The 72,089-nt window shown below is 39.3% G+C and overlaps 1 protein-coding gene across 1 annotated transcript; it reads right to left on the bottom strand.

Moving 5' to 3' along the window:
- Nucleotides 1-23,054: 23,054 nt before the first annotated feature.
- Nucleotides 23,055-68,442, bottom strand: MYB (MYB proto-oncogene, transcription factor). Its single transcript, XM_032216600.1, is given in 23 exon segments — nt 23,055-23,200; nt 23,203-23,239; nt 38,046-38,133; nt 38,135-38,151; nt 39,635-39,745; nt 41,753-41,878; nt 42,650-42,764; nt 45,443-45,585; nt 46,679-47,044; nt 48,945-49,199; nt 51,626-51,730; nt 52,399-52,479; nt 53,907-54,010; nt 54,013-54,130; nt 56,302; nt 56,382-56,445; nt 56,448-56,601; nt 57,972-58,021; nt 58,024-58,063; nt 58,686-58,726; nt 58,729-58,756; nt 63,344-63,461; nt 68,420-68,442. Coding segments are annotated over 23 exon segments (2,262 nt in total). The 3' UTR covers nt 23,055-23,123.
- Between the last annotated feature and the right edge of the window lie 3,647 nt (nt 68,443-72,089).

Genomic DNA, 72,089 nt, shown 5'->3' with positions numbered 1-72,089 from the left:
AATATTCATTTTAGCATTGATTTCTAATAATTGATTTAATTATTTTTCTTTGTTTTTTTTAATGTGTTAGCTGCCTTAGTATTGCCAGGACAAGGTATAAATCATGCAATAAATCATACATCTATTGATTGGAATGCATATTTTTTGGGGGGGTGTACTTGCAGGTATATTTCCACACAGGTCTTTTCAATAGTCCCTGACCTGCTTCTCTGTCTGCCTTTTTTCCTACTTATTTATCTATCTATTTATTTATTCATTTATATGCCTACCGAACTCAAACCACGTGGTGAAAAATGTGCCAGAAAAAAAAAATCATGGCACGAAAGTTAATCTGGCTTCACTACAATATAAATCCTTTAAGCACTGTCGCTCTGCCATTTCTCCCATTTGTTGTATATGCTAGACTCACCACAGTTCCTTCTTTCCCTGCTCTGCATATGTTGTGGCACTATTGTCTACAGTTCAAAACTGGATGAAGGTGATTGGGCACTGGCTTGAAAGTACTTCTGAGGAACTGGAGAACATCGATGGTGGAAGAGCAGAAATTTTTTTATTTCATGCAACAGGTGGCCAATACTAGGAAGATTTCAACTGTCTATCCTTGACTGCATTTTCAGTCTATCTATGCAAAAATGAAGAATTATGGTTTGGATTGATGAAGCTTTTATTTATTTACAAGTATTCTTCAACTTACGATCACAACTGAGCCCAACATTTCTGTTACTAAGTGGGACAGTTTTAAAGTGAGTTTTGCTCCATTTTAGGATTTTTCTTGCCACAGTTAAGTGAATCACTGCAGTTGTTAAGTTAGTCACATGATTGTTAAGTGAATCTGACTTCCCCATTTATTTTTGCTTGTCAGAAAGTTGCAAAAGGGGATCACGTGACTCCAGGATGCTGCAACCGTCATAAATGTGAATCAATTGCCAAGTGTCTCAATTTTGGTCATGTGACTGGGGATGCTACAACAGTTGTAAATGTGCAATAAAGGTCATAAGTCACTTTTTTCAGTGTCCTAACTTTGAAGGTCACTAAATGAACTGTTGTAAGTGGAGGACTACCTGTATTTATTTGTGGCTTAAAAATATTGTCTGTTCAATCATGAAAAATGTAAATCCTCAGAGAGAACCTTATATAGAGGAACCATTCACAAATGACACATGGGGGATTCTGTTCTTGCTGTGACCATTCTTGTTTCAAGTAGGACAACGGGAAGCAGGCCCCACCTGATAGTCACCTTGCAGTTCAGCGTTTTGAAAGCAGCTTTAAATATTGGCCTCTACTTGCTCCTGTTCTGATTCATCTTTAGAAGCTTTGCAGCTCAGATGAATGGTTTCTTCTGTTGTTTTTGAAGCCTGTTGCTCACTGCAGTGATTGTCTTTTTGTAATATGTTGTATCATTTTGGGTCCTCTTTGCTTTAAGGCTGAGATGGAGTGTGGCCAGAACAGCTGAAAGCCTTGGAGTCTTTGTTCTTTTTGGAAAGAGGGTTATTTCCCCCCCCCCAGGCATTATTGTACTCTTTACATGAAGATGTAATTATGATCAAGAGATAAGACATACATGTTGGAGGCACTGGCATGAAGAAAAAGAAACAGCCCCACCTTTACAACTTCCATGAAATGAGCTAGTTTGAATATTGTATCAGCTGGAGATAAATGAGGAAAAACACTTCTCAGTGTAAAAAACAGCCTGCTCTTTGCAGTAATCATTAAAATAGCAATAAAAAATTATCTTGCTTAATTTGTTTTGTTTTTCTTGTATGGTTCCCACTCTAGCAGAGGATAAGAGGCAGTCACAATCTTGTGGATACATCCATTAGCATACTACAAAGTTAAAACTACAATCCGATGCAAAGGTTCTCGGAAATAAATTTCCATGACTGTAGGGAGGTTGCTTCTGAATAACTGCATAGGAATATACTATTTTACCGGTAGTCCTTGTGTTACAACCATTCATTTAATGACTTTTTGAAGTTACAATGGTGCTGAAAACAGTGACTTAGGACACAGTATCACTGAGGTCATCATCATCATTTTTGTTTAATGACCCCATAATGCCTTGCGGGGTAGAATCTGGGCAACTGAATGGAGCTAGCAGAGTATTTACTGGCTGGATGCCCTTCCTGATGCCAATGCGGAGATTTGTTCAGCAGATATATTCTCATTGTACCCAGTATCCCTGAAGTCATGTGATCAAAAATTAGGGTACTTGGCAATCATTATGTATTACACTGTTGTAGCGTCCTTGCATAATGAGATCACTATTTACAACCTTTTCAGTGGGTTTCCAAAAGGCAAAGTCAAGATGGGAAGCTGGATTTGTTTAATGACCATGTGATTTGCTTAATGACTGTGATTTTAAAAAAGGTCATTACATTGGACATAAATAATTTTAACAATCGCATCATTTAGCGATGGAGGTTTCAATCCCATTTGCAGTCATAAATTGACGACTAGCTATGTAAATTAATGTTACAATCGTTTACATTCTTGGTTTTCCTAGGATGTCTCTGCTATTTGTGCTCTATACTGATTATCAAAACATGGGGTATCATTTTTAAAAACAATCACTTAAGTCTTTTATATATTGAGGGAGACTTTGTCAATTGCAATTTGAAAAGCCAAGTAAATTGCTAGGTGGGTTCCCCCCTCCCTATGCTAGTTAAGAGTTTTGAAGTAAGACTTACCATTGCTGTTGCAGATGCATCATAAATATTGCCTTATCGGTGTTTTTTATTAGTTTATCACCGTTATTTAATAATGCTGAAGAAATGTCATCTGCACTGCAAGATTTGTTTGTCTCCCATTCATCATTTGTCTCTTGTCATTTCCACTTGCTTCAGTTCTTAAGACTTTTCTTTTGAAAAAGCCAGGTCAAGCCCAGGCATTTACTTGGGCAATGAAGACCTGCCCAGTTCACTTTTGCAATAAGCTCATTTAGTTCTCATATCATCAAGTGGTGCCTCTCAAAGATTTCTTAATTCCAGCGTATTTTAACTATTATTTTGCATTATTTGTGATCTCAACACTACTAAGGCCCCCTTAGGTTTATCTGGCAAATATCTGTCAAAAAGAGGACATATCCTTATTTCTGTCCTCATATCCTCCCTCTTAAAATCAAATATTGTCCAGCTTTTTCAGTGTCTTATTTTTGTTTATTATTTTGGACTGTTTTCAGAATAGTACCCTGTTTCCCCGAAAATAAGATAGGGTCTCTTTTTTTTACCTCCAAAATAAGCGTTTGGCCTTATTTTCAGGGAGGTCTTATTATTTTTGAGGTGCAGGTGACAGTGAGCGTGATCACCTCATGGCTGCTGCTGTGTTGCAATATTTTCATAGAGGGCTTATTTTAGTTCATGTGCTCAAAAGCCCAATTGGGCTTATTATCCAGGGAGGTCTTATTTTCAAGGAAACTGGGTAGTCATTCAGATTTTGGTGTAATTGTGTATTATGACTTTGTAAATTGTCTGCTTTCTTTCTCTTGTCTATGAACACATTCAACAGCCTTGATTCACATTATTTATTTCTACTAATCAGTTTCAATGTACCCACTTCAAATCTATTATCCCTATAAACTCATTGATCACATGACTTATCACACATTTGTACGGTGAAAATTGGAAAAAAAAGTCATTGTTAATTCTATACTATTACTAACATATATTCCTAAAGTTAAAGATATGTTGAAAAAATATTGCAGTTGAAAAACCTATTTTTCTGAAGCTGGACAAAGTAATTTCATATACATGAAGATCTAAGTACTTTTTTCAGTTTTTTCATTGTAAAACCTTTTTTGCTGCTATTTGCCCTCCTCTCGAATTGTGTGTATCTTCCTTTGCCTGTTCAGGTATCAGGAATACCCCAAAATACTTAAAAATATTGTATTGCCTGCTTGCATTTCATATATGCAAGTGATTGTTTTGCCCGTATCATTGAATTTTTCAGAAGGAATCCCTCTTTTCTCTAAAAGTTTTCTTAACATAGTTGATAAACTTTGGGATTGACAAGTACCTTTTTGACCTGTAACATATTTTATAGCAGTATCTTTATTACAGTACCATAGGGAAATGGGATTACTTTCACTTTTCCATATAGTTTTCTCTTCACTGGTTTTGTTTTGTTTTTAAATTCTCTATCAGAAGTCAAATATGAATTTGTTAAGACTTTAACAATTTTCCATATAATAACATGATTGTAACTTATTACCAGTCAAATAAATAACATTCAGCTCTTGCATAAAACCACAGGCCTCACTTGTTATTCAATTTCTGCGTACCTTTCTTCTGGTTCTAAGACCGTAATGTTATTGTACAAAGTATCTTAGCTTGTCTAAAAACATTGTCTATAAGACAAGCACAAAAAGGACAGGCTGTACTGCCACATTTCAGGAAGGCAAACAAGATTCTCCAGTACTGTAATATTATAAATTTTAAATTACTGGGAGGCAGTCAATATGCCTTGACTTAATACAACATACTTCAATGAAATTAGGAGCAGTATGTATTACATAGAAATCTGTTGCCCTACCTTGACTCAGCTACTCTGCCTTGAGAAGCACATGTCCTGGAGCTGCTATTGTAGTAGTAGAACGGTGTGTAAGGGTTCTGCTAATTGGCATTGGGCACTAGTACGCTTAATATAAACACCAAGAAGAGGGCTTTTGTTCAAGACTTCAGCAATGAAGTTCTCCTTCACATATCTGCACAGCCCTACTTTTCCCAAATTGTGGAGGACTCTGTTTCTTTTGACATTTTTCTAGTTTATTAACATTATGCACTCTTAGGTGTGCAGAATACATTTTTCTCTGAATTCATGCTGAAGTTGGGCTATCACTCTTTATATTTCACACACGCTCTTTATATTTCACACACGCTCATTTCACACCTATGTCTCTGGGCAGTGCCCCCAATTCAAACAAAGGTAAACAATCCACATAATTAAAACAAAACCATTAAAATACAGTAAAACAGTTAAGTTATATAACAACTAAAAGACTGGTGAGTCTGGTCATAGCTGATGCCTTATTTTCACCTTATCCTGCTTGAACATTCAAATGTAGTTTCATCTTCATCTACAAGATAAAATTATTGACCAATGCTTCAGTTTAATAAGAAAGATGATTAGTTATAATAGTCCCCTTTAGTGAAATATTCCAGTAAGTATTCCCAATAAGCCCTATTCAACTGATATCATTAAACGACATGCTAACACACAATATACTATAAGTTCAGATATCTGCAGCTGAGATTGATTTTGCATGAATGGATATAAGTGCATATACTTCAAAGGTGGTACTCAGCCAGTTCTGACTGGTTCTGGCAAACCGGTAGCGGAAATTTTGAGTAGTTCGAAGAACCAGGAAATACCACCTCTGGCTGGCTCTGTCCCTACCTATTCACCGTGGCACGACAAAACCGCGCTCGTCAAAATAGCGGTGATAAAACCACATCGCTAAAGCCGCGACGTCATCACTGCCGCGACAACAGCGCGGCGACAGAAGGGTGCTTTAAAACTGCGCGGCGGCAGAAAGCCAATTTAAATTAAGGTAAGGGTTAGGATTAGGTTTAGGGGTTTGCTTTAGGTTTAGGGTTAGGTTTAGGGTGCTGAGTGCTTCGGAAGGCGCGGATTTGCCCTCCGCGATTATGTCATCGCGGTAGGGTTGCGTTTTTCCTTAGCGCTTCGAACAGCGCGGATTTGCCCTCCGCACGTATGTCGGCGCAGATAAGGGCTTCGCGGTTTTGTGGTGGAACCCCTATTCACTACCTCCTGTGTCCAGCTGATCAGCTTCCCAGCTGATTGGCTGGGTCTTCTTCTGTTGCCCTGCACAGGAGAATGGAGCTGGAAAGCAGGTTAGTGGAATGGGGAGGGAATGGGAATTTTACAGTATCCTTTCCCTGGAGTGGGGTGAAAATGGAGACTTTACAGTTTCCTTCTTCTGGAGTGGGGATTTTGTAGCCCACCAAGCCACGCCCACAGAACCGGTAGTAAAAAATGTTGAAACCCACCACTGATATACTTCAATGCAAAGAAAGATTCTATGCTACCAAGGACTCTTGCTCATCAGAAAGTGTTGTCCTGTGTTAATCTCCACTATATTGATATATATTGGTGTTACTTCACCAAAGGGGCAGAGTGGGACAGAGCTAATTGATTGGTCCTGTAATGAATACCCCCTGTGTGAACATGAAAAGCTAAGGCCATTTTATTTTTGGCAGTGTGCGGTACAAAAATGTGCTTCAAATATGTATTTTTCTTCTTGAAATACACCTTAGGTTTTTGTTGAGCCAAGATCTAATCTCTGGCAAAGCGTTCAGTATAGGATCAAGGGGAAAGCTTTGCTCTCAAGCAGTTCCTTATTTGTCATCTTTCTCATATATAAAACTTGCTGTCTGAATAATGAGCTGGAATGTAGAACACAGGAAGAAGAAGAATTATGTGCAGCCCCAGTTTGTCATTTGTTAGGTCCTACCTAAGTTGCATTGACAGCACTCATTGTTCTGTCACAATTGAAGGGTGTCCAAGTTTTTTGCATCATTAGATTATCACCATGGTGCTAAAGCTTCAGTTCCTGCATGATCTAGGAGTTTCAAGGCATCCTGAAGTATTTGTCTTTCATCTAATCTCAGTGAATGAAAAAGCAACCCACTTCCGAACGTAGATAATAGTTCAACTATACCTGCAAAATAGTCCCAAGTTATCGTCACAAGGCTAGATGGTATGATAGCAAAGATACTGAAGAATTATATTAAAGATGAAGGTAAACCAAGCCCTTCAAGTGCAAGGATGGTTTGAATACTAACAGCAAAAGCGTTATTTACTCATTTACTTACATACCTATTCCTAAGATTTATAGCTGCCTTTTAAACACTTCATGATGCATACACAAATCTGCCACTGGGCTGGCTCCAGCAAAATCCTGCCTTGGATAGAAGGGAAGCCTTGCAGCTGAGGTTTTCAATTGACAGAACTGAAAAGTCAATGATAGCACGCAGCAATATCATTAGACATATATACTGCTTTACACAGTGCTTTACTGCTCTAAGCGGTTTATAGAGTCGGCATTTGGTCCCCAATAATCTGAGTCCTCATTTTACCAACCTTGGAAGAATAGAAGACTGAGTCAACTGAACTGCTGGAAGTTGGCAGAATTAACCTGCAATATTGCATTCCAATATTGCACCACCACAGAATCTTGAGGATTCTTCCATGACTTGGAACTTTGATCATTCAAGACTGCAGAATGGGCAGAACAACACTTTCACCTTTTGTCTATTGGAAACATTCTCAGTAGAAATCAGTTCAGGGCCCTTTGTATTGATGGAAACAATCCTCTGGCTCCAGTCCAATGCTGGTTTTTTTTCAACTTTCTATTGTAGAGATCATTATTTGCTTAGTTATGGATTATATTCGATTGCACAAATATTTACATCCTGCTTCTATTTCCATGAAAAAACTAAGACTTTCACCTCAACCCACGTGTAAACAGGTACTGTGTCAGTTAGTATACAATCTCCACTCAATATTCTGGAGGCCATGAAGCATGTAGACACCCATGAACAAATAGCCCTTGTAAAATCAGGTATGAAATCTCCTAAATATCATGTAATGTCCCAATCCAACACATTATTGATCTTTATATCCAACTTAGCCTTAAAGCATAAGCATTTTAAGGAGATTTGACTGGTATATGACCTAAACTTTCCAATCTTTCAGGGGTGGAATTGTTCTGTTTTGTTCCATAATGCTAGGGATTGGTGCTGTTTACATACTTCATTGGGAATAAGACATATTGCAATTATTGAGGTCTACTTCTAATTACAGGGCTTCTGTTACAAATCTGATACATGCTTTTTGTAAGGAAATATATATCTGTACAGACAGAAAGACAAACTTATTGGTGGATCCAAACTATTTACTTGAACTCTGCAGAAATAATTGGGAAATACTGTTTAGCAATTTCCATTTAATTAAAGGGTTGCACATTTAAACAAATTGGAATGAACTTTCTCATTAGCTGCAGTTTTCATATACTTAATCTTTTTTTTCTTTCTTCACATGTGCCCCAACATGCTAGCTTTTGCCTGTTTTGTCACATCTGTACTCAAAATAGAGGGGCAATTTGGTGTAGTGGTTAAGGCACCAGGCTAAAAACAGAGATCATGAGTTCTAGTTCTGCCTTGGACACAAAATCAACTGGGTAACTTTGGGCTAGTCACTCTCTCCCAGTCATAGGGAGCAGGCAAGATAAACAACTTCCAAAACTGCAGGGACTAATCCAGTCACAAAGGGTCAACATAGATTTGAAAGTACAAACACACACACACACAAGTCAAAAAATCCCAAAGGCCTTAAAATAAGACATAACATTTAACCTCTCCTAAACAGTGTTATTGTGTATGATAGTGTCATATAGTCTTTCTATATCATGGTAACTCTTTTAGTCTTTCAGGGTTGGTTTTGGTATTTTTGTAGTTCTGCACCTCTTCTCGGCTGCTTCTTGGTGCAACATAATGTGAGGGTTTCATTTTCTCATAATAAAAAAGGTAATTGTAATTATGGGAATATGATGGCATCTTGTGCAAAATATAGCCAGCAGGCTGGAAAAACGGGTGCAGTTTAGCTACAATCTCTCTAAATCTGAGGGAGAGGAAGAAAGGTTATGCCAGGAATTCTTTCAACTCTCTCTACATTTTATATAGAACCTGGACGGTTTCTCAAATAAATAGGGAGAAACTGCAACTAACGCAATCTAAAAAAATCCTGTTTGCAAGGGAAGTAGAGGATTTGACTTCTAGCTCTCTTCCTGAACTTGACCCATAGAGACTATAGGCATAGCCAGATGATCACATTCAAGTGCTATTCACTACTCCTTTAGCCAGTCGAAAAATATGCTACCATAAATTGTGCTGCCCTGATTGCTTAGCCCTATTCTGCCACCATAAAATGAGCAAAGGTTTCTGCTGTTCTTATTATTTTAATGCAGGTCAAATTAAAAAGTTGATTCATCCAGCTTTGGTTCTTCTCTAACATAGTATTGCCAGACAGTGGGGAAAAACCACCATAAAGTAGGGTGGAGTTGGATTAATGCAGTTGGGTGCTTGGAGTAGCATGTTTAAGTTGCCCAATTAACAAGTAGCAGGGTATTTTTAAATTGTTAAAGACCGCTAAACCAATGCCCCAAAATAGCACATGTTCCTGTGTACAATCATAAAAGAGAAGCACAATAGTGAAGTGGGAGACACTGATAATTTGAGAACACCATCCTCAACTTGTACAGCTAGAGAATGGCAATACTAAATATCTATATGTAAGTCCTGTCTATAGAGTTGACAACATCCAGAAGTAGCCTGCATTCCCTGAAGCTGGAATTAAATAGGCAAAATCATTCTGCCATAGTTAGGGCAATGTGAAGATAACCTTTACATATACACAAGCTGTACACATAATTTGCCATCTTATAATACCTATGAACCACACATGGTCATATCACATGGATTTACGGTGCTTTTGCTTCCATAGGTCCACTGCAACAAAATGAGCTGATCTTTCTTAGAAACACCAGATTCCACTTTAAACATAGTTGTACTGGAGGCAGGAGAAAGAATGCATTTTGTTTGTGTTGCTCTGGTATCCTGGGAAGGAGAGGCAAGAAGTTTTGTGCAACCCAGCAATGAATCTTCCCCTTCTTGGCAAGACAGCTACAGTAAATGTGCTACCTGCTGTTCAATTCATTCATCTGAAATTGTTCAGTATTAAGAAGAAATCTTCAAAGACAGGGGTTCTCTCCTCAACCCATCTTGCCTTCCTTATGTCTGCCAAAGAAAATCACCATTAAGTTTTGAGCAACTGGCTTATGAAGCCCCCCTCCCCCCCAAGGATGGCTCCCCCCAAAGATGGACATTTGGGAAGGGAAGCCAAGGGCAGAGCTCTCAGCGCCGTTTCGTTTCGGCATTTCGGAGCTCGGAGAGAAGGCAAACCCGTTTCAGCCCTCTTCCCTCGGGGAAGAAAGGGTTACTCGAGTCTCCGTCAAACCCTGACAGTCACCAGAGACTCCCTCCAGTTAAGAGAAAAACAAGCTTGCACCTGGCAACTGCGGCCAGACACGTTCTGGCCAGCTCGTTCGCTCCCTCGCTTTGTTCTAGCAGCTGCCTCGCTGCTTTGGATGCAGGTGGAAAAAAAGGATGGACTTTGCTATCTATAAAAATGTTTAATAGCGAGGACCAACTTCCGCCTCACCTCCCCAGGGATCAAAGGTGCTGGGTCGCTATAGCACGCAGGCAGGCGAGGCGGCACAGCAAGGCGGAGGCAAGGAAAAGCTGCGCGCCTTCCTTCGAAGCCCGAGCGCTCGTGCGCGCCAGACCGTTGCTTTGCCCGCCCGTTCATTAAAAACAACAAAAAAGGGCGGGGAAATCTGCCCCTCTGGGAGGGCGCAGAGACATGCGGAGGAATCTCTCGGCCCGAAACTTGGCAACGGGACGGAGCAGGGACGCAACTCGAGGGCTAGTAGAGGATCATTAGTTTCTCCCAGGAGAGCGGCGCAGTCCTCGGCTCGAGCAGCCATTGTGTCTGCTCATTTATGTTAATCTGGGCCGATGGATCACTCCGCAGGCTCCCGAGCGGCGAGCGGGCACAGCGGCCCCCTCACAAAGAGCGTGCGGGGTGACGTGTCCCCCCTTTTGTTTGTGAATGGAAAAAAGAAAAAGGCCCAGCTGCCAACCAAGTCACGCTCATTGGCGAGGGGGGAGGGGACTTTTTATCAATAAGGCCACCCTGAAAGAAAAAGCCCTCTGGCCTCGAAAGCTTTGCGTTTCAGTCTGAACGGGAGACGGTGCGGTGTTCTCGGCTACATAGCGATGCGGGCGAGGGAAAGGAGGGGCTGTGCTAAAAGCTCCCTTTTGTGATGCAGGTTACATCTGACGCGTGACGTGAAACGCTGTCACCTCCTCAGTTCTTGATTGCCTACAAGTTAAATGGGAAGTTCCCTTTTGATGAGAAGGCACCATGATCAAGCAGCCTTTACTCTCTCTCTCTCTCTCTCTCTCTCTCTCACTTGTGATCTTTCCCACAGACACGTTTGTGTGTGTGTGTGTGTGTGTGTGTGTGTGTGTGTGTGTGTGTGTGTTGTTTTCTCTAACTTAATCCACTTGTTTGTTTTGACTATATCATAGAGTGTGGTGAATTTTGCCAAACGAAGTAGAAAAGTGTACTTGCTCTTTTTGCATTACAGTTAGTCCTTGACTTATGGTTCATGTAGTGATTTTTCAATCTTACATTGAAAAAAGTGACTTCTGACTGTTTATCAGAGGTACAACTTGCAGCATCCCCATGGTCATGTTATCAAAATTCAGATGCTTGGTAACTGACTCATTTATGATGGGTGCAGTGCCCTGTGGTCATTTGATCCACCTTTTGAGACCTTCTGACAAGCAAACCCGATGGGGAAGCCAGATACACCTAGCAACCATGTTACTAACTTGATCGCAGTGAGTCACTTAACAACCGTAGCAAGAAATGTCGTACAATGGGACATTTACTTTAAAAATGTCTCACTTAGCAACACAAATTTTGGGCTCAATTGTGGTCATAAATCGAGTATTACTTCTATTCTACTGAAATGTAGATGGCATTTAGATATCTAAAAGCAAAGCTTCCTCAAGACACACCTTGCAGATTATTTTCTCTATCCACAAGTTCTTCTGGTCCATTTGACATCTATTAGATGGGACCAACATTTTATTTGAGTCTGTTCGTTCACTTTTAATAAAAGAAAAGATAGAGGATTACTCTCCAATCACAGCCTGAATTCATTTATGGAGATTTCTTTAACTAGTTTACAGACTGCTTTCTCAACCTAGATATGTTTCAACTTGAACTTCAAGAATTACAGCTTGTAATTGTAATTCTCTATGTACATTGAGAATTCTGAGACTTAGGGTCCAAACATACTGTATATGAGGGGCACCAAGTTTTGAGAAGGATATGATTTAGCATCAGTACAATTTTAAAATGATACTAAAAGAAATCAATATAAACCAGCAACATCAGTGAAAGCTGTGACAAAATTTTGAATGCAGCATCTTTTTGTACATGTTTTGTATACACGTTGCAACATCAAACTCACAAACAAAAGGGCTTAAAGTTTCTAATGAAAGCATGATAAAGCTCATGTAATCCATGATAAAGCATACCTTTAGCCTCAGTAATTTAGGCTAGAATAATATTAATTTGAGAATTCAATTACACCAAATTGCTTTAAAGCTTTATACCATCGTTTCTTTCCTGGCTGTTTGGTAAGTAATAAACACTATTGCTTTCTCATTTCTGTTTCTTGGTCTTTGAAGAGATGACATATTTATTCTGTTAATATTTTCTATGGCTTCCTTCTACATTGTCTAGTGAATATGGACTATGTTGAATAAGGGCAAACCTCTTTTATTTTTGGTCTTGGTCTAGACCAGGGGTGTCAAACTCAAGGCCCGGGGACTGGATCCAGCCCACAGAGTGCTTAGATCTGACCCAAAGGACCACCCTAGAAACAGCCCATTTTCACTGGCAGAGCTCTTGGGCTACCACAGGCACCCCTGACAATAGTACTGTATAGCTGCCCACCCCCACCCTGCCTTCTGAAGTCAAACTCAACACTGATGCGGCCCTCAATGAAATCGAGTTTGACACCCCTGCTCTAAACAGTGTATTTTCTGCATTCCTATCCCCTAACATCCAGTATTGGACTCAAAATGAAACTGGAAGCCTTCTATCATTCTGTTTTCAATGTTGAGAAACTTAGGAATATAAATGTTTATAGGAACAGATGTCAGTGCTTGGGTATTAGGCAGGAAAAATTTATAGATCCCTAGGACAGAAAATTAATATGTCTACAGTGTCCTTTTAAGTTATGGAGGAGATCCACATTTTTTCTTTTACTTTTTAGGGTATTATTTTTTATGCTTCTTTATGTATTCAAATACTTTCTCAAAAGTCTGGAATATAATCCTCCTATCTGAAGGCTATAAATTTGAGGAAATTTGGAATAAACCAAACATACTCAGTACAGAATTACTGAATTATTTGAGACTGAAGGAAGAATAAAAACCAAGATCCAATTTGTCTACTAGATTGGACATACAACAACAGTCTCAACAATCTACTCCACAGAAGCTAAAATGTTACACCAATGTGTCAAGTGGTATAGCTAGTCTTAGATTTTACTCGCACAGGTAAACAACAAATTTCCAAGACTGAAATTCTGTTCTAGTCTATTAAAAATACTTTTTTTTTTTTTACAAATAATTGGTTACCTTTAAATTTTTCATAAGAAAACAATTTTTGAATAAATTCCAGTAGATTGCAGATCCCTGCTCTTTCACTAAAGCAGAATCTTTGTGCTGGACAGATAAATTAGCAATTTGTAAAAATGAAAAGAGACATTGGGCTAGAACTTTAATTATGAAATAAATAAACATAGCACTCTTTAAATACATTTTCTCACATTTTTTTCATTGTTGATTCAGTCTTGAAATTGCAAAATAAAAGTCACTGAGATTCCTCCTGAAAGCCACAGATTTCTCTAGAGGCATTGCATGTATAATTTTCTATTACTTTTTTTTTCCAATTTCATTATTGGACAGTGCAATCCTATAGGGATAGGAGAGAAGAAACCGAGAGAGAAAAATTAAACTGATCAGATCTCTAGTGTCTAGCGAATCGATTCATGCTCTCTTTGAACTACTTCTGTCCAAATATCTGTTTCGCCATTATTAACCAAGAAGAAATAACAAGAATAAGGGCAATGAAGGTTTTTGTAATTGTTATAGTGACAGTATATATAAGGCAGTAACAAGACCACACTCAATCCTAAATTCTTCAGGATATTCTCTTAGAGACTCAATGAATGCAACCTTACTCTAATGTGATTGGATGTTGATGAATAGATTAACTTCTAGGTTCCATTTCCTTAAAAAGTCATCTGATTTAAGTCTGGGCTGAGGTGCAGGTAATATAATACATACTGTACATTCAATATACTATTAACTCAGTGTATTAACTAAAAAGACCTTTGGTTCCCTTTTATCTTCCACCTTCACTAGTACAAAGAACAGTCTTTGATAGACATGTAGCTAAAGCACTGAAATCGGATTAATCTGAGCGCTGATCCTTAAAAACCTTTCATGACTAAGCAGAATTCTGCCGATATTTTTTTAAAATATCAGAACTGTTTGGATGCAAGCTTGATTGTATCTGCCAAATTAAATTCCACAGAAGTTAGTTGACTACTGTACATTTGCTCCCTCTTTCAAAAACATAATAAGTCTTTGGGTACATTTTGCCTCAATTAGCATGCTCAATGTTACAGTAGACAGGTATTTCCTTTTCTCATTTATTACCTGCCAAGTAATAGATCAATTGCCACTTTCAAAGTGATATGCTTTGATAATAAAAAAAGATGAAAATGCATATGGCTTAATCTAGTTTTTAAAGGTGGCAATTAGTTACCAGGAGATTTGATGTGTGGAATATTTGTGTGGAATTATGGCATGCTACCTGTATTTTTGCAGAGCCAAAAGTAAATATACCCCAAGGTAAATTATTACAGCTCATTCTTATTCATTGCAACATTTTAATAAGCATTTTAGTTTGATTTGTGTGTTCTTTTTCTCACATGCTGTGGTCTTAAATTTGATGGCAATTAGATAAGACTAATCAAAGGAAGAAATAGAATGTTGACAGAACTTTTTCAGCCCAGGTGTTCCTAAAGAGCAAAGCTTCCATTTGCTGCCAAAGTAGTCAAAAGTTTTGCATTTGGATTCTTATGAATGGTTGTGAAGATGTTTGCTCTGTGACAGCACAATTCCCCTCTGTGTCGGATCAGCATAGACAGCTGTGTCTTTCAACAATGGGAGGCATTGTTAGGACAACTTTAAAGAAGGTTCTGTAAGTTAATGTGATTATGCAAATATTGCTTGAACTACCTTCTATCTTTCACAAGTGAACACATTTCATTGTATGCCTCTAGTTCTGTTCAACCTTGAACTCTCCATTAAGCAAACCAATTCTCTAACCTACAAATACACTCTGGTGCTACCAGTTTGCTTTACTCTAAAACTTCTGACTTAGAGAGACAACCAGAAATAGACTGGACTGTAAGACTAAGTTTCATTCAGGAACAGATTTTGATACTTGGAAACCCATAGATTTCCTTGTTCTCAAATAAGGTATTATTCTCAGTTGTCTTTAGCTACTGTCATGGTATCATTTGTGGAAGGGGAAGAGCTCCTGGGATTCACTAATGCAGGACTGTCAAACTTGCGTCCCATAGGTCAGATGTGTCACCCGCTGGCCGCATCCATGCCTGGTTCAGCGAAGGGGAAAAAAGTTGTGATATGTTGCGTGATGCTGCCACGATGACCTGACTTTGACATCCCTGCACTAATGGAACAGTCATTTGATTCTTTTGCTACAGAGATATAGTAGTAGAGCTTTTTGTTACTATTTGAAGATGTAGGAAGGGCTGATTATATAATCTGATGAAAAGTTTCCCAGTTCCTTATCTCTGGCCAATCCAGATTGTCATAGCTGAGATTTGTCATGGAAAACACAGATCTTGTTTGGTCATTTATGGAAGGGTACAGGCTGAATTCAGATGTAGTTTAGACTTTATGATGACTGTGTAGAACAGGGGTATCAATCTGGCGGCCTGCAGGATACATCATGCACAAGCCACACCCACCCCAGCTCCACGAAGGGGAAAAACATTGTGATATTTTACATGATGGCAATGTGACACTGTGAGTTTGACACCTGTGCTGTCTGTAGAAGATCTCGTTCCAGATGAGGAAAGTCAATAAAGATAAGTTTATATCAGAATGGAAAATTTTGATAGAAGGTTTCCTTTGCAAACATATTTAAATTTCTGGTATTCTGCACATGTGCGCCATTCACTATAAATTGTTATGTGCATGGACGCGCACAGGGTGTATCTGGTGCATTTGTGAGCATTGTACGTGGGTTGCGAACCAGTAGTAAAACCGCCAACAACCCCTGACCCAGAAGTGTGTAAAGTTTCTTCCCTTATATGTTTTATAATATCTTTAAGACTAGTTTGATTATAGCAGGCTTACTCTAAAATAAAATACATTTTAAATATATCATGGGAGAAAAATTACTGCATTGTCGGTTTTTTTATTATTGTGGTTTATTATTGTTGCATCTATAGCTTTAACTTGTAAGTTGTTCAGAAGCCTTTTGTGTTAGGTGGGCTATAAAAACTGTAAATTAATAAACAGGCAGACAAATAATACAAAACAAGGAAACAATAAGCAACATTTTGATATTAAATTATACATTAATGTAAGAGGACTGCAGCAATATTTCTTTATAACAATTTTCAAATGCATCAATAGGTTTCTCTATGAATATCAGTCACATAGATAGGCACAATATTCTGAAAATGCTGCCATATGATTTCCCAGCCACGGACATGTTACATGATTGGGCTAGTATTTAAATAGCTTATATTGGGTGTCAGTTCTCCAGGGCAACTACAACATTCTGAGATTAAATACTACTGATGTAATGCTGGGAACACAGGCACATATTTGACTGAGAGCACTGTAGAAGCATGTCTAATTAAGATTCATGTTCAGCGATAGAGATGGGAAGCGGTGACATCACACACCATGTGTGCAGCTTTTCTCTCTGGGCATAAATCTTCAAAACCTTACAGTGATGCTATCATGGTGACTGACAAAATAATTACTGTAATGCGCTCTACATGGGGCTGCCCCTGAAAAGTGTTCGGAGACTACAATTGGTCCAGAATGCAGCCACGCGAGCGATATTGGGTGTACCAAGGTACACCCACACTACAACTATCCTCCGTGAGCTGCACTGGCTCCCTATTGGTCTCTGAGCACAATTCAAGGTGCTGGTTATTACCTTTAAAGCCCTACATGGCTCAGGACCCGGATATCTATGAGACCGTCTTCTGCCGCACACCTCACTAAGACCGATAAGATCGCACAGGGTGGGCCTTCTCCAGGTGCCATCAGCTAGACAATGTCAGCTAGCGGTGCCTCGGAGGAGGGCGTTCTCTGTTGCCGCTCCGGCCCTATGGAATGAACTACCCCCAGAGATCCGGACCCTACTCTCATGGCCTTCCGAAAAGCTATTAAAACCTGGCTATTCCGGCAGGCCTGGGGTTGTTGACTTCTTGTCCGAGGTCCAGCCCCGCTTAGACTGGGTGTATGGTGTGTTTCTTTTAATCTGTTCTCTTATGTTTGTCTTTTTACCCTTTTCTTAAAATTTTATTTCTGCAAGCCGCCCGGAGTCCTTCGAGATTGGGCGGCCTATAAATTTAATAAATAGAAATAGAATAGAATAGACTCACTCTGTTTTAAAAGCAACAACATGTACCTCCTTTATATGTGTTTATATATACTTTTATGATTGTGCTGATCTGTAATAAACAGATGCATTGAAATATGTAGTGCATATGTGTTCTTGGTGTCCCAGCCTGTGACTGTTTCTCTTGTTTGAACTAAGGCTGCCATTTGGGTGATCAACTTTCTCTGGTAGATCCTAGATCTCAATCGAGCATGGCTTTTGGGGAAAGTGTCTCAAGTGGACATGCTTCTCAACCAACACTAGGCTGCAGTCTGTAATATATTTTTTTATTTCTCAAAAAGGCCTCCAGGGGTACTTGGGACTCAGAAGCATTCCTAGAAATAAAGATTATTAGGGAAGGGGACTGGTTATTTCCAATATGTTGATACTGGTAGATACTAAGGGCTTCTCTATGGCTCAATTTCACCAACATGCTCTCTATGTTAGACACATAAAAGCTTTGCAGCGCAGCTCTTTATCACACAGCGCAGAAATATTATCCAAGTGACTTGAGGTTTTCTATGTATGCTTGACGGCAGCATGATATTGTATCTTACAGTTGCTACATCAGGGATTGGTGACCTATTCTGATCCTGAGTCTTCCCTCACCATTTTAACAAACCAAAAAAGAAACAAAGTGTCTGCAACTACAGTTAAATCTTACAAAATTCAGCTACTTTATATTCCACTCTTCCCACATTTTCTATAATGCCTCATGCAAAGAAATTGAAAGCTTGTGAAATATGGGTGGCATTAAGGCCATCTCCCAAGATTTTACATTTCAAGTTTCCTATTTACTACTCCTCTCCTTCCTTCCTTCTTTCCTCCCTCCCAATCTGTCCTGCCTGCCTGCCTTGCTTTCTTTCTGGCAAATTCTGTCCTCATGTCTATAGAGGCTAAGCAGTGCTATGCAAAACTTTGAAAGGTGCTTGATTTCAACTAAGGTTTGTGTGATTCTTGAAACTGTTTTGCATGACAACTCTTCTGTTTAAAGATGACCACACTGATTTGCTCCAGCCGTAGATTCAGTTCTAAGAATCAGCATGTTAAAACAGAGTCACATTTGCTATTGAAACTACTGACTTGTTACAACTGCATTGCTTTCTTAGAAGCATATTCAAGGAATGTAAATCTACTTTTGAGTAAATAGGGCTCCCAATTAAACTTTTGAAATATTGAATTAGACTAGATTAAATCTCTACTTGGGATTGTTTCTGATTAAACATGCAGGAGGTATCTGATGTTTCTGATTCCTTCTGATGAAACATGCAGGAGATATAGGGTAAATGACAGACTGATATAAAGCGAAACCCTTCTGTGCCAAGGATTGGTTAGCTTTTCATTCTAGGAATGTGATGAATATACTCAGTTCTTCCTTTGCTGTGGGGCTCCCATAGGTGCTCAGAGCTTAACATTAATATTGTTAATATTAATCAATTAATATTTCCAGTAGTATCTTTAGAATATACTGTATATTGACACAAATTTAAAAAGCAAACTTAAGTGTAATAACAGAACAATTAAATCAGTACTACCTTTGCTCAGTATATAGTGGACTTTCAGCTGTATTATGACTACAAAAATTATGACGGCAATGAATAATGAAACTATGGTACAACACATGTGAAGGATACAGTCTGGATAATACTGATAAGACATGTCTACAATTTCTTATCCTTTTCTTTAATGTGCTTATTTAGATTTATATTCCAGAGCTCAATGTGGCATACATAGTATGTTTTTGTATCCCCCTCCCCCACTTCCAGCAGCTATGACTACTTGGTTCTTACAACTAGTTTGCTATTGCTGATTTCTTCTATGGTTTCTTAGAGTTGTATTAGTGTCTCAATTTTATGCTTTTGAAAAATGCTATGCAATTTTCTGGTGTGGGTATATGAAAAAGAGAAAGGCAGAGGACAGGCGTATATAAATTTATCAAATTAAAATAATATAATGTGGTTATTGGGGAAATCTAACACTGATGGCCAAGCTAAGTGGCTATCTAAGAACCAATTTATTCTATCTACTGGTAAAACGGGAGTGAAAAGTAAACCAAGCTAAAAAAACATGTTAAAGATTGTGGTTTAAGGAGGGACACTTAGAAGAGACACAACTGGGTTATTTTACTACAGTACAGCTGGGCTATTTTATTATACTCACAACTCATCTGAGTAGTTTTAGTCTGAGAACCTGAATCGTTGCCAAACTTCTTAACAGGTAACAGGGGAAAGTCATAATTTATTGCAGTGCTTAAACCTTCCTTCACCCTCTGTTTTTGTATTTTTCTAGTTATATGGCATAGAATAAAGCTCTTCACTTTCCACTTCTCCAGATCTGCCCAACTTTGAATGACTAGAGCAGGGGTGTCAGACTTGTGGGCTGGATGTGTCACGTGCTGGCCACCCCACCTCCATTTTAGTGAAGGAGAAAAAAGTTGTGATGCATCACGTGATGACATGACACCGCAAGTTTGACACACTTGGACTAGTGGATCACTCATCCAATAGAATCCATTCAATTTGCTTCAAAACCTAACACTCATGAGTTAATAATCACGTTGTAGTTAAATTGGTATCTAAATTTATGGATCAGTCTTTTGTTATCATATAATCTATCTCTATGGGCAGTTATGGAAGAAGTAAATGCCAGTTAAGTTAATAATGGCGGAAAAGAGTAGGGATATTTTGCAACCTGCTATTGAAATTTTTCAGCACATGAGTAAAATTTCCTGAACACAACTCTTATAATCCCGTCATTTCAAGATTTCAACTCTGGGGCTTCAATAACTGAATGGATAAAGAACATCAGTTTAGGCTGTTGATAGAGGTGATCACAGAGGACAATGAAGAAACACCATAGCGCTTCTTATGTACTTGCATTAAATATATTAAGATACATGGCATACATTGTAATATAACAATTATTTCTATTTGGTGCTGTCATGGTAGATTAATTGGAACAGAATTATATGTAGAGGCATTTTGTTAATTTTTACTGCAGCTTTGTTAACTAATACAGAATTAGATTTAGAGATGAGTTTATAGAAAATGGGACGAGGTATGGAATGAAGATGTATTTAGTTTTATTTTAAGAGATAGTAGTAAGGTAATGTTGAATATACTTGCTGGGGTAAGGGGGGAAGGTTTATTTTTCTATTACTCTTTTTGGGGGGAGTTAATTTTTAATATTTCTTTTTTAGTGTATTTTTGTGTTAGATTCTTGTATATTTTTATCTGCTTAATATAGTTCTTAATAAAATTAATTGAAAACTTGGTGTAATGCCTGTTTGATGTTTATAGAGAATTACATAAAATGGAACAAATTATATTGTAAATAATTGGTAATGTTGGATGTGAAAGATGCACAGTATGCTACTATATGGTAAAATGGGTTTTTGTTCCTAATAATCTTCTTGCAATATTCTCATGGTTAGGTTGGGAATTGATTTATGCCATGTAATTTGTATTATTTTCTGCAAAGGCTGGATTATCATGTTTTTTCAGAGATTATTTCAAATTCTCCTGAGGCTGCCACACATATCAATTGAAATTAAAACCAAAGTTGTATCAAAGTATCTTTCACAAACCATTTTGTGGTTATCTGCAGTCCAGTCTTATTTGGCGTTTGTGTTGAATGCTTTGGACAAAACATCTCTTAGAAATATAGTTATGTATCAAAACTCCAACCCTATATCTTCATGATCTGGTCCCATGGTACAAGCCACTAACTAGAAATTTTAGGACAAAATCATTTAAATGTGTTTGTCATGTAGCAATAGACCTTCCCAAAATGTTGCCCCATCACCATGCCCTTTGGATATTACAGGAAAACATTGTGGTCTGTTTGAGAGATGGTTGAGTTCCTTCACTGCCCAAATCAGGAAGCATTTGTTTGGTATGGTCCTAATGCCAAAGCTTATGTCTGTTTATTGTATGAACCCTTCAATTGTGACTTAACCAAGGCTAAGCAAACTATGGTTTATAAAACATGTGACCCAGACACAACATACATTAGAGATGTGCTGTAATTAAAGTAGGTTAGGGTACTCTGGATCCACAAGTACCTTCTCTGTATCTCTGGCTCTGGTTCTTTAAAGGCACCCCACCTTTCCCAAGGCTGACAGAGCAGTCATTCAGTTTCAGAAAAATATACTTCTGAGTTGCAGTTTCACCATCTCAACTGACTACATACAGAAGTATTAAAACCTTGCCATATTGTCCCATGAGAATATAGATGATTCTCTACATAGACTCGTATTGTATGAAACAAGAATTTGATTATTTTACTTTTGAAATGGCAGAAACAGCTCCGACTTAAAATAAGTGAAGCTTACACATTCTAATATTTTGTAAAACTAACAGAACAAATGGATATAGTCGAATGACATTCTTGACGAGTTTGCTAAAATGCCAGCTTATCTAAAGTAATAAACAAGCAGTTAACTTTTTACAAAATGCCACACTTTATTTATCTACAAGGCAGTACATTGTATTATAAAAAGTGCAGACAAGGTTGCACTAATTCTATTAAGGCAGCAATGTCTGACATTAAAAAAAAGCCATTTTCTCTTCACACTGAGAAAAATACAGATATGGCAGTCCCAAGGCCATAATTTTCTTTTTAAATTGTGCAGTCTAAGTATGGGATCTTTAAACATGAGACAATAATTGAAAACATAAGCAAGATTGTGTTCTCCCAAAATACTAATGATCTGCATTCTATGTTTTCAAAACCTCTGAAAATACATACACATAGGCACATAAAAACTCTCAATAAGTGTTTCAAAATATTGCTTGTCCAAGAAAAGAGGGAGCATCAAAACAATATTGCAAAAATCAGAAATGCTAGTGCATAGTCAAATAGCTACTTGCTCCCCGACTAGGGTTTTATTTTTTTTATATAAAACTTTATAGTTCTTTAGTAGTCCATCTACATGCTGCAAGTCTGCAGCAGCAAAGAACATTACAAATTAAAAAAAACCCAACCCAAAGTCCATTTGGCATTTACAAAAATTAAATTACTGAATAAAAATATAATTTGTTTTCATAAAACTATGCTTCATACAGTAAAAATAAAAATAAAAAATAAAAAAATAAAAGCAAGCTTTTCTTAATAAAAAAGGAGAAGCTATCTAGATCTCCATTAAGTAGAACAGTACTTCAAATAAAGGTAAGTGAGCATTTACACACAAGGTATGCCCAGCCTTAACTTTTATAATAGCATTTGCAGTAATGCTTTTCTTGCAGTATTTCAGACCAAGACATTTCTTCAATGATTTTAGCATAAGCTACTGATTGAGTACCAGCTCTCAAAAAGAAACCAATAAAAACCTAGACAACATTTTCACTGGCACTGGAACTCAGGTAGCAACTCTTCACTGAATTAATACTGTGCACTTGATCTCCCCAAACATTTTTAATCATTTAAAATCACTGTGTTGTTAAAATCTGCATTATTAATAACTGTGTAAAATTGAATACCTGATAACTTAGTACAGTAAAGTATCATCAATGTAAGAGAATGTTGCTCTGTCCATTTCCGTTTTTAAAGTTGGGTGAATTCCAACCTGATTCATATATGCTTGTGTGAATATATGCACTTTGTGCTGCTCCCAAATGTTGTACCATAACAACAAACAAACAAATATACAAAAATATTTTTCTCCCATGTAGAAGAATGGTAAATCTAAATCAACTGTTAAGTGTTTTGAAAAAGAGAACGTAATGCTTGTTGGTGGACTTTTACATAACCAGAGTTCGAGCTGAGAATGCACCCATGTATTTGCGCGCTGGGTCGGAAAAAGTCAGCTGATCTTCGTCTTCCCGCAGAAAGTTGAATCCCATGTGTTGCTAAAATGCTAAAGACAAAAAGAAGAGAGGAGAATTGAGAAACAGGGTTTTTCTTCTCCAAGAACTTAACACTAGGGAGTGTGACATTGAGAAGGGGGAAGTCCTGCTATACAAACCACAATAACAAAATGATGATGGAATGTGTCATGCATATTGACCTCAGATACCTAAATCAAGTGTATGGAATTGTAATACATATTTCATCACTTGTCCCTGTCTTAGATGTCCCAAGGGAAGTCATTAGATTTCAGTCTGAAACTCATAAGCATAAGGGTTCCTTTGGGAAGCAATACAGTACTCAGGAGGGGGCTTAACAGTGGTGGGTTACAACCAGTACACCCCGATATGGGCGTACCTGTGCCTGCCAGGAGCACCAGGTACCGTTCCAGTACGGTGCTCTGGAAGGCCCGCCCGCCCACGCTCATTACCAGGATTTGAAGTTTTCGGAGCTTCCGTGCACGGAGCATACAGCGCCTGCGTGATGCTCCGCCGAGCAACTGGAGCAACGCGGGCAGTAAGTACACATGCATGCGCTGCGCACGTTCATGTGGACGCCGCCCAGCCCCATGGCACTGTACGGAAACCACCACTGGGGCTTAGTCTCATGTAAAGACCAGTCAAGAAGAGCTCAAGCCTCACCTCCAAAAACCTGGTTAGTCTAATTTGTTACCAGCTTTCTAATGAACTTGGCACCTTTCTCCAATCTGCTTAGTTCATAAGTTTAAACTTCTGATTGCCTGGACAAGAACAGATCATTACATTACATACAACACTGCAAGTCTTTAAGAAGATGCTGGATAGCTATCTGTCTGAAACGACCGTTGACTTACCTGAATGGTCCTTCTATGTGCACTGCGAGGGGAATCCAAGCATGGGTTAACTTTGTCCATTACCCTAGAGACTGAGTTATGTAATTGTTGGCCACGCCTCTTCTGACTGGGGTAATTCAGTTTTGTACGAAGGCTCATCCGATCCAAGAGAAGCCAAGGAATCAGCAGACGAGAAGGTAAGTAGGTAAGTAACACAATGAGTGTGTGTGAGACTGAGACAGTGCCAGTGCCCGGACCAGCTGAAGCTGAGGGCGGGTTTGGGTTCCCCTCGCAGCGCACATAGAAGGACCGTTCAGGTAAGTTAACAGTTGTTCTCCTATGCACTGCTTGGGGAAACTAAGCATGCGACATGCCAAAGCAATGAGTTTCAAGGGCGGGACGCAGGCTGGTCAGGGGCCGTGGATGATGCTACAACCCTCTGTAAGACGCGTTGCCCAAAGGAAGCTTCCACCAAGGCATTCATGTCCACTTTGTAATGACGGATGAAGGGCGATGGTGATGACCAGGTCGCCGCTCTACATGTGAACCCGTGGGATGGAAGACTTAAGAGGGTCCACGGATACTGTCCGGCACCACCTGCAAAAGGCCTGCCAAGTGGTTTCATAAATTCGCATTGTGGACAGACAGCAAGCAGCTGGATCGTGGCAATGACTTTGTCAGAGAAGTGCTGGCGCATCAGGATCACCTGCGCACGTGCCACACGGCTAATTGTAACAGCTGAGGGTTCGGGTGGATGAGAACCCCTTGCAAGAGCATTATCCAGACGTCTGGTATTCTCCACAGTCGGGAAATTGAAAGATGGACCAGGTCGGCATACAAAGGGCCTTCCACCTGTTCCAGCAGAATCTTCTGGATGACCAGCAGTGTGAGTGGGAGAGGTGGGAAGACGTATAGAAGACCTTCCAGCCAGGGGCTGCAAAGGGCGTCGGTGCCTTCCGCTTCCAGAACGTAATACCTAGTGAAGAACCTCGACAGGTGTGCATTGTGCGGTTGAGCAAAGAGGTCCACCTGGGGCCAGCCGAAGCAGTGAGCCATTTCCTGTAATAGAGTCGGATGGAGTTGTTCTGCTTAGCCAATTCGCCTGTACATTGGCTGTGCCTGAAATGTGCTCCGCACGAAGTGATAACAGGTGAGTCTCCGCCCAATGGTGAAGGAGTTCAGCTTCCAGCATCAAGGCCTGAAACCTGGTGCCTCCCTGGAGGTTGACATGCGCCTTGGAAGCTATGTTGTCCGTGAGAACCAACACGTGGGTTGGTTGACATCAGGTCTCAAAAGTCACGGAGAGCTAGGCAGATCGCTCGAAGCTCTAGCCAGTTGATGCTGTTCCACAATTCCTGGGCACTCCAGCGATCCTGCGTCACCCGGCCCAAGGCATGGGCTCCCTATCCGAATAGACCCGTGTCTATTGTCACTACAACGCGGCCCGGCTCCTTGAAAAGGCACCCCTTGAGGATCTTTGAAGAAGTCCATCAGTGGAGCGAACGTAGCACCTTTGGAGGCAAACGGACCTTGGTCTGTGAATGGCTGGTGTGAGCCCTCTGAAATGGGAGCAAAAACCATTGGAGAGGACGTGCGTGAAACCACGACGTCTATGCACGAGAACATCTTCCCCAGCCGTTGGGAGAGGATCGCGAGGGGAAGAGAAGGCTGCGTTTGCATCTGACTCACCAGGGTCTGAAGGCTTCGACGCCTTTCCTAGGAAAGCAACATCACGCACAGTTCGGAGTCGATGATGGTCCCGAGATGGAGGAGGGATGTAGTTGGGTGCAAGTGGCTCTTTGGAAAATTCAAAATGAAGCTGTGGAGTTGCAATTCTTTGATCGTGGTCTGCAAATCCTGCCTTGCCATATCTGGGAAAGACGATAGGATCAAAATATCATCTAGATAACATTTAATCCTTATCAGAATGGACCGGAGGGATGCTGCTATCACCGCCAACAACTTTGTGAGGGTCTGCGGGGCCGATGAAAGGCCGAATGGCAGGGTGCGGTATTGAAATGGTGCCCCGCAAACTGGAATCGCAAGAACCTTTGATGTGATGGGTGTATCGGCACGTGGAGGGTTGCCTCCTTGATATCCAAAGAGGTCAGTAGGTCGCCTTGCCGGATACAGGCTAGAATGATCTTGAGTGACTGCATTTTGAACCTCTGGCATTTCAGGTAGAGATTGAGCCGTTTCAAGTCTAGGATGGTCTGCCATCCTCCCAAGCTTTTGGGCACCAAGAAGACGATAGAGTATAACCCTAGCCTTTCCTGTCCCTGAGAAACTCTTTCTATAGCATTTATGTGATATGGTCTCCTGCCCCCATGTCTAGTGGTTGAAGGAAGCACCTTGCGTTTATCCCTATTTCAATCAAAATAGGATCCAATGCAGCTCCAAACAGAGGGCCTCCCTTGAAAGGGATAGAGGCAAGACGCCATTTGGAGCGTAAATCAGCTTGCCAATGGCGAAGCAAGAGGAGCCAGTAGGATGCCATGTTGGATGCAATCGCACGGGATGCGAACTTGGCCATGTTGAGCGTAGCATCTGAAGAGAACTTCAGCGCTAGCCAGCAGTTTATTTACATCCTAGTGTAGTCGGAGGTCTTTGGGTGGAAGCCTAGACTGCAGCTGTGGGGGGCAAGGATAGTTGATGCGCCAAATATAGCCTCTCGACTATCAACGACAACCCGGCCTTCACGTGGTGCCCCCTGTTCCCACCAATCGGGCTCTGTCGACCCTTGGGACTGGCGTCCCCTTGGGTATATCCAGCCGAAACAGCTTCCATGGATCGCCATAACTTTCCATGGAAGTCGCCTATACCCACGTTGGGTGAAGAGGCGTCGAGTGAGTGAGTGAGTGAGACTGCAGCTGTTGCAACCAAACCAGCCAAGTTCTATTAAGGAAATAAGCTGCTGTGGCTGCATGTAACACCCAGGCAGCCTCCTGGTGCGTTTTTGTGATGACCAGTTCGGCCTTGAGGTCCTCAGCCTTAAGACCTTCCGAAATCTCAGAAGGGATTAAGGCCAGGGAGGCCAACACCCCTACAGGGGGATCCACAGTAGGGAACTGAAAGGAGTTCATCCAATTCAGGCGTGGAAGCGTAGAGCTTCCTGTCCCCATTACTAGGAGAGGGAACAGCCATCCATTGGGACCACTGTTTCTGAACAACGTCCATAAACAGCTTTGGATGGGTATGACATCCTGCTTCTGCACCTGTTCTGCAAAAAAACAGTCAGTGAAATCAAATCCTACAGCCGTACTAGCTTGAATGGTGACACCACCCATCTTAGTAGTTGCCTTAAGTTTGTACAAAAGCGATTGGAATAAGGCAGGTCGAAATAAGCTGGAGAAGGCTTGTGTATCTTGCACCAGACCATCGTCATCCAACAATTCTAGGGCAGTTACGTCCTCCTCCTCACCAGGATAGAGCCCTCGCTGTAGGCTGAAGGTGGAGGTGAAGGAGGATCAGCCTGAGAAAATAGAAGGATCTCTGGCAATGCTGAGAGAAACAGGGCGTTGGGCCCTGCGCTGCAACTCCGCATCCACCCTTTGGGAAATGGCTGCAGAAATCATGCTATGAAGTTCTGGGGGCAAATCAAATTCGGGCCCATGGGCCGTGGGTGTAAACGTGGCCGCAGGCTCTGAATGTGGGGATGTTTGACTTGTGTTGGGCCCACCGCAGACAGGTCTGGGGTAGATCGGGGGCCCCAAATCCTTTCGTCTGCACCCCTCCCTGTAGTGTAGGAAGATCGGGGGACCAGCCTGGATTCCCGCTGGGAGGAATCAAGGGAAGAGGGGAGCGGCGCTTGGCCACTAATGTAGGAGGGGACTAGTGGAAGGCCCAGAGCCGAGGCTGATGACTTGCACTTGGCAGCTCTATCCAAGGCTGCAGATGGTGCGCGTGATTTATGTTTAGAGGCCCTAGTGGTGGCCCTACCCACCCTGGTGCTGTGCCCAGCGGTCTCAGAGTGCAGCGGGAAAGAGCTGGGAGATCCATCGCTGTGCCTCCAGAAACTGAATGATCGGCCATAATAAATCCCGGGGAGCAGGAGAGATTTGAAAGGCTCAAGCTCACTTCTGAAACCAGGGCAAACCACTGAAAATTGGCAAGCTGACTCGTTATAGTGCTAAGTGATGGCGGCAACCAACCTCTGCAGCACAATGACTCATTCTGTCCTCAATTGCAACTGAGCGTGCAAGGCAAGCTCCACCCCTTCCTGCCGTTGATTTGGCACGAAGGCACTAACGGCTCAATTAGCTGCCACCAGCACCTGTGTCGGCACAAAATTCAAAAGTGCATCCAAAAAGATGGCCATCATCTTTCTCCGCCCGGAGAGGGGGGGAGGAAACGGAACATCAGTAGCAGAATGGCGCGGATGACTCACCCCAAAATTGGGGCTGCAGTGGCAAGGCTCTCAAAGCGCTGGAAATGGGACCCACGCCTAAGGAGTATGGCCGCACCCGCTGGAGGCAAGAACACGCAGCCTTTTCAGCGGCAAGCAATAGCAATAGCAGTTAGACTTATATACCGCTTCATAGGGCTTTCAGCCCTCTCTAAGCAGTTTACAGAGTCAGCTATTGCCCCCAACAACAATCGATTCCTCATTTTACCCACCTCGGAAGGATGGAAGGCTGAGTCAACCCTGAGCCGGTGAGATTTGAACAGCCGAAACTGCAGTCAGCTGAAGTAGCCTGCAGTGCTGCATTTAACCACTGCGCCACCTTGGCTCGGGAATGGGAGGCGGTACTAGTGGGTTGTTGGGCCCTGCACCGACACGAGAGCAGCGAACCGACTCTCACCACGGCCACTGATCAGGGAAAGAGAGCGGCGGACCGACCCTCTACTGATTGAACCATTCAGACCTCCGCGCATAAGTTTCCTGGCGAACCTTCCTGCGGCCGCTAGAGTCACAAGGAAGCGTGATTCTATAACTTAGGAAACACAAACACCAACAATCTGTAGTCAAACGTACCAAAAGGAAGAAAAAATCCAAGTCAAATGAGCTAATTTTGTCTATTATCCTAGAGGAGAAAAATTTTGGTCTCTTTAAGGCTGGACTGAGTTAAAAAAACTGAACTACCCCAGTCAGAGGAGGCATGGTCAACAATTACATAACAGGGGGTTGGCAGGGGGTTGGACTGGAAGACCTCCAAGGTCCCTTCCAACTCTGCTATTGTATTGTATTTAAATTAGGAATCCGTTGTTCTCTCCAAAGGCTTCTATTACAAATTGCTAAATAATAGGAGCCAGAAGATGCCAAGTTTATAATGTCTCTCAACCTTTTATTAAGCTTTGAGAATGTGAGCAGGAACAACTTCTATGTTTTGTGCCTCTAAAGATGGCTATCATTGGTTGCTTTTGATCTGATTGTGATGTTACTTTCAGGACTTTCTATGAGAATAATTCTGATGTTGCAATGTAGTTATTATTCAGTATATGAATGATAGGTACAGCAGGTAAACATGAAATTCAGGCTTATGATAAAATGCATGATAGATTCAACATTGGTCTCCATTGTCCCTGTCTAAGGCAACCAGACAATCTTAAAACTGCCTTCTTCTATATCACCCTGCTTGGATGTTAAGATCCTTTAAGGCTCTCTGATGCATTAGAGAAGAAATAACGTACCATGTGCTCTTTCACGTACGCTTGCAGGGAAATATGTGCCTGAAGTCTTTCTTCTACTTCTCCTCCTCTGACATTATTATATTTATATTTGTCTGGGGCCCTTTCAAGTTTTTAGGCTTCGACCCCTAAGACACTGGGCATTGTGTGCTTTAAGCAGACTACTGCTGCTGCTTTTAGAACTACTAACTATTCTGCATCTCTTGAACAGAAAAACAGTGTATTAAAACCAAGCTAACACTTAAGAATATTCCAAGACAAGAAAAAGCAACAAAATCTTTACATTAATGCACAAAAGGAGTGCCAACCTTCCCTAGAGAAATGTAGGGAGAAAGGGGAAAGGCCTGCCACAATAGAAGCAACATTCTTAACTACAGTCTGTGCTTGCAATGTTTACAAAGGTTGAAAACTCAACATAACACTGTGTTGGAAAATGATAAACCTGTTCTGTAGTCTTGCAAACTATCTCTTGCTGCCTCCAGTCATCAGGAAAGGACAAAATGTCAACATACTATGGAATTTGCTGATAGAGATAAGTATTGCTTTCTTCTACCCATGTGTTAAAATTTACTCGTGGAAATCAGAAACTGGTACATTCAGAGCAGCAATTCAGCAACCCTAATGATAAAACCTGCAAAGACACACAACCTTCTATCTCTGTGACAGAAAAGATATACTATGGCATGGAATACTATACCATATATACATTCGTTTAATATATTTGTTGACCATCCAAACCCATATAGTTTTTTGTGACTGGGATCTCCAATGCAATTTAAACTGTACTTCCATCAAAATAAATTTTAAATATGAAGCAACACTTACTTATTCCAGAGCTTGGTAGTAGTCCTTAATCAGGACATTACCATATCAAAATGATGTGTTATGATGCAAGCATTAGACAAAGATAAAATTTATTATTATTATTTCAATGATATTACTACCTTGAACATGTTGCAGAACTAAAATACAATTTAACCAAGAATCGATTTTAGATATAACACCATGAAAACTCCATACGAGATATAAACTCTATAAATTAAAAACAAATCAAAATCATCTAAATCACTACAGAAGAAAACAAGTGATGTGACAGAGTTTAACTCTCTAATGTGAACCTGAGTTAACTATGCATTTTTTTCTTGATCTATATCTCTCACTTAGTTCTTTGGTCTTCAGTAGTCCTGTCATAAAGCAATCAACCTCATGTCAAAAACAGTCCAAATATGTAGCTATGGATTTGTAAAAAGGCACCTCCAACTAATTTTTTTTACACAGCATAATCCTCTGCAAACCACATTCAAGGGCAGGTTGTGACATACATTTTACCTCACAGATATACCACAGTGCTGTTTCTTCTTCATGATTTCACTAGACAGCCTCGACTCTCTTGAGAAGCTGGTTAGACTTCCAGTAATGTTCAACACTGTGTAACTCCACTGAGTCAGATCTACTCAGGGGAAATAGCAGCTGCTGCCCGAATGACTGATCTCTTTTTTATAAAGCATACTGGAAACCCAAAATGGTTCTGATCATGGAAAATGATGAGCTGCTGTTAAGATCTGCAGGGAGTAACGGCAGCAGTGGCAGTTCCTTGACATGATATGGGATAAGGCATGAGAGAACAAGTGTTGCATGTTTCTTCTAATGATTGGCTAAAAGATTTCCTTCTTTTAACAAAGAATATCACTCATATATATTGACTAATAATACTATCCAGAACATACTGGCCCCAACTGCCTGCCCATCAAACTAAGAGAAAGGATTTAACAGATCCGATTTAACAGAGAAGTTGATAAATACAGTCAGAAAGTGTGTGAGTTTAATTTTGAAGAGAAGTGATAAAACCTATGCAGAAAGTATTATTGATTTTGTCTAGTCTGCTGTAGAAAACCAGATTAGCACAAACACTCATAAACACATTTGCATATGGAACTAGAACTCTTGTAGGTTAGGATTGCAGCATATGATGTTCTAAAGAACAGTAATATGCACGAACAAGGGATGAATTTTGGATAAAACTGCAACATTCTGAATCAATGATAATTGCTTGATGATTAGGTGCACTGTATTTCTGTTTGTTTTTGAAGATTTGGTTTAGCTCTATTTGAATGGCAAAATTATGAATATAAATCTGAAAATGTGATTGTTGAAATGATTATGATGAAAGACTGAATCAGTAAAGAATTCAAGGGTGATAAAAAATTCTGAATCATTTTAATTTTTGGTAACGTGAAGATGTGAAACTTGGGGGAGGGATGGAAAGGCAAAAAAGTAGAGGAAATGAGAAAACTGCAAGAAAAAGTATGAGTCTGTATGAAAAAATATTAAAGGCATATTATTTTTCCAGCAGAAAATATGAACAATATTTTAAAATGCATATTAGAGTATGAGTGATGGAAAAAGAGAAGGTATTGTATGGTATGTATGTAGAGAAAGATAATTGAAAATAAACTTTCAAACTGAACAAGAAAGGCCTTTTCCTTGGAGGATTATTGCTGAAAGGAGACAGAAAAAACAGAGATTTTGATGAAAATAAAAAATTGAGAGAAGACTGTTAAATAAAAATCACCAGCAGAAATGAGTGAAATTAAAAGCAAAACTGATAAAATTTGGTTTCTGATAAAAATCACAAGGGAAGACTGGAAGGCGTGTTTCAGAGATTTGTATAGGAATATGTTGGTGTCCAAGAAAAAAACTGATCCAAAGAAACTATTAATAAACACTTCAAGAATACTGAAAAAATAGTAAGGATACTAATGTAGATTATATAACTGGAGAAATCTTAAAATGCATTTGTGATTTACTTATGGAGTGTCTGCACAACTTGCTCAATGTGGCCATGAAGATTCACGGCTGACTTACTGGAAGACTAATTGTCCCCTCTTTTACACTCTATAATCTGTAAAAGCTGTGCTATAATGCAATCAATTCGATTCTATGGATTGATGACAACTTAACTCCTGAGCAATCTTTACTCTAGTATTCAAAAATTGAATGAGAATGGATCAAAGGGCACAGGGATGTATGTTAGCTTTCAGCTTTGAACATTTTATAAAATGATTTACGGAAACTTTAAGGTATATACTGTACTGTACCAGGTACAAATCTTTCATATGGTTCATTGTTTGGTAGTGAGAAGGCAAATGTTATTCCAAAATGATAAATGTCCTTCTTTGACTGCTGCCCTTGTTTCACATGATATACAATATAAACAGTGGTCTGACCTTTTTATCTAAAACCTACAGAAATGAGTAAGGATTGATATTCATTACAAGCACTCTGTGACTTGATAATTACCAGGCAGTCACACCCTAAGGCTCATCATAACTTTGGGATTCTGTTTGTAAGCAAACAGAGATGGTTGATTTCTGAAAATAAGTTTGAATAATTTCCCTTTCAAAGTGTTTGACAAGGTTCAAAGTAATGATGGTCTTACTTTCTTGCTCTTCTTTAGGCTGTGTGTGCTATCCCACTTGTAATATTACCAATGTTTTTGTGCGAACTACTACTGAAGCAGATGCATTGTATTGTTACCGTATGCAGCTCTATATAAAAATATTCCTGTCGCTCTCATAGGAGCTAGGAATACTTTCAATTGTTATGATATGCCAAGTTTAAAAGTTGGTTTCACAAATGAGCCCTTGGAATTCATTCATTTCACATTCATTTCAAAATAGGATGTATGTTAAATAGCCCTTCTTGACTTCTGATAATATTTAATTTGTCCTATTTATTTTTTATTAAATGGTTGAGTTTGCTAACTGCATTTTATAATAAAAAGTTATCATATTAAATGATATTAAAGAAAACAGAATAAAAGTAATCCAGAAGAAAGAAAGCTATTTCTTTCTAAGGCACATGTGCAGTAATTGCATGGATGCTTATTAGGATAAAAGAAAAGTTTTAGATCCTACAGGAAGAAGGGAAGGAAAGTCACAATCTGATTTTGCTAGACACTAATGAAAACTTCATAACCCTCTGAAATATGACTAGAGCCTACTTGCTCACAGGAGAATAGAAAAAGACCACCACAGCCAAGGAGACACTATTGAAACCAACGAGTTTTGCTGCCTATATTGAATGCTGCTATTTTGTTCCCTCTCCTTGTCTTCTTGAGATGATTACTCAAAAACAAAACATGCTGCCTAAACACTGTCCCATTTTCTAGACAGGTTTGAAGACAGGTTTTTGTGATCAAGTCTATAGCAGCCATCCTTGGTCCCTCCTGTACTACATATCTCAAGTCCCAGAATAAATGATAAAGAATTCCAGGAATTGTAATCCATCCATCTTGAAGCATTCCCACAATGGGAAAGGTTTCCTTGCAGGAATATTTGTTAGTCAACATTAGAATCTGGGTTCTCCCACTGCTTCCTCCTTAATGATGCTTACTAATAGATGTTTAGGGTTCCACTGACTTAAAACTGCCCCTCATTAATAACAGCCTTACCATAAACCACAAAATTTTCACTAACTGCCATGTGACAATGCCATACACAGATTAAGGCAACAGTGGTTCTCATGTTTCTATTTCCTTCTTTCCAATACAGTTCCAATACAGGAGCTACTTTTAACCTTGGTCGTGCCCCATCAATGGCAGTCTGTATGTTTTGCATTAGACCATGGATTGTTGGCAATCCTCTACCCTCTCTTACAAAACACATTTCTTTTTCAAAGCAGATTTGCTGTTAAGATTATATTTCCCTGGAGGGAAATATAATCTTAACTAGCATATGTGCTAGTTGTTCCTGGCTCTAGGGGGCAGTGCTCATATCTGTTTTCAAAGATGAAGAGTCAGCGCTGTCCAAAGACGTCTCAGTGGTCATGTGGCCGGCATGACTAAACGCCAAAGGCGCATCGAGCGCTGTTACCTTCCCACCAAAATGGTCCCTATTTTTCTACTTGCATTTTTTTACACGCTTTCGAACTGGCAGAAGTTGGTAGAAGCTGGGACAAGTAACGGGAGTTCACTCCATTACGCAGCATTAGGGATTCAAACCGCTGAACTGCCAACCTTCTGATCGACAAGCTCCGCATCTTAGCCACTGAGCCACTGTGTTAGAACTTTTTAAAAGTTAAAATATGGATAACAAAGGCAACTTTTGTATGTTTACATTATGTTCACATATTACCATCAAACCATGGAATATTTTCAGCTGTTGTCACTCTTAGTTCATTTTTTACCATCATTAATCCTACCCTGCATATCCTTCTTCTGGCAACAAAATTATTTCACCTTATCCTGTAACGTGTCTTCTGTTGCCTCAGGGAAGAGTGAACAGTAAACAAACTCTCCAGAGTTTAACTGGGATATCCAGTTAAAGTGAACCTCCAGGGAAATATAGCAGTAAAGGCAAGACTGTGCAAAGGTGCTTCCTTAAACTACTTAATGCAATGGCAAATTCACATATACATTTTCCCGCAAATAAGTATTCAAGAAACAAGGCTGGGTCAAACCAGTCTTCTCTCATCTGCCATTGCCTATGCTAGTGAACTCCAAATATTTTCAGTAAAATGTTTTTTTAAATATACCTCAATTTATTATATATATGTATGCGGGGAAGAAAATATTAGAATGTCTATTCATTCACTTATGTATATTGAAAATGTAGCTGATATATAGAATGATTTTGCACATTCAATGTAAATGTCTTTCTTAATATTCAAGAGAAATAAAATGAACGAATGAATTCTCTAGCTGTCAAGCCCAGTGAAGTCAACACTTTTCAATCAATTAGTCTAAGTTTAAGATATTTTCTCCTCTGATAGTGGCAGCTCTTCTTTATCTCTCTATGCAGTCATTTAAAAATTATTATGACCTCCAAAGCCCCTAAGGTGGGTTTTTGCTGAATTATGGTGCTTCTGCAGAAAATATTATCTTCAAGCAACACTTATATGAAAAGTTTATTTCAAACAGAATCCCACCCGTCTATCCCACTTCTACATCTGAATTATAAGTTTCCATAAACAACAGAGACAACTGCTAAAGCACTTTCACTGCATGAGATTAGAACATGTTGAGGAGCCTCATAACATTTCTTTTGCTACTTCGCTTCTTGAAAGAAATACCACATCAAAATGGTTGTGTATTGACATAGAACAGAATAGTATAGAATAACAGAGTTGGAAGGGATCTTGTAGTCCAATCTCTTGCTTAGGCAGGAAACTCTATACTACCTTCAGACAAATGGTTATCCAATCTCTTCTTAAAAACTTCCAATGTTAGGGCATTTACAACTTCTGAAGGCAAGTGATTAATTGTTCTAACTGTCAGGAAATTTCTCCTCAGTTCTAAGTTGCTTCTCGCCTTGATTAGTTTGCACCCATTGCTTCGTGTCCTGCCCTCAGGTGCTTTGGAGAATAGGTTGACTCCCTCTTCTTTGTGGCAGCCCCTGAGATATTGGAACACTGCTATGTCAACCCCAAGTCCTTCTTTTCATTAACTAGACATACCCAGTTCTAGCAACGATTCTTTACATGTTTTAGCATCCAGTCTCTTAATCATCTTTGTTGCTCTTCTTTTGCACTCTTTCTAGAGTCTCCACATCTTTTTTACATCGTGGGCAACCACACAACTGGATGCAGTATTCCAAGTGTGGCCTTACCAAGGCATTATAAAGTGGTATTCATCAGAGATCATTCTGAGGAAAAATGATCAAAGGAGGAATAAATATAGTGAAAGCTGGCAAGCCAATCCAGAAATGGATTGTGCCCAAATGCCTGGAACAGTTGTGGAAGGGAGGAAATTTAGCTTCTGTATACATTTCCATACAGCTCTCAAAAGATCACCATCTTTTTTAGATTAACAAAGAGAGGAAACATAATGTATAAAAGATTTTCCCTTTTTGTGATCCAGCCCACCAAGTCATTGGATGGACTACTTAACACCTTCTATCTCCTGATTAGAACGGGGAAAATGGATCAGGAAGTACACCATCTTTGTTCCCACATTCAATGATTAAACAACTGCACACAAACACAGATTTTACAGTCTAAAAATCTCTGGCACCAAGAACTGGAAATGGGAAAAGGCCCATTTATTTCCCATTTGTGACTTCCCACTAAAAAAGGACAAATCTAATGCCACTTTAAGTTAAGGTAACAAGCCATTTTCTGTTTCATTTACTTAGGGAATAATTGTTTCTAATGTACTATTTACATATAGCGTAATAAATAGTCTACATATTTTGTTGGCTCAAGCTCTGTAGAAGTGATTAGAATAAATCTCATGAACTGGCCCACATAGCAGTAATTGTTGTCTAATTATATTTTCAAATAGCAAAGCCTGGAGGCAAATTTCCATGTGTATGCCTACGAGGACACTTCAAATATTTATCCCCTTCCTCGATCGGTGAAATTCAGTAAATTTTCATCATTTTATGGCCATTTATGTTGGAACAAAATGAAGCATGTGAATCTAATCTTGTCTACAGCAGTTATTCCAGTTCTACTGAACAATGAGAGGTTGTTTCTTATCATTATGTTCTGCTTCCAGGCTTCCTGTAGGTATCTAGCAGACTGCAGTGAGAAATTCGATAGTAAACTAGACACAGATCTTTCGTTTTATCTCCCAGGTTTTTTCTTATCATTATAAAAAATGAAATGTATATCCAACTATTCAGGAATAACCTTGCTGAATTGAAAATTATTCATTGTGAGTGGACATCCACAGGATTGTACTGCAAAGGTTTTTACATCAGTTTTCTACTGGAAGCGTAATTTAAAAAGTCAGAGCACTGATCCAGTTGGCTCGGTATTTTCCATGCAGACTACCAATGTGGTTCTGAAGAGAGAACATTTCAAGTCTACCTGAAGATGTCTGGTACTGTATTAGGTTCTCATTCCAGTTCATAACAAGTCTGAGTTCTATCACTCAAAAAGGCAATCCTGCAGTGTTTGCTACTCTTCCATTCAACTCAAAACTCAGACTTCAAATTGAGTTCAAATGTGGTTATCTGTTTGAAAGTAACCTGATCTGAGGAAGTTCATATTTTACTGTTATAAAAACAAGGACACCAGAAATGGGAAGTCAAAAATGCCAATGTTTCTTGGCTTCCTTTTCCTTTACACTTCAACAGGGCACCCCCAACTACTCCCCCACCCCCAAGACTGGAGGAAGAAGAAAAGAATGCCACTTTCCCACTATTGTCAGAAAAGTCACAGGTTCAGTTAGTTTTCCAAGAGCTTCTTGTTCCTGAACTATTCTACTGGATACTGATTCAATTCTTATACAACACATCTACAATATTTTCATTTATACATAAATTGAGATCTTCAGTTTTACAATAAAGTATTCTCTGAATTGAAAGAATTATTTCTCATTTGGAAGTAAGTTCAAGGGTTATCTATGGAATTTACAAAATGACATTTTTACCTGAAGTGGGCTACTTGATGATCTAGTTCTATGAAATGTGAATAATTTTATGATTGTTGTCGTTTCTTCTGGTGTAGGCTCTTTAATGTGAACTGGTCAGCAGATTCTGGAAGAAAAGACCCACTTAACAGTGTAAGAATGCTATACACTGAATGGATTAGTTATGATATAATGATATAAGACTGTTTGGTTCTCTCTCTCCACCCTCCTTTCCATCTTATCACATTGCACTTACAGAATATTTGGAATTTTGGAGTACTCAAATATTGGAATACTCTGAAAACATAAAGCAGATAGCAGACTAAAATTAGAAGGACTTTAAAAGACATTTTTTGTAAGGGACAGTACTACATACAGGTAGTTCTTGAGTTATGATGGCACGCAGGACCAGAATTCTCAGCATCAAGCAATGCAATCATAAACATGATGTCAAATGATTGCATTGCTTAGGGATGACAATCCTGGTAGTTGTAACCTCAAAACTGCACAGTAATCAAGGAACGAACTCACATGACCATAAAGGGAACAGATGGGAGTTCCAGTAAGCAGCTGGCTGGCAAAAGCTTACCAGGTACTATAAAACATGGGTGATGCAATAGATCATGGGTGTCAAACTGGCGGCACATGGGCTGGATGCGGCCATGCCACCCCAGCTCCACAAATGGGAAAAACGATGCAAAGCATCATGTGGCAGCAACATGATGTGGCAAGTTTAACAACCGTGCTATAGATTATGAGGAGATGGGTGATAAAGCAACAACTTGAAATCTCCCACTGGCTTCCCCACTGACCAAGCTTGTGGGAAGCTACAGTAGCAGGGAAGGTCGCAAATGGTGATCAGTGTGAACTGGTTACCAAGTGCTCGTGGGGTCATGTGACTATGGGGATACTGTGATGGCTGCAACTTTGCAGACTGGGTTCTAAGTCCCCCTTGTTCAGTGCTGTTGTAACTCTGAACAGTCACTGAACAAATGGTCATAATCCAAGGACTATCTGCTCAGTCCTCTAAATTGTCACAATATTTATATGAAAGAACTTTTTAAAGAACTTCAAGCAAATATCTGAATTGACATTATGCTGTTGTTATTCAATCAAACGAAGTCACATTAACAATGTGGCTACTAAACAATGCAGGACCAAAAGCTGGCAGTTAAGCAGAGAAGTAAATCATCCTGAAGTAGCTACTGAGAAGGGTAACAACTATGAGTAAACTAACATGTTTCCCCGAAATAAGCAATTGGTCTTATTTTTGGGGAGATCTTATAATTGTTGCTGTGCAGAAAACGGCGAGCGTGGTCACCTCATGGCTGCTGCTGTGTTGCAATATTTTTGGGGAAGGCTTATTTTCGGGGGAGAGCTTATTTTAGCGCATGCGCTTAAAAGCCCGATTGGGCTTATTATCCGGGGAAGTCTTATTTTTGGGGAAACAGGGTAGTAGGGAAAAGGGAAAAAAATTTTTTAGGAGGAGTTCCCAGATATGGGGTATTCTTTTCTTCTTTTGGCCTCGGACCAATCATGGTTGCACAAACAAAAACCACAACAAAAACACCCTAGCCCAAGATGTTGAGATATAGGGCATTAATACATACAGGCACGTCTTCTGCTGATGATGCATATGGGAAAAGCTGTGCGTTTAGCCCTTCGCCTCCCCAGCTATTTGAGCAAAGGAAGTTTTCTGCTTTCCCTGATGGAGAATCCACCTGCAGGCAGGAACAAAAGCCATATTAAAATAGAGTTGACTGACACATTCTGTCTTGCTTAACAGAAAGTGCATTTTGACATAAGCTTTGGCACCAAACCTAATTCAGTCAGCATACAATGTACTGAGTTGCTCTACGCAACAGAGATAAGCAAAGTGTCTTGAGTCTGAAACAGCTGTTTTTGGTGTTCTGAACATGAAAGAAAACACAGTTTTGTTCCAACATAAAAGCATTTAGAGTGTTTGGACTGGGCTGTTTGATGAATTATGATTAGGCTGCTTTCTTCAAATCTTTTCCACCTTTTAACCAACAGAGCAGCAGGAACCCATTATGTCCTTGCTGCTACTGCTTTAGCCTATGTGGAGTAATACAGGAGTGAAGTGTTGGAAAGAAACAATGAAACACAGGTAGAAGACTATTGGAGATGCCCGGTAAATCACTGCTTTTCAAAAAGGTGATGTTTGAGTTTTCATCTGAATGCACTGGTGGGTCCCCACACTGGTGTAGATAATGCAAAAGTGCATGTTTGTGTGCATGGCTTTGCTTCCCAGAAGAGGTACTATTAATGCTACAGAAGCTATTTAAATGTAAATACTACTGGTGCAATACTGGATTGCTCAAATTTGCCATGCATATGCACGCTTTTAGAACTTGTTTTAATGTTACTGTGGTTATTATTCATGCAACTCAAAAGCACTAGCAGCCTTTCTTTCCCACCTGGCAGTCACTAGACACCCCTCTATGCAAACAAAAACATCAGGAAAAGACACCGTTGCTTTTACTGAGTTTGCTCTTGGCTGACAAACTAACTGCAAAAGAAAGAAAGAAAAAAGATTTACAATAAAAGGTCAAAAAAATAAAATAATAAGGTCAAAGCCTCAGGAAAATCTCTCAAGGAAACATACTAATTAAAAACAATATTAAATAATCTAGCTGCTCTTTTTGTGCCACAATCTGTTGGCTGAGTGACCCATACAGTTTGTTTTAAGAAATTGAAAAGATTTCTTTCTGCTGAATGGGGCAAAAATGGGTGGGTAATAACAGATGCTAATCAAAATAGATTTCTCAGTTGATAAACTGCATTCCTATTGTCTCTTAGCATTTTATGTTAATATTTTCAATATTTAAAAACCTTGTCCTTGGCTAATTTTTCAACAGTTAGGATATAAACATCAGTCAATATGACTACCAACCCACTTACTCTTCTTGCCCTAAAGTGAAAAGTAAGGAACTAACAGCTGGTAATCAGTTACTAGAACCGGAATAATTAAAATATTTTTGAGTTTTGTTAGGAAGAAACACAGAACATTCAAGTGATCAATTATTCCAAAGGAAAAAGCCAATTCAAATCCTTATGAGAGCATTTTGAATGGAGCAGATCTGTTCCAATCTTGAAATAAATGGATTTCCTGTGTCATACACACCTCTAACAATGAACTCCATCACTCAGGACCTGTTCACTTTAAACAGATTTAAACTTGCTCTTATTTGATTGATATAACATGAATTTAGCCAGATTTCAAAGGCATTTCTTTTCTACTAAAGATTGCATACTAAGTTGAAAGATGTCTTTTCACTGACTGGATTATAAACCTGGACATGTTTTGTTAAATGCAAATTATTACTCTACTACTGATATCCAAAATAATCTAATCTTAATATATAGAGTAAAATAAGCAGTAGTAAAATATTCTTCACTACCTGCATGGTGGAATTTCATGAAATTGGAAGTCAGAAATAGCAGTACTGTACTATATTTAGAGAACTATTAAATCTTATTGGACTTCCTATTGGCAATGTCATGTATAGTTTTAAATAACCAAAGTTTAGAACCATTTCTGAATATTCTGATTAGTTTCTCAAAAATGTAAATTGGAATAGCAAGTTCTTTTCTGAAAGTAACCTGCCAAAGTTGATTTTCTGACACAGTTCCTAAAGTGATTTAGAAGTATTTGTTGGCAAACTGAAGAGCTTAGTGTAACCTTAAGTAAATATGGTTAAACTTGCCTCTTGTTTGATTTTCTTCAGCAAAGGGGAATCATTTTCACATAGGCTGGATACAATACCAGATTCATCAGACTCCTGTTTAATGACATCTTGCAGGTCATCTACCAGGTGAGTTGGTGTTTGAGGCTGAAAGGGAGAGCGGGAAATGTACATGAACAGCAAAAAATGCCTTATAATAGAGCTAAAAACCAAGAGGTTTGTGTAGTTTGATGTTGGGCTCCTGGATTGCTTCCCAAAATTGCCACAAAAATTTAATGTGACCTGAGGAAAATAAATGGTATTATCTATATTTCAATCACTATAGGTGCAAATTAAATTAAATCCAATTTGATCCTACTAACTTTCGGCATGCAGTTCTTGGCTTGTTATATCCAAGTGCAGTCATGTTCCTCCATTCCCAAAGATTATGTCCTGCTGGAGCTTCCCAAGAAACCTCATTAAATCACCCACTAGCTTCCTATTTCTTTTTTATCACTTCTGAAATTCTGACAGGCCTTCACTTTGGTCAGGCTGGATGCAAACATGCCTTCTCCTGTCTGTTCAGGTACTACAAAAATATTTCTTTCATCAGTGTGTATGCTTTTCATTGCTCTCTCTACAAAGAAGCCCCAATGACTTAAATAAATAAATCCTATCCTGAAGAAACTTCAGGGTAAGACAGCATGACTTCTGTTTATCAGTTCTTCTGCAGGCCATTGGTTGCATATTGTATATCTTTCTGAGTTCACCACAATGAACGCTATCTGCCTTTCCCTAGGTCTGAACTTTTGAATTAATGCCATTTCTTTTTATCTTTATATATTTTCACTTCTGCTTGTTATATTTTTCTGACTTCTGGCCATATGGCTGTTAACAAAGGTTTGGCTGGTCATTAAATTAGTGCCCTTTTTTCCTTACCAGCATTTTTAAGGGTCCGTATTTTAATTCTTGAGCTGCAATTGCATTTTTAAATGGAGTTGGTGTTCTAGGAGAACTCTCCAATATTGATCTTTTGATAGCCGGAGTTCTGAAACTTAACAAAGTGAAAAAAATAAAGAGTTGGGGGAGGGGGAAGAGGGAGAGAAACAAGTTTCAAGACATTAGTTGAAACATGTTGCTTAGCATACAACTAGAGTATTGCAAGAATTAGAATGTATTACCGCTGCAAATTCCCAGTTTCACCCACTCATTTATATTATGGAAATATCCATACTGGCTTGTCTTACAGGCAAGCTAAGTGTATTTATTTATTTATTTGTTAAATTTATTTGCGTACAATTATGCAAACACTTAGAACAGTGGTTCTCAACCTTCCCAATGAGGAACTTTAATATAGTTCCTCATGTTGTGGTGACCCCCAACCATAAAATTGGTGTCTCACTTCCTAAGACCAATGAAAATATGTGTTTTCCAATGTTTGTAGGTGGCCCCTGTGAAAGGGTCATTCGACCCCCAAAGAGGTCCCGACCCACAGGTTGAGAACCACTGACTTAGAAGATGATACAGAATATTAAATTTGTTTAGCACCGTACATGTAGACCTCATTAAGCAACAGTTTGAAGTTATGGTGGTGCTGTAGAAGGGGACAGGTCACCTTTCTTCATAGTTGTGGCAGTCCCAGCATCCCCGTGGTCACATAATCGCAATCTGGCCATTCAACAACTAGCTCACAATTGCAACACTCACAGCATATTTGTCATGAGATCACCATTTATTTGCAACCGTCATTGCTGGTTTCTGACAAGCAAAGCCAATGGGAAAGCTGGCCGGAAGTAGCAAATGGGGATCACGAATTGGCCAAGTGCTCCATCTCTCAGGCTGGGGGGTCAAATTGTACGCCCCTCAGATAGGGTTCGCAACTTGGGAGTCCTCCTGGACCCTCAGCTGACTTTTGAACACCATTTGTCAGCTGTAACCAGGGGGGCATTTGCCCAGGTTCGCCTGGTGCACCAGTTGCGTCCCTACCTGAACCGGGAGGCCCTCACAACAGTCACTCGTGCCCTTGTGACCTCTAGGCTGGAGTACTGCAATGTGCTCTACATGGGGCTGCCCTTGAAGAGTATTCGGCGACTTCAGCTGGTCCAGAATGCAGCCGCGCGAGCGATCGTGGGTGCACCTCGATTCACCCACGTAACACCTATCCTCCGCGAGCTGCACTGGCTGCCTGTTGATCTCCGGGTGCGCTTCAAGGTGCTACTTGTCACCTACAAAGCCCTTCATGGTATTGGATCTGGGTACTTGAGAGACCGCCTACTGCCAATTACCTCCACTAGACCGATAAGATCGCATAGATTAGGCCTCCTCCGAATTCCATCAGCCAGCCAGTGTAGACTGGCAACTACCCGGAGGAGAGCCTTCTCGGTGGCTGCTCCGACCCTCTGGAATGAACTCCCCGTGGAGATCCGGACCCTCACCACCCTCCAGACCTTCCGCGTCGCACTTAAAATCTGGCTATCCCGGCTGGCCTGGGGTTAAAGACTCTAACCCCTACTCGAATTGTATGACTGTTGAGTTCTTAAATGATGTAGTGCTTTTATGTTGTAAATTGTTTGTCCTCCCCCCCCCCCCTTTTTGAACTGTGAGCCGCCCTGAGTCCCCCCAGGGAAAAGGGTGGCATACAAATAAAGTGAAACTAAACTAAACTAAACTAATCACAAGACTAATGGGGCCCCGGGACTATGAGGCAATTGCCCTTGTAAATCAGCACGTAAGTCATGTGATGCTGCACTTCACAACTGCGTTGCTTAGCAACAGAGTTGCTGTCTCAATTACCCCTGTTAAACAAGGCCTACCTGTTTTTTTTAATTTCAACATTGATTATTTAAATAAAGTAAATTACCTGTTATAAATAAGGTATTTATTGTGAATACAGAATGAGCCTATACTGTTGTAATCCTCGACTTACAACAGTCATCTAGTGACCATTTGAAGTTACAACAGCACTGAAAAAAGTGACTTATTACAATTTTTCACACTTACGACCATTGCAGCATCCCCATGGTCAAGTGATTTACATTCGGATGTCTGACAACTGACTCACATTTATGACAGTTGCAGTGCCCCGGGATCAGGTGATCCACTTTGGCAACCTTTTGAGAACCAAAGTTAATAAGGAATCCAGATTCACTTAACAATCGTGTTACTAATTTAAAAACTGCAGTGATTCACTTAAGAAATGTGGCAAGGAAAGTCATGAAATTAGCAGTTAAGTACAATTAAGTCAGAGAAGATCAACTACATGTCCAGTCCAAAAGTGACTGAGTCCAAAGCTGGGGAAGGAGCTGCACGGAGGATGGTTTTATAAACTGTACTCAGCCCTATTAGTTACTGGATGGAATTAACCTATCTGATTGCTGTCTCTCACTTAACAAATTTCTCACTTAGCAACATAAATTTTGGGCTCCATTGTGGTCCTATGTTGAGGACTACCTCTGTTATATATTTTACAAACAGTTTATAGAAAGGATTCTGTTGTAAAGGGATAATATGAAGACGTAATTTTCAAGCCCATGACTAAACTTTATGTATTTTGCCACCTTAATCATATTGAAAGGGGTAACATTACTTGAGTGCTTTAAGCACCAAGCTATCTTTCACTGATGCAAAGGGGAAAAATAATTTGCACAGCAATTCCACACATGTAGAAAACATTCTACAAATTCTCACTGAGAGTTGAAACTGCTGTCAAAAGTATAATTTAAAAAGACTTACGAATTATTTTCTTTCTGGCTCTTAAACGCTTGGTCTTTTTGAAGAGGTGTTGTAACAGCGACTTTGTGAGTACACAGTGGAGTGGAACTTAAAATAGGATTGTCCAGATCCAGACTTTCTTGGATAGAAGAAGTGCTGAAGAACTGCAAATGCATATTTTTATGGAATTAATGGTTTTTAGCTTTTGAAACAGTAATCAAGTAAAACCAAGAGAAGTGAAGAAAAGGAACTCACAGTGTAACTTTGTGCATCAGTACTAATTTCATGAGTGTGGATGCTGTTATGTATTTTGATTACTGTATTTCCAAAATTTTCTATTGCTTAAGCTTATTCAAATCTATTTTTTTAGATTTGTTCCAAGATGATATTTAAAGAATAACTACCTGTTTCAGTGGAATTTTAGCTATCAGAGAAGAACAAATTTGCTTTCTGAAGATTGTTGAATCCTCCAGCTAAAGTAGAACAAACATAGGAATTTTTAAAAAATTGAAACAAAAAGAAAAAATAAATTCCTATTTTCCTTGTTAAAACATTACATTGCTTTAACATCATGGGTAGTAAAGGATGCACAGAGTTTTTAAAATGTAAGTATTTGATTTTGTTTGCAAAAGACTATTACAATTTTTTAAAAAAAATAGAACTGCAGTACTAGTAAAGATGAATTCATTAACTCATCATTTTAGATTGTGCCAAGATAAAGTCCCGCAGTTTATTTAAGCAGACACATTTATGTTTAAATTTTCTATGCGACCAAGACAATTTAAGTATATCCGTTCAACTGATTTGTAAGTCACATTGCACAGTTCCTCAAATACCCTCCAAATTTATTTTTATTATTAGGTTAGTGTGATTTTCTTTTTTAAAAATGAACTTGTTAGTACATAATCTGGAAGTTATTGTTTAGGGCAAATTCTGGGATTATAGGAAACATCCTGCAAAATTGATGAAATAAAAAATGATTATGGGAAACAGGAATGCTAATTTTGGACAGATGAAGGAATTTGCAAGCCAGAGTAAAGCAAACAGACAACAAATCCTTCCCAAATCATCAAGAATTAAGTATACAGGTAAGTTAGATTGTTTGCTCTCTAAACTCAACGGTGGATAGATTCAAAATCAGAATGCAATTAACAAGCACAGCAGAGATTAGTCATTTGCCCCAAAGATTAGTTTCTCCCTGTTGTTAACACTTTACTGACTTAGAGAATTAGTAACATTTAAACAGAATTGCTCTACCTGGGAAGGAGAGAAAGGCAGGCTTTTGACAGGGGAATGCTTAGGAGTTGAGCTGCTGACTTCAGCAAGAATGAAGGACTTATTATGACCATTGGCTAAATGGTTCATGGAATGGCTTCTCTTTGCACGCAGAATGACCAATGGAGCTGGGCCACATTTGGAGCCAGTCAAGGACTTTGGTAAAGCAAAGGAATCCTGACTCAACATGGCTTTGCTTAAGTCTGCAAGAGGGTGTCCTTCAGGCCTACACACACTGCTGTCTGTTTTCTGAAGCTGTGGGGTTTTGTCTGAGGGAACCTGGGTAGGTGAAGCATTTGATGTTTCTGAGAATTCAAAACTGCTGAGATCACCCCATGACGACAGATCCTGGAAACAATGGGGGAAGCCACGAGTCTATGAGAGAGTGTATATTCCTCCCACCTATTTTAAGAAGCTCAACTGAATTATTAACACAACAGAATTAACCAAAGGAGAAAGATCGATTCTTTTTGAGTTTGACCCAATTGGGACTTTCCCGAAATGTAAAAATTAAGATACAAATCATCCTAATGATATATTCCAAAAAAGAACAAGCTTTATCTCAAACTGGCTGTTCATTCAATTATAACAAGTCTTGTTACACAAATATATTTTACTGACTAAACTTATACAATAGAAACATCCTTAAATGAAAAATTGTGTATCAATCATTATTTACGTTCTAAATTTCATGTATTTTTAGTTTATTAAAACTCTTGTCTCAAATTACAGTGCTTAAAAGTAACACATATTCTTACTTTTTAGTAAGAATCTTTAAAAACACAAAGATGTTATTGAAATTATGATAAAAGAAAACCATCAGCACTATAAAAAGCTGGATCCAAAAGTCTAATATATTACTGAAATAGAATATGTAATATGGTATTACTTTTACAGCCTAAGTAATGTTTCTGCTATAATTAGGCAAATCATATTATTTATGAAGTTCGTTTGTTTATTTTATTAAATTTTTATGCCAGCCATTTTCCCTACAAGGTGACTCTGGGTGGTTATTCAGTGAATAACTGTTTCATATGAACATTCATATTGAGCACAATTTCCAGAATACATGCATTCTACATTTATATGAATTTAATAAATACTACATTCCTCAAACTAGTTAAACCTAGGCTAACCCGTTCTTACTCAGAAATATTTGTATTTACATATTTTTGGAGGCACCGGCATAAGACGCACCAAGATTTGGAAGAGGCAAATTAAAAAAAGGTTTTGCACTCTGCAGACCTGCCAAAAATGGCCAATTTTTCACAAAAATGGGCCCGTTTTTTGTCAAAAAAAGGGGCATGCATAGCCTTTAGGGGGCTTATAGAATGCTTCTGGGGGGTGGGCAAAAACGAGCAAAAAATGTCCCATTTTTCACTCATTTCTGCCCTTCCCAGCCCCCAGGAGCACTCTGGAAGCCTCCTAAAGGCTATGCATGGCCATTTTTGCAAAGGGGGCAGGGTTTCTGGAGGCAAAAAAATGCTATATTCAGTGTATAAGACGCACACAGATTTTCACCCTCTTTTTTGAGGGAAAAAGGTGTGTCTTATACGCTGAAAAATAAGGTACTTGATAAGACTTAACAAGATTAGCCATATAAATTACTGAACTTTAAGAAATTTACAAAGCGAACATTTTAGTAGCCATATAGCAATGGTGAAAACTGTTACAGGTAGTCCTCCACTTACAACAGTTTATTTAGTAATCATTCAAAGTTACAATGGCGCTGAAAAAAGTGACTTATGACTGTTTTTCAGTTTTCTGTTTTTGCAGTAACCCCATGATCATACAATCAAAATTCAGATGCTTGGCAACTGGTTCATATTTACGACCATTGCTGTGTCCCAAGGTTATGGGATCACCTTTTGTGACCTTCTGACAAGCAAAGTCAACGGGGAAGTCATGTTCACTTAACAACCGTGTTGCTAACTTAACAACTGCAGTGATTCACTTAACAAATGTGGCAAGGAAAGTTGTAAAATGGGTCAAAACTTAACACTTAACAAACTTTTCACTTGGCAACAGAAATGTTGAGCTCAATTGTAGTCGTGAGTAGAGGACTACCTGTATTTAGCCTTTTGTGCTGGTGGCCTGAACATTTAGTAATGTATGTATGTATGTATGTATGTAAATACACACACACACAAACACACACACAGAGACACAGTAAGAAAACACACTGCTGTAGACATAGCAGGCAGATTCCCCTAACAATCACATTTTAGAAGATGATTATTCTACTTACAGAATCTATTAGCTGAAGTGTCTCTGCAAATTCTAAGAGATTCTTAACATTATCCAGGAAGTTACTCTGGTGAACAATCATGCACCTTGCAGGGGATGCACTTTCTTCAGGCAAGCAGCCATGGTCCATGGGTGGGGATGCAGTGCAGTGATGCTCCCCCAAAGAGGAAATGGCTGCACCATTACCGCTGGTTCTGGTATTGTCTGCAATTGCAGTGCTATGCCATCCTGGATAATCTGAAGTGTGATTCTGAGTCTAAAAAGAGGGGGAAGAGGGGATGAGAAGGGAAAGTGGAGAAAGAAAGAGAAAGGCAGAAGGAACTTAGTAATGAAATTGCACAAGGCGTCAGATGGCTGTTGAAGGAAAAGATAAAAGTGGTTGCATCATTTAAGCACTTAATGCCTATGAAACAGTTGTCAAGATGTTTCCTTTCATCAGTGCAGCAAGAGCGGGTTTTAGAAGGGTAGATGATTTATAGCTCTCATTTTGGCATTACCTCATTTTGGGCAACAACTCTGCATCCTGGGCAAGTAAGTATAATTTTAAGCCACACAGTCATGGTGTTGTTTCACCAAAGTAGCTGAATATGTTTTTCTGGTGAGAAGCACGGAAATGGCAGATTTTCTCTTATGCAAGCTCACGCTTGTCTGTACCTAAAGGATTTAGAAGTTAAATCTTTTAGGTCTGCTCCATATCACATCTGAGGATACCTCAACTGGTCTGATTTATTTTTATGGGTGAAGATTAGAACTAGCATCGACTTTTTGGGGACTTGTTCCTATCCCTGTTTAGCACTACAGCTTACACCAATGCATGGAAAGGCTGTAAAATCACTGTGGTTAAGAAACAGAAGAGCAAATTAGTAGAAGTCTCTTTATAGTATCACCATGCAAGACAAGAAATTGCAAAATGTAAGATAAAAATTAGAAGTGGCCAAACTAACATGGCATCATGCACACAGCTGCTCTTTTGTATTAACTAGAAATTAAATATTAATAGAATTCAATTATACACAGAAGTTTCTGCTGGCTCCCACTTGCTTTTTTTCTGCAGTGCCTGTATTAATTAATTTCATAAATTGGTTTGTTATTTTTTTTCTTTTTAAAAGAATCAGGGAGGGAAAACAAATTTATTTATTAAAGTACCGTAATAGCCAGCTCTGGTTTGACGCATGCAGTTATGGAATCTAACTTTCCTTAAAGAAAACATGAAAAAGATCATGACACGACTTGGACTGTGATTCCCAAACCACTTGGAACTGTAATCTCCCAAGCCAATTACACTAGATGCAACATGTCCACGATGCAATATGTATGCCAAAAGTGGCCCAGCCAAATGATGCTTGTGGCATTCTGAAAAGCAGCATGTAAGCAGGGTGTGGACAGAGAAAGGCTTCACTCTTTGCTTGCTTCTTTCTTGTAACGTTGCTCACTTGCTTCTGAGAACAGCGCTACTGGGGCTTGGGTGGAGGGAAGAGCTACATATGTCTTGTACTATTATTATGGTTGGTTGCACAATAAGCCAGATGTTTAGACTGGATTTGGCATTTGCATCCATTTATTGAGTCCTTTCCAAGGATTTAAGGTAGGCAGGTGCTGTTTGACGGTATTAAAGGAATCGTCGCAGGTTTGGGGCAGTTCAAGTAAGGCTACCTTTTCCGATTGACCAGTGGTGATTTTCTCAATGCCAATGAAGTTCAAGTGGTGCTCCTGTTATTCTGGGGTTGCACGCAAGGTGCCTATTACTATTGCTCCTTCAATATTCTTGCCTGCTATTGCCCTCACAACAACACTGCTAGGTGAGTGGACTAAGAAAGAGTTGACTGCCCCAAAGGCAGTCAACCACTCACATGGTTTTCATACTTAAGGAAAGTATAAAACGTAGACTTCTGATTTTTACCACAGTACCTTCATCATTACATCAAAATGGTTTTAATATGTGTTAGATATTTAATATTTAAAGGAAAAATCAACACAATTGTCCATTTGGATTCCTCTCAAGTTTTCATGTTTCTGCCCCTAAATTCAATCCATCCTATTCCTACACTGGGTTGATATTTTATGTGTGTGTGTGTGTGTGTGTGTGTTAAACTGCATAAAAATTACAGATCTTTCTGTGTATACTTGTTCCAATAGATGCATTTTGCATGTAATTCTGCCTAGCATTTTTTTTTTTTTTTGCAAAGAAGCAATAACCCAATAACCCATTTCTCTGGGTAATATCAACTACTAAAAATATTTCTGAGTGTATTATTCACTTTTGCACATCGGATAACTGAAAAATCCAAATGGCTTTTCATTTTCCATTATTTTGGAACTATGAAATGACACATTGGATGAAAAGGGTGGTCATTAAATTAAATATTCTATGAAAGTTTCAGAATCACAGGACAAAATAAGATGTAGCTGAAGAAATGCATCATGGAGAAACAAAATGCAAGAGTTAGATACTACATTTCCATTATGCAAAGTAATGTAAGTTATTCATATCTCATATTTCATCTCAGCATAAATCAGGTAAGAAGGCTATAATATTTTGTCCCAGTCAATGGAAATAGAATCTCAATTAGTATCATATAAAAAGAGAGAAAAATGAAGGAAGAGGAAGAGAGAGAAAAAGTGAAGAGAAGCACTGGGGTAAAGCTGCTATCCCTCCATCCAAGTACATGGTGACATTCTTACTGGTAATGCCTGCTGCCCTTTCAGTTCATTCTCAGTCGACATTAGTAGCAACTCTAATTCCTTTATTCGTTTTTCTTTCTCAGGGTCTTCATCATTATAGTGTCTCTGAAATTAAGAGTTAAGGGAAAAGAGAAAGTAAAGGCTCAGCCAGATCCTGCAGTCACCATGATAAGAATGGCCCGTGCCATGTTGTAGATAGGCCTAAGAGACTTCTACTGACTGAAGAATGTCTCCACTAAACCTTTACAGAGATTCATGTTGAGAACATGAGACTGAAGTTATCATTCTGGAGTGACTTGTAACTTTTCACTTCTCATTTCAACATTGCATCCTCTCTGATCTCCTTTTTAGAATGAAAATATAACACTGGTTTGCCTGATAACTGGGTTCAGCAAATTAGAGGTTAAATTCAACGAAGTATGCCTCCTTTCCTGGAATATATTTCCTCCTTCTGTTTTTGCAGTTTTTCTTCACCAAATCTGAGTATATGTTGCTCAGCCAGTTTCTTCTAAACCAGCATTTCCCTAACTTGTAAAGCTGAAAATGTGTAGACTTCAACTCCCAGAATTCCACATCTTTTCAAGACTGGAATAGAATTTGCTAGCAGTAGATCTACTCATGACATTTTATCTACAAAGTTATTTCTTTAACATTTCCCATAAAACATGAAAGAGCTTTGCTTTTGCTTGACTGCAAAATGAAGTATTTGTATCTAATTTGCACATTAGATCTACATCAAATTGACTCTTCAAATTATCTTTAAAATCATTTACCTGAATAGCTGCAGCAGCTGGCTGGGGTACATTAACAATATTTACATGAAGTGCTACTGGATATGGGATCTGAGGAGAGACCTATACCAAAAAAATGAACAAAACAAAACACAAATAAAAAAAACATTAATTATTTGTCATGCTAAAATACTTCCCAATTACATAGCTGGCTTAAAGAAACAATAAAAGCCTTCACATTAATCATTCTATTTCCTGGAAATGCAACTTTATGATCTTTTGAAGTTAATAATTTTAATAAAAAATTACAAGGAAGTTCTCAAATTGCCAGGTAATTAGTAACAAAAACAACCCTAACAAATTGGTGGCATCACGACCATTACAATTAGGGCCACTCCTAAAATGATAATTTTTTAAAAAAACCATATCCAGCCAGAAATTAAAGAATTCTGTTCTTGCCTTTCAGAATTAATTGCTGGTTTACAATAGACCCTAATGCTTCATAAAAGTTAACAATAAAATATGGATAAACCATTATGGTAGTGAATCTAGAATGTTCTATATTGCAGCTCAGATATGAACAACAGAACAAAATTACCTATTGTGTTATATAAAAATGCACAACCATGTGATGCTACCCACATCTCACCAAGTCCTGAAATAAAATTTTGCTATCCAAGTGCATTTCACCTCAACATTTCATTTTACCTCAAATGTTATCAAAGTTAAAATTAAAAACCCAAAGAAAATATACATGTCTTATAAGTTGACATTTTCTGAGTCCTGGCAAATTTTGAATAGTTTTTAATATACTTTAAAATTATTCCATGTGTAATAACCAATTACATTTTTCTTAGATCTATTTTATGCAATTAGTAATGATTATGGTATATATCCATGTGCAGTGTATTTGCATAAGCTAATTACTTGGTCTTTAGCCAGTTTATAAACTTGCAGATGTACAGATTAGGAGAAAAGTACAAATTTAGATCCAAAGTTTTTTCTTTGCATTAACGTCCAATGTATTATTAAAATTAAAAAATTTACAGTATCATCAAAACAAGATAATAGATGCCTCTCTGCATTTACTCCACTGTGATCTAGAGTCAAAAATATGGTGCAATCTGAACATATTTACTTATAAGAGTTGCTTACAAGAAGAAGCAATTTAGAGAGCGATTCTACAGAAGTTCAGGCAAAAGGAGTTCCATTTTAATCAGACTTTATTTTCAGTAAAGTCAATATGGGCCTGCTTTCAGAAGGCAATCCTATGTGCAAATCTCTCTGGTTAGTGCAATACATTTACATAAACTCTACAAGTTAACTGAGAATCCTAATTAGCACTTTTCCTGGCCACCCAGTATAATCTAGGAGTCTGTAATGCTGTACTGTTGATCCAACCAAAAGCTACGTAACCTCATTGGTACTTTGGATCACAGATGCCTCATATCCAAACAAGATACAGTAATACTGTCAAATTACATCATGGATGCAACTGCACTATTTCAACTACTGAGAACCTTTTAATCCAACTGTTTCCATTAGCTTACATTTTGCGTCTCAGAAATATGGTAATACGAATAGTCACTGGCCACTGCGGCTTGAGTGTCTGTTGCCAGATGCACAGAAGGTGGAGTATGGGTAAAACCCATTAATGGCTGTTCTTTGAAAACCTGAAGACTGGTTGATTTTTGAAGGACTCTTGAAGATAACCTTCTTGTTCAACCTTTCGACGCATTGTAGAATTCCAATGGTTTTTGATAGCATTATCGTTCTGCACAAGAACATTGGCGAAAGAATATATATACATATATATATATATATTGCACCAAATAGAATTTTCAGAGCTGATTGTGTTGACTGGGAGGAAACAATTATTTATTACTATGAGATTTACTTACATTTCAGAACTCTAATAAGGAGCTTCCTACGCAGCTTCAAGATGCTTATTTCACTCTGCATTTAGTTATTCCTCCGTCTCTTTTTAACGACCACAAAATACAATAATACCTAACTGCATACAAAGCAAATCTCTTGCTGAAATCAACTCATGTTAGCCCTCTCCACATCCCAGACACTGCAATCCCTAACATAAGTTCAAATGGGGACATGGGAGCAACTTCCTGGTTTTTTGGTATAATGTATCAGGGCTTTTTGCTTGTGAAATATAAAGGGAAATTTGCCATGCTAAAAGGAACCGTGCATGAAAGCCAATGCACATATTCAATGCAAAAAGAATTGCCTCCTCCCACCCTCCAGACTAATGAATCAACCAACTAATGAAAGAATTAGCTGCTTGAATTCAAGTTCTATATGGAGATATCCCAACAGGCATCCACCTGAGAAATACGTGAGTAATAAGAATCCATAGCATTATTAATGTTGCTTGAATTTAACAAGAACTTTATGAACACATTGAAAAAATATATGTAACCTTGCGAAAATAAGTTATTCTTCCCAAGTTCCTCATGAGGCTAGAAGTGGTTAAAGGAACGGATGGAATTAGTCACTTCCCTAATCTCTAAAGTCATGGCAGCTGTATTATAATATCTGTATTTACTCTCACAAACCTCCTGTAACCCATCCATTTTGGTTCTCAGTTACATTTAGAAGCCTAGGGAAACTGGGTAAACTTGGTAAATTCTTTTAGAAGAGTGTTAAGGTAGTCTACAAACAGCAAGGTGGTAACAGGTCTTATATACTACGTCTGGTTACAGGGACAAAACAATTATTGTTATCTGTTGACTACTATACTGGACCTATTTCCAGCTTTTCCACATTCTCATCAGAAAAATGGATTGCCTAAGTGTTGGTCCACTCTAGCATAGCTTGATCATAACAATAGGCAGTCTCTGGTAGGAATTTTTTGCAATCTTTAAAAGAAGTCAAAATATGCTATTGCATTATGAAAAATATGTTCACTACAAGCGCTTTGTACATTAATTAGAGAAAAAAAAGGAAGTTGATTATGCTTCCCCCTTTTTTTGGATCCACAGGAATCTGAATAGCAGACATGGATCTCTATACAGCACTGATAGAAATATCCATAAGCCAGTGTCCCTTCTCATCTAATTTTAATTGTTATAGAAGTATTAAGTACAATGCTTCTTGCTTGCTACGATACAGGAGATGATCTATGCAATCATATGAGGGAATTTATAGATCAGACATAATTGAGAAAATGGCCTCTAAAAAGAAGCTCTATCAATAAAGACTCAACACAAAACATACATCTTATCTAACGTATCCTGCAATCACACAAAATGTAAATGGGAAAACTGACTTAGTTCACAATGTTATGTAAGTTATACTTCATACTCCTGTGTGCATAGTTTTTTCCCTTGATACCTGCATTTCTCTAGACTTTGTGATAGTATTTTGCAGACATTAAGGCAAGGGCAGGTGTTTTGGGAGGCTGAGGGTTCATAATAATTTTTTTTAAATCATTTTTTTGGGGGGGATGTATGACTGGGATCATTTAGAGGGAATCTGTGGTTCTGAAGGGAAAGAATATGGAAATCAAGTGTTTTACTTCACAAAATTGTTAACTTGATTATTCCCACTTCTTTGTTGGTGCTAAAACACACCTTTAAGATGTATAGCTGTGTATTTTAGCCCTTCTACTGTTAACATACAATGCTATGATCTAATGGTACCCCCAACTCACGGGCTTCAGTCTGACCTTGTATGAAAAACTTAAAACAAAAAATAGAATAGGGAAATGTATATTAAGCAAAAAAAATCATTGCTGCAAAAGCATGCATTACAAAAACTGGATATAAAAATGTATTAAAAATATGCACAAAAGTGCATCTAAATTCTGTAGCTTTTAAATAAGTATATACAGTAGAACTAAATAAACTTCAAAAAATTGTAAGTGAAATTAAACATGACAGACTTGTCTATTATTTGATGTAGCATAATGCAACTGATACCAACATTAACTCTTTAAAGTGCAGAACAGAAGTGCCAGAATCTCTCCACTCCATCCAGGTTTCTTTTCAATCGTTATGTTCTGACCTTACCGTCCAGGTAGCAACTTTGCGATTTCTGCCCATCTGTTTCCAAGCCTCTTGTGTGCCTGATAATAATTCTATCTTCTTCCTCTGTCCATGATGTTTTTTTCACTTCTGGATTCAAATGGTTGTGCCAACGCTCTCTGCATTGTTTCCCAATCCTTCCCTTTAAATGCTTGGCGATGACAGACCAGCGTTTAGGGCCATATTTCTGTACAAGCTCTATTACCTGCAAATAAACAACAACGATAAAAAAAACTATCTCCAGTAGTTAAAAGTAAAGGTAAAGGTTCACCTCATACGTATGTGCTAGTCATTCCCAACTCTAGGGGTGGTGCTCATCTGTTTCAAAGCCAAGGAGCCGCGCTGTCCGAAGATGTTTCTGTGGTCATGTGGCCAGCATGTGTAAATGCCAACGGCGCATGGAACAGCTGTTACCTTTCCCACCAATTTAGTCCCTATTTTTTCTACTTGCATTTTTACATGCTTCGAACTGCTAGGTTGGGAGAAGCTGGCAAGTAATGGGAGCTCACTTCGTTGTGTGCTCTAGGGATTTGAACTGCAACCTTTCTGATCAATAAGCTCAGCTAGCCACTGAGGCACCCTAAGTGTTATATACAGCCTAACTGAGATCACTATACTGCATCAATATTTGTCTGTTGCCTGATTAGAGAAATCTTAATTTAAAAAAAACCATGATGAATTCCAATTTCAACTTATAAACAAGTTCCCTAATTTGCAATATACTTCAATGAGGGAGTCTACCTCCCTCCTTCAACCTGCTTTGGATGATTCCAATGCTAAGAAACAATCAGCTGAAGCGAAATGATATTCAGTCTGGTGGGTTTTACTCTGTATTTGAAATTCATTAATCCACCAAAATAACAATTTATAAGCGCTCTCTTCTGATGAGTCAGCCATATTAAGCACAGAAGCTTTAATTTAAATACAAGATCATACCATGCATTGTAAATAAAACAGTTTTCTGAAGAGTATAACAGACTGTTTGCTTAATATGATATGTGTGTAACAATAGGCAAGGTTTAGAGAGAATACCTCTGCAATATAAAAATAAAATAGAACCTATGTTATTGTGAATATAATTTCAAAAATAAGTAACTGCTACCTGCTAAATACTTTTTTGGGAAAAGTTTTAATTAATACTTAAATAATTACACCACAATGTGTTTGGCTATACTTATAGGAAGCTTGCTGCTTTCACCAGAATGATAAAAGCAGTATCATGCTGCTCGTCCCTTTTCATATCCATAACATTGTGCATATACAAAAGAGGCATGGCTTATATTGAGACACTGCTTCCATCCTTCACTCCCCTTATAGTTGCTGTTGAATGTACTTAGTTACAGCTCGATCTCTGAAACATTCTACACTACGGCTACCCCATGGAACAATTTAAAATGCTGGTAAGTTTTCAAGGACGCATGAGAACCTGTAAAAAAAAAAAATTCTGTAGTAATAAGGTGGGGGGGGGGAGGCAATGCTCTATATAAATGGTAAGTTTTTACTTTGGAATACATCTTGTTTAGACACAATAGTAAATATTAAGGAAGCAGTAAAATCCAAATTACTCAAACCTACTTGCTGATCTTCTTCTTTAGTCCATGGGCCTTTTATAAGTTCTGGATTAGCACCTTTTGCCATCGATGCTGGCACTGTACATCCGTCCGATTCTAGAACAAAATCCAAAGCAAATTATTAGAAAATGTTACAGTGTTAATATGTCATCCAGAAATATCTAAACTGCCAATGTTTATTGCAGGGTTCCACTATCTTTTTTGTTTTACTGCTCAAGATACCATCTGTACAGCTACAAGAATAAGTACAGTGGTACAGAGAGAAGTAAAACAGATACGCAGCTACACATTGTTGGAAGCCAGCTGTTTCAGATCCCAGGCGCGTAGTTGTAGTTTTTCATAACTGACGGCATTTTAATTTTTGATCATATTTATCGATCCAATAAAAGCAAGCTATTCTTACTAATATATTACGCCTTTAGCATTTCGGCAACCTTCTTTATAGAATTAACAAGCGGCAGCAACCCAAGATCACTATGTGTTGTTTCACTATGTGAAATCTATGATGTATCGGCCATCTGTTGTACATAAAATCTCCCCGCAAAGGCTCTTTATTTTCCGTCTTTTATTTCACATGAGAAGTGAAAGAAGTGTATATAAATTTGAGTTCTGCAAGTCTCCCAAATGCCTATTTAGTCCTCCATCTGTAATTATGAAACAACTTCTCTCCTTGCACACTGATAAATGTGTGGTTATAAACAGAAAAGAGGCCTACTACAGGAAGGAAATTGGCAATAACTTTCCAATCTTCTGTGCCATCTGCTCCACAAGTTTCTTTAGCTTCTCATCCTAAGACAGTAATATAAATTTCATTATTTTTGGGTTTCATTTCAAAACAGGGAAAAGACAGAATTAACATTATGCATTGTTGAATATTCTTGCTTCTTTCCATAAACATGAAAGGTGAGATTTCCAAGTTAATTGTTTGAGGCAACACGGTAGTCTTTTTCTTCCCCATTTCTCAACCGGGTAATTTTCAGTGAAAACAGTGTGACATTTTATATTTGGAAAGCTTTCATCTGATAAGCTAAGCTGAAATCAGCACTGAAAACTTAGCATGCTTGATGAAGATCAAACTGCCACAGAAGTCAGGAAAATTTATGTAATTTTATTATTATATTTATTATTATTATTTATGTAACTTTTAAAGGTCAATTGCTTTTTTTCTTTTTAATATGCCTGAGCTTTGTCTTCAGAAAAAGAACATGATATAGATTCTGCCCATTTCTCTCTCCATCCATTTATATATGCATTGACTGCATCATCAGAAGTTCAAGGTGAAATATGTGTGTGGATGGAAATAGCCAGGGATGTATGCATATGCTTACTATTCTGGAGAAGCCAGAATTCCTATAATTCAATGGTAATCAACCATGATTACAATTTATTTTAAAGACAACTGATGGAAGGAATCCAAAATGTATAACTTTTCACAATTTCACCTTATCAGCTTGACATTGGCAGAGAATTGGGTTTGTTGGAGCATATGAACAATAGGGCTGACCTATTGCTGCATTCCTAGGTACACACCCCATTTGAGACTTGAATGCATCATATGCTTTATTATATTCAGTCAAGTCAAAGGTTGGGATGAAACAAACTGTAACAGTGAAGAAGTTGGGTTATCAACTGGTACCAACCACTACAGGTCGTCTCCACTTACAACCACAATTGGGACCAGAATTTTCATTGCTAAACAGGTGGTTATTAAGTGAGTCAGTCTGCTCTTATGATCTTTTTGCCTTGGTTGTTAAGTGAATCACTATAGCTGCTAAGTGAAATAAGAAGTTATAAGCAAATCTGGTTTTTCCCAAATGACTTGCTTGTCAGAAGTTGACTAATATGGTTGCAAATAGCAAACACCAAAATCGAGTAACCTGGTTGACTAGCCTGCCTTTTAAACAAGAATCAAATGCATCACACATTAGTTATGGCATCTTAACAGTATCTTGAAGGTATAGCTGTGTAGATGCATTTATTTGACTTATCCACACATTGACTTAAACCATGTATATACAGCAAACAGATCTGCCATTGTAGACATCCAATTTCCATGATGTCTGGCATCTATATCACTAGCTGGAGATAGTTGATTGGTTAGGTTCATTTTACTATGTGAGAAGAATTCAATGGGAGAAATCTTCTGGACAGCAACTGCAATGTAGCCTCTCACAGTGAACTGTCCAAGCCAACAATGAAGAGCAAAAATAAAATGAAGAAAGAAATACGAAATACAGTATCCCACAGATCAAGTTTCACACCCCAGCATCCTCTAATTTGCTGTTCTCCAGACAGTTTGACCACAGTCCCCAATTTCAACAAAGTTATCAGCTATGCTAACTGAAAATCACGAACCCGTAGTTCATCTTATCCAAAAGGCTGGATTTGAGGAAGACTGCTCTAATCACTTCCTATATTGGCACTATTTGTTTTGAAGTTATTTAATTTACAGTACAAAGGAATTAGTGTAACTGGAAAGTTCAATGAATATGAAGTTAATTATAATGTTTTGGTAATCATTAATCCATCTGGATTTCAACTTATATTTGATTGCAATAACTGTATTTGTAATCATACAAGACAGAAAAAGAATGGCCTTCACCATGATAGTGCCAACATTATCTTGTGAACTACTCCAGATAAGCACTTTCTTTTTATGCTACAGGTGATCCTCAGTTAGCAATCACTTGCTCAGCACTGAACTTATGACAGTGCTGAATTAGTGTTACTATAACAGTCCTCAAACTCAAGGCATTGTAGTATCTCATGAATCACATGATTCATGATTTGCAATCTTCTCCATCAGCAAAATTAATGGGGAAGCTGGCAGGAAGTCAGACGTCACAAATACGTTATGTCCTTTCTTAAGGACCTGCAAGGCTCCGCTTAACAGTGGTAGCTGGGAACTGCCAGAATTCACATAGTTAAACAGGGGATTGCATCACATTGTGTTTTACTACCAGATTGCTTAGGGATGGAAATTCCAGTCCCAATTAACACTGTTAAATGATGAGACAATAACCACTGAACTCTAAAGTCTAACATATGTCTATTTCACAAATATGTTAATAAAAAATGTGACTGCGAATGGAAAGCTTTGTTCCACCCGGAATATTGTCTTGTGCTATTACTAAAAGTGTGTTGGGTTTAACACGCAAAGCATGACGAAAGAGATTTTTAACTCAGGGGTCCCCAACTCCCAGTCTGTGGACAGGCACCAGTCTGCAGCATGCCAGCAACTGGGCTGCGCAAACAAATGAAGCCTCATCCGCGGGATGCAAGCAGCATGCAAAACCTTGGAAAAACCTTTCTCCACAGAACCAATCCCTGGTGCCCAGGAGGCTGCGGGCTGCTGCTTTAACTGAAACCATATTCAACTAACTTAACCAAATCATTGGTTTGAACAGCACAACAATCATCCTTAAACTATTCTCTGTGGCCCTATTTTAAAAAGTACTAATTTGTTGCAATGTTGATGACTACTTCCTTGTGATTATTTGACCCAGTAACGTCAAGCAAGGGTTTAGAAAGCACAATATTAAGCCGCAGAGGCTATTTTGGAGAATTGCCAAATAGTGCAGCAACAACCTAAGTTTTTATAAAATCATTGGCAAAATGACCTGTCAATGTTTACGTATCAATGTGTTAGTGAAATTAAAGCAAACTAAATATGAAAATTGGAGTGTTTAGCAAAAAGTCAGCTGAAGTTATTGCCAGCACACAGTGTTGCAAATTTAGCATTTTAACTGTGTCAAAGAAATTGGGAGTACATTACACACGTGAATTAAAAATGCTAATCATTCAATTCTTAAAATTTAGCTTTCTAAAAAGATTACTGTATTCCTATTATTTTGTTAAGTGGTAAACACTATTAATATCCTAAGAACCACTGCTCTAAACCTAAAATTCAGTTATTTAGAAACTTTATTTAAACATACTCAAATAATGTTTTAAGCTTAACACCAATTTTAATAAGTGGACAGCCTTATATTTTGTTTCCATTTTGAAATTAATTCCTTCTTGAAGTCTGAAACATATTTTAAACATTGTCCTCGTTCACACTTCATTTTAAGCCACTGTCTGTTTAACTATGATTTATGATTGAACATGAACATTTATGAGTCATGGTGGTGCAGTAGTTAGAATGTAGTATTGCAGGCTAACTCTGCTTACTGCCAGGAGTTTGATCCTGACCGACTAAAGTTGGCTCAGCCTTCCATCCTTCCCAGATCAGTAAAATGAGGACCCAGATTATTGGGGGCAATATGGTGACTCTGTAAACCGCTGAGTGCTGTAAAGCACCATGAAGTAGTATATAAGTCTAACTGCTATTGCTACTGCTACGGAGTTAGCCACAGCTGGCTGAATTTGCTTCCTGATAACAACTGGGAAGCTGAAAACAGGGCACCATCTAGCTAAGTATAATGTGCAAACCTAGGCATTACCCATCCTATACAAACGCTGTGGAAACTAAGAGGGTGACTCTCCTTGTAATACCTTTAATTGATTATCTGTCTACAAGGGGATAAAGGTTATGCACTGTTAATTGTGGCTGAAAGAAATTCCAGTCTTTGTTTCTTTTATGGCAATCATTAGAAATGAGAAGAATTGGTTTATGTATTATTGCCTCAGGGCCTGACCCTATGAAATGATGGAAACCAACCAAAGCATGACATATAAATCCCTGCCACACATAATACTGATGTTGCCAATGGCTTCTATGTATTTTCTATCACATGCATAATGCCAATTTCTACACACCTTATTGCAGTTGACCAACTGCTATGAAATCAGCCATTATCTGTAGCAACAGATTGAACCCTATATTCAAAATAGCTGAAGCAGTGCCTCACCCTACAACCACCTCCGTTTTTCATACAAACCAACATACAAAGACATGATTACTGTTGTGGTGATTTTTATGGAAAATGAGTAGGAAATAGAATTTCCACTGCCTAACTCTTCTCAGGCTTCCAAGTCAATATAATAATAATTCAGTCAGTACGTCTCTATCATTTTTCCTTCTAAACTAGCGGGTCTTCATTTGTCCATTGTCTTTTTAACGGATCCTATTTTCACCTCACTTTCACAACTGGCACCAGTGTGAGTAGGTCCCAACATCAACATTATATATCATTTCCCTCTCAAAAGGTATTGCTTGTTTCTAAACTACTTATGTGTGGTTTGTTTTGTAAAGCAAACTCTGCGTTTTTAGACACAGGCCTAATCATGGCAACCTAAAAGAAAAGAAAAGTAAGTGTTCAGCTTCATATTTATTAACCAAAAGGTTATATTTATCCACTTGTTTGAGAAGCCAGCCACAAATGTTACTAAAATTCTTGTCTTCTACAGACCCTTAGTATGAAGCCAGTTTACCTCCTCTCGGGTCCATCGTGTTTTCCCTAAATGACGTTTTCCACCCTTGGGGAGCAACCCATCGTAGTCATGATCGTATAGCTCGACATCTTCATCCTCATCATCACTGCTATATATGCTGAAGAAATAAAATACAGAAAGCAAAATTAAGACAGAACATTGAAGGGGAGAGTTTAATTTCAATATCACAGGTTCTACAAAAAGTTAGCAAAAGACAACAACTTTTGCAAAGGTTATAGGGTTAATTGTCTGGAAAGCTGCATGACAAGATTTTGTTCTGCATTCTGTTCTAGTATTCTGAACTGGTTCTGCTGTTTCTGGTATCCACAGATACAAGCAAAAGGTTGGCAACCTTCTGCTTACTATGCATGTTTAGACCTGCTCATGCTGTTAGATCAGTGGTAAATTACACATTTGGCAGCTGTTCAGCCAATGATGGTTTCAAATTAAAATACAATGTTTAGGACAATAAAGGGAACAGAGGCTGTGTTCTTTGCCCAAGTACATATTTGGAATCCTTATACCAAATCATTCAAAGAACACCTCACAAAGAGGTAAAAAAATAAAATCCACATTTTAATTTTCAGATGAAAATCAAGTTTTGACATTTTCAGGTTAGTATTTTGTACTATCCTACTGTCATATTACTGAATAACCTCTTATGCAGAATAACTCTAGTACAATAACTCTTGTAGAAGTTTACTAGCTTCCTCAGTTTATAGCACTCTAGTGATTCCCACACTGTGTGCTTTGGTGTCTTGGCATACCACAATCAATCCGCAAACAGTTCCATTTATTAACACAGTGTAAAATATTCCACTGTCTGTGAACCTGTGAATTCAGTCTGGAATTCGGGGCCACAGAGTTTGGGAATCATATTTTTACTAATTTAAAATTAGGACTAGTGTCTAGCCTGCAAAAATCTAGAGGGCCACTAGATGGCAGCAGAGCGAGAACTTTCTCTATTTTTCCCACCATTTGTTTATCTTCAAGTTTTCTGCAGACCAGACATGATGATCCCAGTTCAAACTACACTGTTCGCCCTTCAATGTAGTGCAGGCAAGAAACACCATAATGAATATTAGCTCTACCTTTATTATAGGGATACATAATAGATTCTTGCAGGTCTGAAATATTTCCCCCTCCTCCCTTTTTATGCTGCAGAAAACTAGGAGGATCCCTTCTGAAAAGCCTCTCATGCCATGTGTCCTTCTGTGGACACTAATTTTTCTGTTTGTCTAGTCTGCTGTTCTTTCTCCTGTCTCCCAAAGTCATTCTCACCTACCACTTATATGTACTAAGCGAAATTTCTATGCACTTGAAAAAAGAGCAGACATATTTTACAAGGATATATGCTACTAAATTCTTTGAAGATGACTCTAAAGAGGGTCAATTTGCACATATGCATGGCAATGTAGCCTCGAAGTGCCCAAGGTCAACAATCATGCAAAATAAATTCAACTAGTCAGTTTGTTTTGTTTAACTCTTCAATGACAAAAAGTTCACAATTCATGGCCAAGTACAGGTATCTCTAAAAAGAATACAATCGGAGGTTTTTCCTACTAGTACAGAATGCGGCCGCGCGAGTGATTGTGGGTGCACCTCGGTTCACCCGCATAACACCTATCCTCCGCGAGCTGCGCTGGCTACCTGTCGATCTCCGGATGCGCTTCAAGGTGCTATTAAAAAATCTCTACTACGGCTACCTCAATCCCATCTAATATTCTTCAGCCGCTGATTGCTCCAGCATTTTTTCAAAGCTAATACGAGAGCAGAAATGACTAAAACATCCAGTTTAATTCATGTAGTTTGGTAAAATTCAAAGTATTTTGCAATGAAGGTTGTCTTGCTTCAAATTCTATTGAGCAACACTTTATTTTCAACTGGAAAATGTAAACATAAGTTTTGAAAGTTTAGTCTAAAGATTGTATCTAAATAGAGAAGAAAATATGGATGATTTACGAGTACTTATGGCAATATGCTAATAGAATGCACTTTAATGCCATTTTTAAATGCATTTTGATAAATCAGATTAAAGTAAACTAGTCCATTTATTAATTTCTAAATAATTTTTTATATTTTTCTAAGTATTTTTACAAATACGTATATATATTTTGTGCTCACAAGAGACCAGTAAAACTGGTATAAAATACTCAAAACCAAACTAAATCCAGTGCAACTCTTGCTTCCCAGGAAATTGACCCTACAATCAAATGACGTTTTATGAACAGATGACATGCAAAAATTGCTGATCATATGATTTGGCTGTTCCTTCATAAAATGAATTTGAGGTTTTCTTTATGTGCATAATTTAATTGTGTGTGTGTGTGTGTGTATGCACTCCATGCAACAGGGGCTTGATGAGCTGTGAAAACAGTTGAATATTTTTTCTGCTCTCAGATGTTGATATAGGTTTTAATTGTATGTTTTAAGCTTTACCTTCTAACAAGTTGCACTTTTTGTTGCATCAAGGCAATAAAAATCATGACAATGTGGAAAAAACCCTTACTTTCCATTTTCACATCAATTCTATAGGCTCTTTAGCCAAGTTCCATAACTGTTCTTTTGTTTTCCAGATAATAAAGATGGTGTGACTCAGATGCTCTCACATTTTGCAACCAAAAAAAAAAAGCAGTCCAACTTTCTTTCTAGCCTCCATCCATCCACTTTTTCTGTTTTTGATCTTTAGAACCCATAACCGGGCCATCGCTCAGAGCAGTCTGAGATGACGTGTCAGGCTACAGAAACGGAAAGGGTTAAGACCGTTCCTCCAGCTAATTTGTGCATAAATACTACACACTGTCATGAATACTCTTGCCAGGGAACTTCAATTGTGCAACCAATTTGAGAAAGAGAGAGAGAGAGGGTGGGGATGGGGCGGGGAGGAAGTGATTTGTTGTTGCCGCTTACTACTACAGCTACTACTATTACTACTACCGCTGTCACTGTGATTGAAGAAAAAGCGAGCAATTCGCCAGTCAGCCGAAGGAAAGTCACTCGCGATCCTTCTCGACAGTCTTCTAGCCCGGCAGGTGCTGGAAAGAAGCGAGTCCCGGGTGCTTTTATTTTCTGTGTCCCCGCCCGTCCTGCCCGTTGCCAACGAGGAACTATTGCCCTTCGCCAATCCCACTGGAGCAGAGGAGGCGGTGTCTTCGTCACCACTGCCACCCTTCTCTTCAACCTTGCTCTTGCAACGGGAAACATTATTACACATCGCCTTAAAAATAAATACTCCGAAAGTCCCGCGCTTGCGTCGAGAAGACGGCGCCTTTGGCAGTCGAGCGCTTTCTACCAAGTGCAAGTGAAAGCTCAGTAACAGCCCCGCTCCTTCCCCGCACGGTGCTGCGGATCTCCACCCGGAGGAAGCCAGCGAGCGTGCGGCTCGGAAGCGTGCCACCACTCAAAATAAAATAGCCAGGGCGCAGACTGATCCCCCTCCCACCCCCAAATCGTTTCTGCCAGCCGGATTAGCAACGTTGTCGGCATGCATGCGTGCAACGGATATATATATCCACACACGTAGTATTCGCTCACAACTGCTTCTGATTATGTGGATGGATGAGCGAATACTTTTGGCAATATAGTGTATATTCCTTAGGCGGTTTTGCAAGACTGCCTCCTCTGCCCTCGCTTTATTTTCCTTTCTCTTCCTTAGAAGTAAAGCGGAACTTTCCGGAGTTCCAAAGGTTGGTTAGCCCTTCGTTTTCCGTGCCAAGGGAAACTGAGCGGAAAAGAAGGCGCGTTCAGGGCGAAAGAGAAAGACTTTTCAAGCCGGACTCCACGTGGACGCTGTCCCGAGCTAATTTAAGCAAACAACCCCGCACTGAACGAGCGTTTCTGTAGACCACGAGGCGCAGGTTTTCGCTTCGCCGGCTGCTGGCATGCCATCGCAGAGCAAAGGGGCAAAAAGGAGTAAGCAGCGGGTAGCCTCAGTCACCTCCACCCTGCAACATTTCCCCGCAACCACAAGCCGTCCTCGCCCCGGACGATCACCCGCCACCACATACGAGCACCTCAGCAGGATGGTTTTTTTTTTGGGGGGGGGAGTTCCCCTCTGTAGAAACTGTCAAACTCAGGCCTGCAAAGTAAGGTCAAAAACTCCACCATTACCAAGTAAGTGACAGTTGACAAACCACCAGTCCTTCCTCCCCCAATGCAACATTGTCCTGCGGTGCCAAACCGTCCCATGCCGCGCTGCAGGGAAAGTTCAAACTCCCGCAGAAGTAAAACCGGCGCGTGCAACGCAAACGCAAACTTCACCGCCAAGCACTTGAGAAAAAAAGAAAGTAACAAGGCACCCAAATTCAAAGGCAATGGGTTTGCGGTCCCGAAAGAAACCGACAATTGCAAAAAGGCATTTACTTTTCCTTCCACCCTGCTTGTCATTGACCCAGCCGCGAAGAATGAATGAAAGGACGAATGAATGAAAACCGAATCGGCTACCTGCAGCTCCGACATTTTGCTCTCTCTCTCTCTTTTTGCGTTACGATTGGACTCTCTCTCTCTCGCCTCCTGCAACCCCAAACGATCGCAAACCAAGATCGCGATTGTCGGAAGCAACGGATCCCCCTTGCAAGGCTGGAACGGCTCTCGAGTCTTTACTGAAATTATCTCGGCTCACTTACAACTTGCAACTCGGTCGGACGCTCACCCACTCCTTCTGGAAATTTTGCACGGATCCGAGGGTTATTATCTATTCCTAATCGCTAGTAAGCGGCGGAGGTGGGGGAAAATCTTAAGTAGCCCCAGAGAAAGTGAGTTGCTAAGCACCAATTGATTCAATGCAGCATTTTATTTAAATACAGAGATTTAACGCACGTCCTGACAGGTGAACTGGCAGAGAACGCTTCCTCTAAACCCTGTGCACAGTTCTCGATCTCTCTCCAACCCTTTTAACTTTTTGCCCCAAAGAATCTAAAACAAAACAAGACGTACGCGCGCGCACATTACCAACATAACTAGAGACCGAAAGAGCCAGCAAGAGAGCGGAGAGAGAAACGACCAAAATAAAAATAAATGCCTCGGCGTTGCAAAGTAATTTGCTTTGCCCTTTCCAGTCTTTGCCTTTTTTTTTACCTGTGCCTAGGTCTCCTGGCCATCCTTGCATTAGTCACTGGGGGGGAAAGGCGAGAGGTGGGTGGGCGGGCGGGGAGGACAGGGCTTTATGCAGCTGGAAGCAGTGCTTGGCATGTGTCTCTTAAAAAAGGGTTCTTATGCTGTTAAGTTCTCAGGAGCCGGAGAGGGGAGGAGGAAACAGGTTGAGATGAAAGCGTAACTCTGTAAACAGATGCCATCTAACAAAGGCTTTTTGGACACTCCCCCTCCCGCCAAATCTGGCGCCGCTGCAGTGCGCAGGCGCTCCTCGAGCCGCTGGCTCTTGAGTTTCTTGCTGGCTTCTCAGAAACTTCTGCCAAACCCATTCGGCTCCCGAAGCGCGCGCGGTTGAGGTGGTGGCGGCAAAAGCTCGGAGCGGAGCTTCAGCAGGGACCTTCGAGCAGGCGGGAAAGGCGCGTTTCGCTGCGCCGTGCCCGCTCTCCGGAGGCGCACTTTAGCACCCTTCCCGCTGAGCAACACACCAACGCGGCTGGGTCGTGAGCGCAGAGCAGCGGAGTTGGGACGGCTCCGACGCCAATGCACGCTCGGTTAAAACGATACCTTCACCTTCCCTGGGGCTTGTAGTTTAGGGCTTGGTTCAAACTTCCTCTGGAGCTTCTATGCCCGTTTTGCTTTGCCGAGGAGGAAACCATCCTATCCGCTTCTTTCCAGTTCTGGAACAATGAGTGGTGTGTGTGTGCTTGTGTGTGTGTCCCCGAAATCTGCACTTTGCTTCCTAGAATTGGGTCTATGACAGGCAGGAATTCAACAGGAGAAGTACAGATAACTCTGCTGATGACTTAGTCTATTGAAAGAAAGTCCTTTCTTTCCTTGCCAAGCGCTTAGTTAAAGGCACGGGCAAAGGATACCAGGATAACCCTTTGAGGCTTATTGTAAGTCTGTGGCATTCCATTATTTAGATACGGGGAGTTGCTTCTGCTAGATGGCACCTAGCAACCTATTAGCTATGGGGGGTACATATGTAGGAAGGGGTGCTTGTTTGCATATAGGTAAGAGAAAAACAAGTGGTCTTCTCTGCCAGGTTTCTGCATTCTGTTGCTTGCTTTTCCTATTGGAGGCCCTAGCTAGTCTGTTTCCAAGATACTTCATACTTTTCCAACTTTTTTTTAAAAAATGCACATGCCTGCACAACTCACTGACTCTGGGCTGTTTACAGAAGTTAACAGTTTACAGAACCTCAGATAACAAAACCCAATAAACACTTACCTCCTTGGTGACAACAATCACCAAACTACTTGATGGCTCCATATTGCCCAGGGGTCCTGAGCCCCTCTGGTAAAACCATGCTTTCAGAGCTTTTCAAAAGCCTATCAAGATGGTTGACGGTCTTATCTCCTCAAGGATGCTGTTCTACAGGGAGATAGCCACCATGGAGAAGACCCTTCTTGGTCCCCCTACATGGATCTCATTAACATAAGGAACGAACACCCTTGCTCTCTGCTCCAATGGGTTGGGTGGCTATAACTGGGAAAAGATGGCCCTCAAACAAATTTCACCTTCTTGCATTGTCAGTAGCATCTTATTTCATGGCTGGCCATTAAGCGTGTTCTGCCCAGATAGAACTGGTTTGTGTGCTTGTCTTATGTCTTAGGTCTTGCTTATGTCTTGTGGATGTATGGGTTAGTCTATGACTTGTTTCTTCTGTATGTTATTTTTTGTTTGATTTTTTTTTGCCACCCTTGAAGTTGTCTATGCATGTAGTACCTCTCCTTGTTTTTTGTGGTCAGTTTATAATTTTGGCAGTATTGAGGTTGAATTCATTATGAGAACAGTACACAACAGTGTGTATCACAGAGACTTTGTTACTCTGCAGTTTATAATGTTTTGCTTGAGAAAGCAAGGAAGATCAAACTTTTAATCAAAGAACGCTATACATTTACTATGTCTGACCTTTTACTTATACACCAGCTATGTGCAGGTATCTGTTGGAAAAATGTACTCATAAGCAACCAGTGAGCCTCCAAATGTTTGTCCTTTCTCAAGCACTAGCAGGGACTTTCCAAAGCTTTGCATGATATACTGACATGCAACCAGAGTCTACTTGACAAGACAGAAGTTTTGGGAAGTGCAGTATTTTTCCCACTTTCAAGTAATAAGGGAAATACATTTAGATCAGAGCAATTACTGATGTAAATCCAGCTCCCCATCTCTATGATTTAAGGCATGATTAACCCCTTATCACTTTGGTAATGGAGCTTACATATTTCTATTGCAGTCATCTTTATTTTCTAAGCTGTGACAGCACAAGCATAACAGGCACTTCTCATTAGGCCTGTGTGTCATTGCTTCTAAATGAGCGGCATTGGTTGCCAGTTGGGCTCTGGATGCAATGAACGGTGCTGGTCATCACCTTTAAGAACCTTCATAGCATAGGGCTTGATTATTTGAGGGGGGATTATTTGAGGGAGTATCTATCTCCAATTGTTTTGGCCCACTCAACACATTAGATAGAGTGGGTGAATTGTACTTTCTCTGTTGTTGTCCCTGCCCTCTTGAATTGCATCCTCCAGAAACATGTATAGTAGTCATTCTCCTGGGATTCTGGAAAGACCTTAAGACCAGGCCCGGGGTTATTTGTTCATTTGTTTTTTATTGTTATGGTTGTTTTTTAGTCTATGTTGTTCTGTTATCATGTTTTAATTGTTTTACCGCTAGTCTCCAGTTTATGATTATTCATTTAACAATAGTTTGAAGTTACATTGGCCTCAGAATAACTGACTTAGAATTATTCCTCGAAGTTACTACTATTGCACTACCCCTGTGGTCATATGATTGTAATTCAGTTGCTTGGCAATCACTTGCATTTATGAGGGTTGCAGTGTCTTGCAATCAAGGGATTGTAATTTGCGATTTTCCCAATTGGTTTCTGGCAAGCAAAGTCAACTGGAGAAGCAGGATTCCATAATGACTATGGGATTCACTTAATGAGCACATAATTTGCTTAACAACCATAGTGATTTGCTTAATACCTCAGTAAAAATAGTCCTGAAAATTGGGTCTTGTCAAGCGATGACTTGCTTAACGAATGCAATGCTTAGCGACCAAAATTCTGGTCCGAATTGTGCCCATAACATTATATGCCTATATTTGGATGTTGTATGCCTCCTAGAATTTTTTCAGTAACAGAGTGTTCAAATAATCAAGATGATGTCCACACACACAGGCATGACCTGGAATACAAATAAAATTGTTATATTATTGGCACGAGAAAATGAAAGAACTCAGTTGTAACTGCAAAAACATGTTTAGGGGTTGACTGTGGAACAGATCACAAACTGTTCCTATCAAGTTTGAAATCAAACTAAAGTGAAAGAAAACATAGTAGTTCCCATAGTGCTGTGATGGCGAACCTATGGCACACGTATCACAGGTGGCACGCAGCGCCCTCTCTTTGGGCACGAGCCGTCACCCCAGTTCAGCTCTGCCACGCATGTATGTACGCCTCCTGTGGGCTAGTTGGTCTTCGGGTCTGCTGTGCGGGGGCGGGGATGTGTGGGGGGGGCATGTGCGGTTGCTTGGGGTGTATGCATGTGCGGGAGTGGGGGGTATGCACATGCATGGGGCCACGGGGCATGCACAGAGGCCACACATGCATTGCATTTGGGGGGTTTGGACATGCACATGCGCGCAC

The sequence above is a fragment of the Thamnophis elegans genome, chromosome 4 (genome assembly GCF_009769535.1).
Source record: "Thamnophis elegans isolate rThaEle1 chromosome 4, rThaEle1.pri, whole genome shotgun sequence".
Taxonomy (NCBI): domain Eukaryota; kingdom Metazoa; phylum Chordata; class Lepidosauria; order Squamata; family Colubridae; genus Thamnophis; species Thamnophis elegans.
Note: the sequence above shows the minus strand (reverse complement) of the source record. Positions and strands in the feature narration are given on the sequence as shown.